The sequence below is a fragment of the Eucalyptus grandis genome, chromosome 7 (assembly GCF_016545825.1).
Source record: "Eucalyptus grandis isolate ANBG69807.140 chromosome 7, ASM1654582v1, whole genome shotgun sequence".
Lineage (NCBI taxonomy): Eukaryota > Viridiplantae > Streptophyta > Magnoliopsida > Myrtales > Myrtaceae > Eucalyptus > Eucalyptus grandis.
The window spans coordinates 37,582,582-37,634,808 of record NC_052618.1 but is presented as its reverse complement, the minus strand read 5'-3'; the positions used below and the strand labels follow the sequence as shown (position 1 = coordinate 37,634,808).

At 39.7% G+C, this 52,227-nt stretch overlaps 2 protein-coding genes and 1 long non-coding RNA gene across 5 annotated transcripts; all 3 read left to right on the top strand.

The window, feature by feature from the left end:
* The first annotated feature begins 24,543 nt into the window (after window positions 1-24,543).
* LOC104453450 (serine/threonine-protein kinase STY46) lies at window positions 24,544-35,532 on the top strand. Of its 2 annotated transcripts, XR_727123.3 has the most exons (18): window positions 24,544-24,818; window positions 25,232-25,346; window positions 26,380-26,480; window positions 26,607-26,726; window positions 27,243-27,297; window positions 28,949-29,059; window positions 29,313-29,363; window positions 30,077-30,252; window positions 30,378-30,485; window positions 30,954-31,027; window positions 31,209-31,384; window positions 31,992-32,087; window positions 32,802-32,882; window positions 32,966-33,019; window positions 33,745-33,879; window positions 33,995-34,158; window positions 34,937-35,072; window positions 35,273-35,532. XR_727123.3 is itself a non-coding variant. In XM_010068009.2 (16 exons), exons 1-16 carry the CDS (start codon window positions 24,631-24,633, stop codon window positions 34,070-34,072), a joined length of 1,719 nt encoding a protein of 572 aa, XP_010066311.2. In that variant the 5' UTR covers window positions 24,544-24,630; the 3' UTR covers window positions 34,073-34,257. The 2 variants fall into 2 exon arrangements, 1 of the variants encoding a protein (XP_010066311.2); XM_010068009.2 differs by lacking the exons at window positions 34,937-35,072; window positions 35,273-35,532 and having other exon boundaries at window positions 33,995-34,257.
* Window positions 35,533-39,429: 3,897 nt separating this feature from the next.
* On the top strand, window positions 39,430-42,690 carry LOC104453449 (mechanosensitive ion channel protein 5). The gene is made up of 5 exons (XM_039317778.1): window positions 39,430-41,102; window positions 41,281-41,404; window positions 41,496-41,789; window positions 41,908-42,110; window positions 42,405-42,690. The coding sequence occupies exons 1-5, from the start codon at window positions 39,430-39,432 to the stop codon at window positions 42,688-42,690; spliced, it is 2,580 nt and encodes an 859-aa protein (XP_039173712.1).
* Window positions 42,691-50,524: 7,834 nt separating this feature from the next.
* On the top strand, window positions 50,525-51,730 carry LOC104428651. 2 transcript variants are annotated; one of them, XR_722151.3, is made up of 3 exons: window positions 50,525-50,669; window positions 50,785-50,948; window positions 51,685-51,730. It is a non-coding gene; the product is annotated as an uncharacterized LOC104428651 (long non-coding RNA). The 2 variants fall into 2 exon arrangements; XR_722146.3 differs by lacking the exon at window positions 51,685-51,730 and having other exon boundaries at window positions 50,785-51,047.
* The last annotated feature ends 497 nt before the right edge of the window (window positions 51,731-52,227 follow it).

The following is a 52,227-nucleotide window of genomic DNA, read 5'->3' as shown; positions in this document are numbered from 1 at the left end:
ATATGCATAGTTTCTTCTTGGGTTGCCGTCCATTTGATCCTACTTGTAAATTTCTGTTCAATCTCATCCTCTGAGACGTTCTTTTTGTACAATTCAAGTCTTCTAACGTACTCTGTTCGGGCGGTCAAGTTATCTTGGCTGCATCCATGTCAGTCTATTCAACGATGGCATGGCTTGCTGAGACGGTAAATGATTTGGTGATGTGGTGGCACCTTGTAGGTAACAATGGTGCCGCGGACTTCGGTCAGTGCCGCCTAGGCCTAGTCATCGCGAGAGATGAAGAGGGTCATAACCCTTGCTGTCAGGGTCTCGATAGAACTCATCGCCTTAGTAATTCGACAGCGAAAGTTTTGACAGCAGAATCTACTGCTACAATCCCGCTGATAATGGACCAAATGAATCCCAATTCTTGATGTGCTTAAACGCTTCTAAGCCGCTCAATTGCATCGGATTCACTGCTATGATTCTGTCATATCTCAGTTGAGAAACTAGCAATTACAAAGATCTCTTTATGCGACCCATACGTAGAATATTTCCACTTGTCGACACATAAAGCAGTCGGCTCTGTCGATTATTAGCATTGGCATTAGAGACTTCTTATAATTGAAGCCAACTTGTTGGACTTCAGTTCATGATGTTTGGAAGTAGTGTTATGAGTTTTGAGCGGACGGACAATTAGAAAAGGACTTGCAGGATTACGGGGGTGCTACCGATCTATGTTGAAGCTGAAGTCTCTGCTGCGTAGACTCGTTTAACAGTAACAGATTAATTGAGTATGAAGAGATAGTGAGGGTCGTGATGGATCCAAAGAATTACCAGTTCTCATACGTGTTTTTGAATAGTGATGATCTCTCTTTACCGCATCATTCGTTGAATGAGTCTTCCTATAAGCTTTTTCTAAAAATTTAAGCTGTAAAAATACTCAGCGGTTTGCTTTAACATTCTCCATCATGTGAACACTAGCAAGAGACGAGAGCTCGAATGTAATGAGCATTATACGTGTGGACAAAGAAATCATGGAAAACACATAAATGGCAAGGAAAAGTAGAAGCCTCCTATTATGATACGCGGTATGTGCGAGTTTTACCTAGTAAATTTAATTTTCATGGTCATTTTGGCAAGATCTCTAAACACAACAAATCTTCTATCATTATGCATGTTTTGGTATAAATCTCTGATCAATGTACTAGAAATAATAAATTTATGCATATTTTGATCATAAATGTTTAAAGATAACTATTACCGCCTACGGTGGCCTAGTTGGATAAGGCTTCCATGATCTTTTGCGAGGAGGAGAGGAGTTCGAATCCCGTTGGCCGCACAGGATCTTAAGTGTGACGTCGAGGTGGTGGGTCATCCGCTAGCGTTACCCCGGGTTTACCTCGCCGGCTGCCGGCTGTACGGGGGTTTCCGGGTCATAAAAAAAAAATGTTTAAAGATAACTTCATTTTGAAGTATCTCTATGCAATTAGATGAATGATCAAAGATTAATGATAGATATAATTCCAATGGTGAAACCTTAGGTTATCATTTTGAAGTATCCCTAAGCTGTTAAATGAATGATCAAAGATTTATGGTAGATATAATTCCATCTACTTAACAATTGATGTAAACAAAGGCATATATCTAGGTAAGTTAATATTTGATCAACCTTTCTATCATTAATTATAGTATAGATTTTAAATATGTTTTATTAAATAGTGAAACCTTAGGTTATCATGTTTTGATTATTTCCCCGTACTAACCAAAGGTGTATCAGGCCTCCAAACCTTTAGTCACTAAAATGAAAGCCCAATATCATCTCGCATTACTTGTTATGATTGATCTAATTAAGTTGAATTTCATCTACTACACGTAATCAATTAAATGATGGATTTTTAATATGATACATATTTCATTACATTGCAATATTATCAATCGTCATTGTCACTTACACTTTAAGGTTTTCATATTTGGGGCATGCATTACTAGTCCCATAATGCATATAAAATCAGAGTATGTTAATGTAGGATAATACATAATTTGTGTAGTAAAAACCAAATCAAATTGCCATTAGGATTTCACAAAGATTGCAACTTAGGGTTAAATATTTTCATATTGTGTAGGGCACGCCATCTAGAAAATCATAAATTTACTAGGGTGATTTTTAGTAATCACATCATGTAGATAATTTTAGTTAATAATTGCATTTCATGCATTAATCACATCATGTAGAGTGAATAATGCATGAAATGCAATTATTAACTAAAATTATATACATGATGTGATTACTAAAAATCACCCTAGTAAATTTATGATTTTCTAGATGACGTGTGCTATGAAACTAATTAACCCTAAGTCTACATGCAATATTTGTGAAATCCTAATGACAATTTTTATTTTTATTTTATTATAAAATAATGTATTATCTTGAATCTATATGTATTCTAAATTAACATACTTTGATTTTGTATGCATTATGAGACTAGTAATGCATGCCCCAAAAATGAAAACTCAAGTGTAAGTGATGTGTAACGACATTTGATAATATTGCAATGTAATGAAATACTCAGTATATTTGAAATTCATCATTCAATTGATATCATATTGTTTCAAAGCAATTGAATTTCAACTAAATCACATTAATCATAACAAGTCATGTGAGAAATATTGGGTTCTGACATTAGTGTTCTCGGAGGCCTAACACGCCTTGATTAATGCAGGGAAAACATATTTAAAATTCTATACTAGAGTTAATGATAGAATTAAATCCTAATTTACCTAGAATTGAGGTTCCTTCAAGACTGAAGCCGGACTAAGCACGGGATCCACACAGTAATTACCATCGAACTGAGTATATTTGCAAAAAGGAATTGATGCTCGGCGGAGGAAACTGGAAAAGTAGCGATACCTGCTGGACAGTGAGCAAGGCGCGGCGGGTGGACTAGTGTTCGTTGTGAATCGCCGCCCCGGACTGAAGTCTTGCCGGTGTTGAAATCCGTGGCTAGCAGGGGCGTCAAGGTCACAAAGAAAACCGGGTACTCGGGAACGGCTGCACAACGATAAAGGCGTAGTGATCGACGTTGAAACTCGCCGGCAATGCTGAATTGGGCTGGACTCCACGGTAAAGACGCTGTACGCAACGAAATCGAGACACTGGACATAGGCCTTGCCGAGCGCGGAGAAGACTCGACGGGAAAGCCGGGAATGCTGCAGAGGAGCCGTCGAAACAATGACGCTGCTGGGATCTCCAGGAAAAACGCCGGGGCAGCGGGAGTGAGGCGTTTTAGGTGGCGGCGAAGGACGAGTGCTCGAGGCCGCCACCGCTGCATGAACCAGCCGACCAACACCGGAAAAAGGCAGCCGCCAGGAAGCTGGGCACGGCGGCGGAAATGGCGAACTGGGCACCAGGGGCGGCGAAGGAGAATGGAGGGTGCTGTTAGTGCGTAAATCTCTCGCCCACTTCCCTCGGCACCGAACGAAATCTTTTCCATATTGCTGAGTACTTCCCTCAAACGATGGGAAAAAATCCCATCGATCAGTTTCAATGCACATGTGGAATTTACGGGCCACGTCAGGAAGTTCGATGGGCTTGGCCGAAATTCAAGTTCAGGACCTCCCCGCTGGAGTCCATTAGCTTCAGCCCAGTGCAGTTTATGTGGGCTTAATGCTAAAAATGCTTTTATACCTATGTGCAAATTAACTATTATTTCCGTTTAGGAGTCGTGGTCCATCCTTAATTATTCTTTGCATTGCCAAAATTTAGGTATCGGCATTATATCTTTAACAATTGGTGCAAGAAGTGAGTTGCATTTATGTATATTGATGTTGAGATAAAATTAACTGAAAAACTCAAATTTCTTTTGTCTTGAATTTCAAAAGGCAAACAAAAGACGAAGATGTTGCTATTATAAATAAAATAGAGGGAACAGCTCAAATAAGCTATAATAAAAGTAAATGGAGAAATTGTTCTAAGTGGATAAAATTTTCAAACCTGATGAAAGCTATTGGCAAAAACTGTCATGATATGAGGAGAAAACAAAACGAAGAAGAGAAAAAGGAGGCAAAATGCAAAAGAAATGGGGATAATCATGATCATATCAAAGTAGCAACAGATTTGGAGGGAGCATTGATAGGCAAATCTTTATGAACCTGACCAGATTGGGGCCTAGATCTTTGATTATTATTTTGAAAATGGATGAAAAAGTTATGTGCGCATAGGACTTGCTAAGTTCTACATGGTCGGATGGTCTATTTTCTATATTCTTACTTTCTTATAAACTAAAACTCTTGCTCATGTTATTATTTTTAATATTAAAAGAAATGACAAAAAGGGTGAGAAGAAATAATATGCATCCGTGTTTGACATAAATAGAAAAGAGGAAAAAATTTGGAACAATTATATGCATATGTATTCCTCAACATATATTTCCTTATGCAGATAATATTTGATTTCATAACATGAGCCATATTGCATATTATGTTCATGAGAATTTCCTTGTTGAGCATGTCACTTCTACAAAATTTTGCTTCATGACTAATATGTTCTAAAGAAATTGTATGAACATAAACTGAATTGCATATGCTTGATATATTCCGGACATTATGTCAATATACGATACTTGACATGGTCTGGGTTTTATAATTAAGGGTGAATACCGCCAAAAAAAAAAAATCTACAATGGCAATACTCCAATATATTTATCTTTTTTTTTTTTTTTTTGGACCTATAGAAATCCAAAGTCGACATTACATCGCTTGGTTAGTGGACCCACTCTATTATGCTCAAACCCCTTGGTTTTGCCCTAATTTTAGTCATGTTTGATGTTTTGACCCAAAAGAAAGATCGTTTCCGGAAAGAGTGCATATAATAACAGTGCACGCTGAATTTGGCACGTTCACATTCCACATCGAACAGCATGCAGCACGGTTGAAAACGAAATTTGACATGAGCTGAAGAGTAAATTTGAAGAGACTGACATGCAATAGATATATCTAAATAATACCAGTTTAGGACTTTCATGGAATTAACCTGTAATTGAAAGCTAAAACAATCAATATAAACATGATTTTCTTCTCATTGTTAGGAGAATATGGATCTTTAGGAAGATTCCAGCTCTCCCTCAAAGGTGCCAAACCAGAGAGAGGCGCCCAGTCGAGCGATCTTGCACGAGAAATATCATCATGAAACATGCCTCGTCATCTGTCTCCATCACCATAATTCTAGTCCAACCAAGTGCGCTTCAAAATGCCACGTTTTGCACGAGATAAACAATTGCTGTTTTCTTGGAGAGCATCCCGAAACGCGATAAACACGAGGGGAACAGGAAAGAAGTCAAAATGGTTGAATGAAGAAAAATCTTGTCCAGTGGAACTTGTCCTCCCAAAATTTTGTGATGCCAAAATTTATCAGAAAGAATGCTGGCAAGGACAAGCATAAGAAGTTAGCAGGGCCTCGTTCTCATGCACCTTCGACTGGGGTCGTGGGCTCTACGGAAAAAAATTATTACGCGAACTCGATGCAAAAATTCGAAAGTTTAGTGTATCATGGTGAAATATTATGTATATAGAAATCATGTAGATAATTTGTCTTTTCATTGTATCGACTGAATTTTAATGGAAAAATTGTCAAAAAAATCTTAAACATATTTATTTATGTCAATATAATCCTAAATTCTTTAATTGTATCAATTTAGTCCTAAATTTTTTGATTTCGTGCCTATTCAATTATAAACATCCTAAATTAGTATCAATTTAGTTTTAAATATTTTGATTTGATATTAATTCAATCTTTTCAACTAATTTTAACTGAACATAGCTAATGTGGATGCCGGCCAATTTACGTGGTACCGTGAAACTAACGTTGACAATTTTTAATATTTTTTCAATTTTTTATTATTTGTTCTGATTTTCTATTGTTTTCTTTTTTTTCTTCTTCTTTTTGCCAATAACCAGCCATCGGCTATGGCCGGGTGGGCTAGCCTCGCCTAGCCATGGTGAGGGCAAACCCAACAAGGGCTATCGTCACCAAATCTGACAAGGCCTACCCTTGTCTAGGCCAAGGCGGCCTTGCCGGGCGTCGTTGAGGCTTGACCTTCCCATGGCCAAGGAAGGTAAGCTCACTTGACCATGGCCAATGGCCAACCACACACAAAAGGAAAAAGAAGAAATGAGAGAAGAAAGAAAGAAAGAAATTACAAAAAATAATAAATATATAAATATATAAATAAATAAAGTATTAAGATATTATTAAAAATTATTCATATTAATGCCAGCAAAGTACCATGTAAGTTAGTTGGTGTGCACATCAATAATATCCAACCAAAATTAGTCAGAATGATTGAGTTGGCACCAAGTAAAAACATTTAAAACTAAATTAGCACTAGTTCAAAAGTTTTAGAACTAAATTGACACCATTAAAAAATCTAAAAATGAATTGGCTTCAAGTCAAAAAGATTTAGAACTAAATTGATACTATTAAAATGTTTAAAATTAAATTAACATCAATACAATAAGTTTATGAAGTTATTGACACTTTTCTCAAACTTTAATTAATCGATGCCAAGGTTATCATTCAATAGTCCATATTTTAAAATCACCATTCCATCGCCACCATCTTTATGTGCCATCGCCGCCTCCATTGATCACGTCATCAATTTTGTCAAGACTATAACCTATGATGTACCGACACATTGCTAGAGCTTCCGTGTCGTGTCTGACACATGTCGACGTGTCCGACATGCTCGGACACGTTTGGACACGCAATCAACACGTGTCGGGAATCCGGACACGTGGTCAACCTTTCTCGACACATTTCGACGCGCGTGTCCGAGAGAGAGGATGACGATGGAGGGTGGAGGCGAGGCCAAGGGGGTGGAGGCGAGGCCTAGGGATTGGAGGTGAGGCTGAGACGGCAAGGGAGGGCTAGAGGAAGAGCAATCGATCCAGAGGGCCGCATTTGCGATGCTGTGATGGAGGGCCGGCGACAAGGCTGTAGATGCGAAAGAGGGCCTTTCCGGCAAGCGACTATGATGAGACAACCGGTAGAGAGCTGTGTGACGAGGAGGAAGAAAATGTCGTGGTTAGGGTTTTAGCGAGGGGAGGGTGGTGGGGGACGATGGAAAGAAACTGGGCCAGAGAGGTGGTGGCATGATGATGAAAGAAATCGGGGCCGGAGAGGGGAGGTGACGTGGGGTGGTGGAAGAGATAAACCCGGGGGGGAGGCGTGGGGGAAGAAACCGAAGGAGGGGGGGGATGGGGGTGATTGATGGGGGCGGGGAGCAGGTGCTGTTGAGGGAAGGGGGGAGAGAGAGAGAGAGCATGGGAGAAATCAACGAAAGATCTGGGGGTGGCAGGTGCTGACATGGGGGAGGAAGAGACAGAGAGGAGGGAAGAAATCGATGGTCGATGGAAGATTTTGGGGTGGCGTGAGGGTTAGGGGAGAGAGAAACGGGGGAGGGAAGATAGGGGAGAGAGACATAGGGAAGGGAAACGATTTTTTGGGACGAGAGTTTAGAAAGAAAAGAGGGGGAAATAATTTTGAGCAGTAAAGTTATTTTTGTTATAAATAATAATAAATTTTGATGATTATAGAATATCATAGATTTATTTAAATAAAATTGATTTTACTTTTTTTGTTAGTCATTAGTCTTATCCATAATTTTTATTAAAGTTAAAAACTTGTTTCCAAATATGGTTACGCATTAATTATGAATATATTTTTCAAATTTTATAAGAATAGATTTATTAATACTATTAGTATAAATTCATTGTAAACTCTTTATTTATTTATTTGTGAATTTGAATCAAATTAATTAAAAATAAAAATATTTATTTAATAATAACATGTCCCGACGTGTCAGAATTCTCTATTTTTCGAAAATGACGTGTCGGCGTATCGTATCGTGTCGTGTCAGTCGCATGTTTGTTCTACATAGACTACAACTCACCATTAGCTCGGCGATATTGTCTCTCTCTTGGACTCGCCCACAATTTAGATCAATGGATTCTCTTGTCGATCACCACCGTTGGCCCCGGATATAGGGTCGATGATGAGTACTGTTGCCATCAATCACCCGAGACGGAGGTCGCTTATGGTGGCGATCTTCATTGATGACCTCATTGAGGTCTCCGATGGAGGAAGATGGAAGTCTTTGGTAAGCTCGGGATGGGCAGTAACAGTATGGTTCAAGTGAAGACGACAACAGAGAGCGGCCATTGACAAGTGGCATGGCACGGGCGTGAAGCGACATGCGGCGGAAGCGAAGGCAACTCGAGTGCATGTAATATTGCAAGTAATATACGAACACATTCGATAGAATCTAGAGGTGGCAAATTAGGTCTTAAACCTATATATGACCCATTTAAATTATAAATGGATCATATATGCATTTATTTTTTTAATAGACTAGTTAAATGAGTTTAACAATTAAAGACTTAAAATAAGTAGGTTTTAAGTGAGTCTTAAATGGGTTGGATTATAATCCATTTTTAACCAAAACCTTACAATCTCTCTCTCCCCTCTTTAAGTGAGTCTTAAATGGGTTGGATCCGGCGATCGGCTAGGTGAGTCTTGAGCTCACCGGATCTGGCGAGGCAAAGGCCTCGCCGACGTCCAACGAGGCGGCGAGGGGCAAGCTCAAGCCTCAAGCTCGATCTGGCTAGGCGAAGGCCTCGCCGACGTCCAACGAGGCGGCGAGGGGCAAGCTCGAGCCTCAAGCTCGATCTAGCTAGGCGAAGGCCTCGTCGATGTCCGGCAAGATGGCAAGGGGCAAGCTCGAGCTCACCGAATCTAGCGAGGCTCAAGCCTCGCTAGATCCAGCAAGAGGCGAGCTCGAGCCTCAAGCTTGTTATCGTCAACAGAGCTCGAGCTTGCCGAATCTAGTGAGGCGACGAGGGGCAAGCTCAAGCCTCGCTGATCTGGCGAGACTTGAACTCGTTGGCATAAGGCGAGGCTCGGGCCTCACCAGATCATGCGAGAGGTGAGCTCACCAATATCGAGCGAGCTTGAGCCAACGACCAGTCAATGAAGAAGAAGAATAAAAATGAAAAAAAGAAAAAGAATAAAATTATATTCTTAAAAAATAATAAAAATAGTTAAAAATTAATTTTTAAAGAAATAATTAAAATTCGGTTTTTTTAAAAATTATAAAAATTGTCCATTAAATTTGTGTTGTATAAAACTATTTTAGCAATATCATTTTATATATATATGGCGATCAATCAGAGAGAGAGAGAACGGCACTCGAGAAAACAACCAAAACCAACGGCAGAAGTTGTGAGCGATGGGACGCTTGGCAGCGGTGAAGTGCCCTGTTGACGTAGGCATCACCGATGCCATGGAGAGCCACCTGGCTGGAGCCCACCGTCTCTCGTCCCAGCTCGGCTGCTCCGCCGCATCCTCCGTTTCCTAGTCCGCTGTAAGATCTTCAGGCACCACGCCGACCCCGCCACCTACTCGCAGACCCTGCTCCTTCTCCTGACCACAGGAGAGAATTCAATGGCCGCGGTGGCTGCCGGAGCGCCTCCCACTCTCATGGCTGCACACCGCAACAACCTTCGATATAAGTGGCGGTGAATCCCAGGCACATCAGGCTCGTTGACAAGGCCATGGCAGTCATCAGAGGGATCCTCGGAGTCGTTCAAGGGAGTCCCGACCATGGCAGACGTCATGAATTAACAATCGCCATTTAAAATGATATGAAAATCTATGGTTCGAGACGCATGCAATGCAAGGACTTCTTACTAATACATATGAAAAAGAAATGTTTTATTAGCATTATAGTTTTTGGATTATTGTGAGAATAACTGATTGAAAAATATTGACCGTATAAGTTGTGCTAACGCAACAAATTGGAAACCTATCCATTGAGTTATATATATTCATAAAGGGCCCACTTGTCAAACTTTTCTCTCTCCTTCTTACCCTCTCTCTTTCCTCCCATTGCTTTCTTCGTTCGTTGTGCAGGCCATGGACAACCTCTCTCATTCGTTACCCCCCTCTCCTCCCTCCGACCCTCTCCCTCACTTGCACGGGGTGCAACAAGGTAGTTCACCTGCCCTTTTTCTCACTTGAGCCGGACCTGTGCGCCTTCCCCATCGATGACGACTCCATCATTGAAATCGTCTGCTACCCCCGCGGCCCCTCGGTCCAAAAACAAGCCAAAATCCCCCGTGCCTATCATCATCACTTGTGAACCCAAGCCCCTGCATCTTCGATATCCTCTACGCTCTGAGTTGTCGCCTCCCTCCTCAGTTTCTGGATTTAACGAGGGCTAGACCTTCGCTAGGTCCGGCGCGGGCAACCCTCACCTTGGCCACAACAATCAACCCCTCGTCGAAACCTCTCATCTAATTTGGCGAGGCGACTGTGGCTTGTGGTCAATCACTAACCATAATCGAGTACCCGCCACAGGTCAAAGGGAAAGAAAGTTAGAAAAAAAGGGGGGGAATGGTGAAGAAGAAAAGAAGAAAAGAAAGGGAGGTGCAAGTCTACAAGAGGAGAAAGATAAAGGGAGGAGATCTGATAATAGGTTCATGAGTACGATTAGTGGATTAATAATTTATAACTCGTTTACCTAATTATGTTATAAGGCACAAATTCTCGAACAAATGGATCTTACAACAGTTTTTAATTATTTGTTATTTATTTTTTTATGATCCAAAATAGGTTGCCAATCTCATAATAAATTAAGGACAATTATATAATTATTTCTCAAAAAAGAATGCGGAACCACTTTCAGTTGATTCATATTGATTGAAAGCTGTTAGGGGAAGAGAAATAGACTTACGCTTCACGTGGCGAGTGTTAATCTATAAACTAAATAAGGTTCGAATCGAACACCCCCTCCTGCATACATATCGAAAGATAACCATGGTCAGGACAAGAAGATTAGGAGAGAAACCTAAAATGGACTCTCTTTGACCTCGCCGGGGTCTTTACCCAATCAAAGGAGTCTCTTGCACATATTGCGCAAAAAGTAGAGTCCTAAAACACTGAAAAACCCGTTGATTGATGGCGATATAAAAATATTTTCAATTGATATAATCATGACGTGCAAGATATTCTTATCCACCATAATTTACTCTTTTGCATGGGCAAGCTCGAGACGGGTTAGATTTCGCACTTTTGTGCATTAGGCTTATTATATGTTTCTCATGTGGGCTTCCCTCGATGAGCCCATCAAAGCATTTATCCTTTATCTTCTTCTCTTCACTTTAATTATTAAAAAAAAATTAAAACAAGATAAACATTTAATAAGGAAGACATCTTTTAGGAAATCTAAAACAAAGCAACAATTTACGAACTCCAGTGGGTTGAAAATGTGCTAATTTTTCATTAGTTCATATCCTCTTGCAAATCAGGAGGAGATTTTATTGTAAAAACAACTTCCTCAATTTTGTGGCGACATAACTTAAAGAGAACTTGAGACAAAGATGGCTAATTAATCGAGAGATCCAAAGAAACCCCATTACACAAGCTAGCCTCTTCTGAATGTTATCATAGGATTTCACAATCTAGTATAAATGATTTGGGGTTATGAGTGAGTCAGTCTAACGTTGTGATAGTTCCACCGTATCATATGGATCAAAGCCATAAAATGACACCAAAAAGGTCTTCCTAGAATGGCCCAACTTATTACCATGCTCTACCAATTTTCCTAATATATCCCTGATTCTTGGTTAACCTTGATTAGTCTATAAAAAATGTGTCTATATCGCCGGTCTTAGGTTTCCCCACTCACACCTAGTGAGACTGCGATGATGGGTTCACCTAGTAAGGACTTGGTGTCCCATTGACGCTTTAAACCAAACATTTCGGTAATAAGTGGATAAGTGCCAACCCCGTGCAAACTCTTGTTTGAATCGAAAAAGTTTACCACGTAGTACTACAAACAATTGGCAACTTTCAATTCCAATCAATCACAAAAAAGCACTTACATAATAGTTGGATCGGTCATGAAAAAATTTAAACTGTTACTAAAGAAATGCTATAGACATACATATAGTCAATATGTCCACTTAAGTAAAAAGTTATCGATTATGAAATATATGAAAAAAAAAATCATACTAAAGAGAAAATTAACTCAATGCAAAACTTGTTATATTATTTATGATACCTAGAAATTATAATTGAAATAATGATTTTAAATTGAAATGAAGAACTTAAAAGAAAATCACTAAAAAAAAAAATTTTAAAAAAAAAATTGGATACTTAATCTTCAGTAACCTCAAATATTAAATTTGACATCAATTATAGTTTTGTTCAAATAGGGTACTAGCATAGACTGTCTAGGATGGAAGTCGATCTTTCCATAAATTAATCAAGAAAAAAGCTCATAATTTTCTCGATATTTTTCTACTACTGTTTGGTTGTGTTTAAATAATCACCCTAACTTAATAAACACATAAATTCTATGAATAAAAAGCCCAATTTGATCTCCCCGATGTTGTTCAAGTTACATTCAAATTGGATTAACACATTAATAGACACGTTGAGTTTGGATTACATATCCAATGAACATATCGTGTTTGGGTTCTCACACGATCATTAAACGCGTCATATTCCAAAATTAGTCCATGTAATGATGTATCCTTAAGTTGCCAGAAACAAAGATGACTCACGGGGCCACAGGACAAACCAAAGGCCACCCCTAATCTTTACGGGATTAAGAATTCCTATGTAGCAATTTAAGCCGGTAATAATAAGAAACATAATAATAATAAAAAAAAAATTCAAGGAGAGAGAGAGAGAGGCCATAGAAGGAACAACAATGGAAAATATTCTTTGAGATAAGATTTATATGCATTTTGTTCAGGTTACGTAATTAGTGAACATATCGTATTTGAATTCTAACATGAATATTAAATGCGGTGTGTTCCAAAAATAGTCCATGTAATGATCTATCCTTAAGTTGCCCGACACAAATATGACCCCGATACAAACCAAAAGCCATCCCTAATCTTCACAAGATTAAGAATTCCCATGTAGCAATTTAAGTCGGTAATCATAGAAACATCACAGAATTTTCAAGGAGAGAGAGAGAAAAGAAGACAGTGGCCATAAAAGGAATAATTTGGAAAACGATCTTGAAGACGAAGTTTATATACATTACATTCGGGTTATTCATTTATGAAATATGATCTGTTCATTAAATATTTAATATACAATGTGTTCGGATACACATTCGGTCAATACATTGTGGCCGTATAGCAATTATACACATTGTGTTCCGGTTACGTATTCAATGAACGAATTGGCTAACGAACGTGATGTCCAGGTTCAATGTATCAAACTAGGAAAATCATGTCCAGGTACAAGGAATATGTCTCTGTGCCCGACTATCTTGGGGGTCATCAATGCAAATCCGGAAAGAGGCAGTTACAGTTAGGTCCTTGCTTTCCATTTATGGAAATTCTCGAGGGGCGACTCTGCCAAAATGCCCCCTCTTACTTGCTCCTTCCTTTGTACTTTCCAAATTCATGTGTACGCACAAACACTGGTTACCTTTGGTGGCTCAAATTTCTAACTAGAATATGACTAGATAGAATATGATATGAAATCTAGGAGATTTTGTTATATCAATATCCAATATTTGATCTTTACCAAAAATATATATATATATATATATATATATATATATATATCAAGTATTTGATAATTACAATAATAAAGTAAGATATATTCACATTATATTATATATATGTTGTTTGGTATAAACACTTATGTGAATCACAAATTTCACAAACAGAGATAATAAAAATCTTTTGCGACACTCTTATCTATTATATTTTATTTTCCACTCTTTTTAATTAACTTCTTTTTTTATTTCCTTCTTCCCCTTCCATCTCTCTCTAATAAAATTTTATCAAATAGAGAATTGTACTAATATATCTAAAATACTAAAACACTTAAAATATGCAATAAATATATATTTGTATATTGAATTTACATCATAAGATAGAATTAAATTTGAATATATAGATAGAATTAAATTTGAATATATAAATAAAAATAAGATTAAATTAAAAACCTAAATTTTTATTTTTTGTTATTTTGAGTTTCTTATATTAATTCATATATTATTTATATTGAAATATAATTGTAATTTGTTAATTTAAGAAATTTATTATTTGAGAAAAAACTTTATTATTATGAATATTAGAAATCCTATCCGTTTTTATCACACTTTTCTTATGAAATAATTTTATCCAATCTATATCCCATTTATATCTGACTTTATTATATCTTAAGTAGGCACCAAACATTGTATATGATAAATTTTATCCTATCATAAATTTTATTTTGATCGCCAAAGGCAACCTTAGATTGAGATTGATCTTAAACTAATGTATGCAAGTAAAAAGAAAATGACAAATAGAAAGAAAGACCATAAAAACTCACAACTGACAAATTTGTGTGTGCTTGTCTTTGAATTTGAGAAACGAACAGGTGAGGTCACGAACAAGGGACTACAAAGCTCTCTCTCTCTCTCTCTCTCTCTCTCTCTCTCTCTCTCTCATGTGAACGAGGAGGGATTACCACACCAGCCAAGATTACAACGAAGATAAAACTCGTTGAAAGCTCTATCTACCATTAAAGATAATCAATGGATGGGCAGACCAAGCCAAGGCTTGAGCAATTCTCCTATATAAGAAAGTCGGGAAAGTACCAAAAAAGTCATAAACATTTTGTATTGGTACCAATTCATTCCTAAACTCTTCAATTGGACCAATTTAGTCCTAAACATTTTGCATTTGGCACCGATTTAGTTCATCCAGCCATTCTTTACTAAAAAAGGCTGATATTGACTCCAAGTCAGTGCCGGCCGATGCTGACATGGACGCTGGAGTGCAAAACTACATTGTTTTGCTTTAAATAAATAACACAAAAAAAAGAATAAGACTTTTTTGCTCCTAAAACGCCTTGTTTCGTTTGCCCCAAATCAATCGTCCCTCTCTCCCTCAACAATAGTCGCTCCTTCACCTCACCTCCCTCTACCTCTATGCCTTAGCCTCTAAGCCAGAACGAAGGTTCGATCTTTTTCTCTATGGCCATGCTCTCTAATCGAATAATACCTAAGAGTTTTACTCAATCGTTTGCGGTTTCTCTTATTTGTGTGCTTTTGCAGTTCTAAATCGCCAGCCCTACCACTGGCTGCCAGAAGATGCTTGAGATCGATGATGGCCAAAAATTGTTAATTTTCTCTATCTTTGCTCTTTATTATGCTTGTTTGGTTTAATCAACTCATCTAAATGTGGGTTATTTCTCGATTTCGTTTGATGTTTTGCAGACAACGTCATGTGGTGCCTAGATTTTTTGTCTTTTGTTTTTGGCTACTATTTATGCTCGTTGTGCTTGTTAAAATATGTTGTTGTTGATGCTGGTGAGTGTGTTCAGTGCATTTAGTTTTTGCTTGTCTGGTTTAACCAACTCGTCTATATGTGGGTTAGTTTTCAATTCCTTTTGATGTTTTGTGGACAACATGGCGTGGTGTCAAGATTTTTTTTTTTTTTTACTACTATTTATGCTGGTTTTGTTTTTTAAGATATGTTGTTATTAATGCTGGGGAGTGTGTTCAATGCATTGAGTTTTTGCTCGTTTGGTTTAACGAACTTGTCTTAATGTGGGTTAGTTTTCAATTTCGTTTGATGTTTTGCGAACAACATTGTGTGGTGCTCAAAATATTATTTTTGGCTACTATCTATGCTCTTTTTGCTTGTTAAGATAATTTGCTGTTGACGTTGAGGAGTGCGTGCAGTGCATTGAATTTTTTCGACTATCGTATGGTTTTCCCGTGGTGTTCTCAATAGCATATGGGATAATTGGTTTATCTTGAGATAGAGAAAGGCTGTTTGAGGGGAGGGAGGGTACTAAATGCTAAACTTGAGTACATTTACCATTTGATTCTTGTTTTATAAAGAATTTATCTTATCTATGTATGTATGTGCTCATAAAGAGCTATTGGATTAATTGGAGTTAAAATCCCATTTGTCTAAAATTTGTAGTCGATGCTGATGTTTGCTTGGTTTTTGGGACATTGAGATCCATATCATGTATATAATTTGGGAGGAAAATTACTCTTATGTTGGCTTTGGCCAGGCATGAATGAATATACTATAATGTAGTTTGTTCAGCATTTGTCTTTGAAGCATGAAACAATTTTTTGGAATTCTTAATTGCATTTTCTTTTGGTAAGCTTGTTGCATCCTAATAGGGATAGGAATTGTAGGTTGGCATTATGAGGTGCATTTGGGACGTGGTTTTCTGCTATTGAGACTGATTTCAGGATGGAATGAGTTCTATCGTTGTTATCTATATAGCACCGACACGTGACACGACACGACACGATATGTCAACACGTCATTTCTTAAAAATAAAGAATTCCAACACGTTATATATTAAATAAATATTTTTATTTTTAATTAATTTAATTAAAATTCAGTATTTTTATTTTTCGAAATTATTTTTTAATCTCATTTATTTATTTTTCCGATTAAAAAAAAATCTCCACTAGAGTCCACCCCACTCTCTTCTAGTTCTTTCCCTTGTCCATCCCCCCCAAATTTTATTTCCTTCCCCACCGTTGTCCATTTCCCCCACCCCCAAATTTATTTTTCTTTCCCTCCCCACCACTGATAGACAGGCTATCCCTATCTCTTCCCCTCCCCCCAAAAAAAGCGATGGCCCATCAAAAACCCTAGCTCCGCACGACCCTTCCGCTTCTCCTTCCTCACAAGCTCCGCATGACCCACGACCCTTCCTCTTCTCCTTCCTTGCCACTCGCCGCACGACCCCCTCCTCTCCTCTCCTCTCCTCTCCTCTCCTCTTCCTCTTGCCTTCGGCCCTTTCTCCCTTGTAGCTGCAACCTTGTCGGATCCATCGTAGCATCACAATGGCGGCTATCTCTTGCCGTCGCTCGTGGCCTCTGCTCCCTCGCCTCCACCCTCCATCAATCTGCCGGACACGTGTCAACACGCATGTCAAGAAAAGTTGACCACATGTCGGAAAATCCGACACATGTTGACCGCGTGTTCGACTATGTGTCGGAGCGTGTCAACATGTCCGACACGCTCCGACACGTGTCAGACACGACATGAAAGCATGGACACGTGTCTGTGCTTCATAGGTTGCTATTGAGGCTAGGCCATGTAACATATGCTGAGGTGTTGTTGCTGAACTTCTTCACATGATAAGAATGCTTCGACTGGTGTTGATTCTGAAAGCATAAATAACAATTACTCTACAATCATCACAATTGATGAAGACATCAATGAATTCATCACAATTGAGGACATTGGTCCCTCTAAATAACAATGATACATTCATGTTTTCCTATTTTGGCCTCAAATGTCCTTTACAAACGATAAAGATGAAGGAAAATCAAGGAAGAAGATATCACAGCTGCCCAAAATACAAAATTGGGGAAAGTTGCTTTTTATTTATTTATTTGGGTTGATGTAGAAACGTGTCAATCAAAAGAAATGTGTCAACGAAATTTCACCAAAGCAATATTGAAGAAAAACAAGTGTCAACGCCTAATGAGATGATGACAATTCAATGGATGCTGAAATTAGAGCTCTCAAAGCACAACTAAAACATGTCAAACAAGATGCGGCAAAGTTAAAGAAACAAAATTTGACATTGAAAACAATGTTGATTGTGTCGTGGGTCTTTATAGTAATTCTAGGAAATATGCTATTTGGAAATTCGAAGTAGACTGATGTATCGAGCTTGCCTTAGGTGTGTTAATGCTAATCTTGTTATATAATCTATTTTTGTACATTTTTGCAATATATTTTGTATTTGTCCACATGTTGGAGTATGAACATGAACAAAGTGAAAGTTGTTTGCACCCTCTTGTGTCATATGCAATTTGTTTCTCAATCTCAACACCAAAGACATCGTCGATGATGTCACGACCTGCTATTATAACTAATGAAGTATGATATGAGAAAAAAAGCAATACAATCTCACTACTTCATGAACAAATAACCACAACACAACAAACAAGCAAATAACATATGCACAATCTTGCTTCCAAATGACTACCAAAGAGTAAAAAGAAGATAGTTTCTTATTAAAGGTTCAAACAACCTGTCATGGTTATTAAGGAAGTACAAAGGAAAAAAAAAACCAATGTAAAACTCATGCCCATAACTTACATCAAGTATATTGAAACAAGACAATTGGACAAATATATGAACCCTGTCACAAAACATGACACTAAAATGAAACAAGCCTGAAGAAATGCACTTCTAAAGAAATACACATTGCAACCACAAAATAGGTTGCTTATGACTCATACAAGACACTGAAACTAAGCGTAAACCAACTTAAAATTCTTATAAGCTGGTTTAAGATTAGTTTTGATATGAGAAGATGCTATTTGACCCTATCACATAAACTACAAAGCCCTTCATTCATGGAGAGCATATAATTGGAGATAGGTCGGTTGCCAAATACAAGATGGACAGAAGAACAATTTCTTCATGGGAAACATAAAACAACAAGAGAAAAAATGACTCAATGGTTAAGGTTGTCTAAAAGCACCCCAACTTTATTAATAATAAGCACTACATGGTTATCTACAAGACATGCCTTTGTAGCCACTAACGCTACATAATTGGATTTAGAGGTGATCAACATCCAAAAATTCAATTTTTACCAAAAAAAAAAATCCAAAAATTCAAAATTAAAAACTTCTTTCAACATCCAAAGATTCAAAACCAAAACTTCCAAAGCAAAAGCATTAATGGATTCCAAAAAATTAGAGTACAGTCAACAGTGTGGACTTGATCAATAAAACTAACTTTTACAATATGTGGTATTGCAATCTCTCTTCATTATCAAACATTAGAACTCAAAGCCACCTCCATGAACTCCTCTTTCTTTATTTTTCTTTAATTGACAAAATTACCATGAACCTTTACTTATTTAGTAAAATAATCATCATTAGGACTCAATTGACAGTGAGGTTTGTGACTGCCCAACTAATAAATCTATGGCTATTCCACAAAAGAGACCCTCAATAAATCGAGAAACTGAATACATGTACACTCAAGTCAATTACTTAATTGTGATTGTGCATGCCTCAAGTAATAAAATAATGAAAAAGCTTGTACAAGAATAGGAAAAAGTGCAGGAAAGAGAGGCTTTCTCTTCATATTGTGCATGACAACACAAGATTCCACCACCCATATGATTGTACACACACAAAATTTGGCTAGACACGAGGATACAAAAGCTTTCTCTTCATATCGTACTTTATTAGAAATTGATTTGGCCAAACTTGAGTATTATATTCCCTACTATGCCCAGGTACTTGACAGTAAACACGAAGAATTTCTCTCTTCCAATCGTCGACGACACACGTGGAGAAATCGAGGCAAATTGATTATATAAAATAAAAAGAGGACAACACACTCAGTTTGGGAGCACGACAACATACTTTTCATGTTCTTCACTGACTACAAGACACCACATGGAGTTGTCACTCAACGTTGATGATAAAACAATCAAATCGGGACCATAACACCTACTCGTGTTCGCTTTAGGTTGTGACGGATGAGTCGGGTCTCAACGAGGTTGTGGGCGAATCGGGTCTTCACCCTTAAAGATGGGCATATCTAGGATTGTGACGGATGAAGCCCTTAACCGAAAGGGACTCGATTAATGAAGGCGATTGATGGAAGAACAACTTGTCTTCAAAAAATTGGAAAGATGAGATTGAATCTAGGGCAAGTTGCTGAGAACTTTGGGGGAGATTAGAATAGGGTTTGGGTGTGCTTTGGGCAAAGATCGTGGGCAAAGCATCTTCAGTTTTGGGGCAAACGAAATGCTGCATTTTGGGAGCAAAAATGTCTTCTTTTTTTTTTTTTTCTAAAGTGAAACAACGTGGTTTTGCACTCCAGCATCCATGTCAACGCCAACAGCGCTAGTCGGTGCTGACTTGGAGTCCACATCAGCATTTTCTGGTAAATAATGGCTGAATTAACTAAATCGGTACCAAATTCTAAGATTTGGAATTAAATTGGTCTAATTTAAAAGTTTATGATTAAGTTAGTATCCATATAGAAGGTTCATGACTTTTTTGATATTTTTCTTTAAGAAAGTTTGATCTGCCAACCTTTGTCCTAAGCCCAGCCTAGCCTGAAAATTATTATCTAAATTTAATGTGATGAGTGGACTTTCAACACATTAAACCTAACCTTCAAGCTCGACCCTACCCAATGATCCCCTCTTCGTAACATCGGCTTTAACTTTGTCATTTAATCTCTCATTTTGGGTGTGTAATTTAAACGTTAAAAGAAGAAGAAGAAGAACAATCCCTTGAACTTGTCAATGATTCTTCATAAAATTTTGCCCAAATACTAGCCTAATCACAAAGGTTTACCCAACTAGTTTCCACCCTTTTACAAATGGCCTTATAAAAAACTTACTTCGCAATCTGCACCCTTGAAAAAAAAAAAAAAATTCTGACTCGCGCACACGTAAAATCTCAACCCATATGCAAAGTCGGGGCAACCGGATAATCAACTTACTCAAACTCGTCATTGGAATTCCAGATTTGATGACCATACTAAATAAAATTCCCATATTCGCAAATCATAGATGCCCGATAAGAGCTCTTTAAGAAATTTATATTATCTCTCCTTTCCCCTAGTGGTTGAAAAATCGATGATGCATGATATACATCCCCCCTAACCTTGTCCACCTGTATTCTTACTTCTATAATAACCCAATTGAACATATTCGTCTGAAAAATAAAAATAAAAAATGTGTGGCATTGCATAGGATTTGCTGGGGATAAGCACAAGGGCAAGTTAACGACTCGGGCAGCTCCGACAACGTTGGCCAGCAAATCACACCTGCGAATGTTCTAAATTCAAACTGGCCCTTAGCAGCGTCGAAGGGTCACGCATGCTCCATGTTAATCTATATATTAGTTATCCATGCTAATCTTGACCCTCGATGTAACTCTCACATGTGAACAGATAGAATATCCACGACACATGTGAAGCCTTTATAATAATGTTCAGAGGATTTCATTTCGCATATGCTTCACGTTAATCTATATATATTATTTAATCACGCTAGTCTGGACCCTCGATGGAACCCTGATTTGTGAATAAATAGAATTCTCAATCAAATAATCCGCGGCATACGAGAAGTCTCTATCACAATGTCCGAAGGATTTGTTGAGGATCTTATCTTGCATATGCTCCTTATGAATTTATATATAATTTAGTCGCGCTAGTCTCACACAACCAACTCGACCCTCGACATAACTTAATTTGTGAATAGATAGAATTGACTCGTATAATCTGCAATGTACGTTAAGTCACTGTAGCAAGGGAAAAGTACCAAAAAAAAGTTATCACCTACTATATCAATACAAATTTAATCATATGCTTTTCAATCACATCAATTTAATCATAAACATTTTGAATTTATACGAATTGAGTCAATTTCGTCAATTTTGGTTGCTAACATGAACATAAGCTATCTTACATCTTTTTACAAACTTTTAATATTTTTCTGATTTTTTTATTTATATAATTTTTCTTTTCTTTTTTCTTTCACCGTGGTTGGTAAGGTTCGACCTTGGCCGGTTGTGCTTGGGCGAGGGCGAGCACCGGCAAGGGTGGCCTTAGTTTAATAAAGGAATATGTGACGGATTTATCAAAATGAGTTGAAAGGCCGGCGAATAGCAAACCGACGCAAGGGTTTATCCTCCAGAACGATGCCCATCCTGAAATGAAGAGGACAAAAAAAAAAGGGGAAGTCAACGCCGCTCGCTCCTCCGCGTGCCACGTCACCCTACTGAGTCTTCGTTTTCCTCTTCCCGGGAGTCGCCGTCAAAACTATACCCCGCCAATTCAACCCAAATCTCGTTTCGATTTAATATTAATAATTAACAATAATGTAACCTCTAAACTCTATTTAATTCTTCGTATTCCCCCTGGATGGGGACGTTTGATCATGGGATTATTTCTATTTGTGGATTTCTCTACTCCACGTGTCTTTTTTTCTTTTTTTGAAAAAGAAAAAGTAGATCGTGGGAATTATTATAATAGGACAAAAAAAAATTAAGTCAATGGAATTGGGAAGCGGTCAAAATAAATGGAGACCGACCGAATCTGCTGCTTAGTGCTTTTCCCGCCCACCACATTATCCCACTTTTCTTTCATATATCCTTTTCAATACCTTTTTTTTTTCCTTTTCTGGATAATATTATTTAATTTGCAACCGGATATATTAGAATACTTCCAAATCACAATTTCCATGTTGTTTCTCTCATTCTTCTCAGCGGTTTCTTTTTTCTTGTTTCTTTTTTTCGAAGAGGTTAAATTTACGTTTAAAACAACACGCTTGTGCTTAATTGGCAGGCTTACAATTGGGATTAAAATAAGAGTGAGATTAATTAGTCGATCCATGCATATATCATCAATTAAATAAATATATGCCTTGGGAATAAACTGGGAATATACCTCCACCCAAGATTTGCACAGCACGTTCACTAACAGATATGTACACTTGGAGAATAATTTGAGTCTAGTTGAATAAGTATGTGTTTAGTCTCGCTTGTATTCGCACACAGACTTGTCCCCAGTCCCATTTATTAATTTTAATAGGATCTTTCGTTTACGATTATCTTCAAAGTGCACATTGAGTCGGCCTATCTTTCATGATAAACATTGATGGATTTCTTTGTGTCCAACAACATATTTGTCTTTTCTTATAAAAAAAAATTATCAAAAAGAAAGGCTAAAAACCAATTCTAAAGTCAGTTCTCAGTTGGAATCATTGGTTTATGGCATAGAATTTAAAATGGAACCTATAAAGGTCAATTTCCCAATTATCTCACCTAGAAACCCATTTTGTCCCTTTTGTGAATTAGGTTGGAACTGGTAAGATGAGACTAGTTTGATTCGATTCTCAGGTCAAACGGAGCTGTTTGCTCACAACTCGGTATAAATCGCTCTCCGTGTGTCTAAAGTTACTAATCAGAAGGGGAAATCTTCTTATTCTCAATTTTTGCTATAATTTTTTTTTTCTCTCTAATTAAGAGGCCAAATGTTCAATTTTTTTTTTTCTATGAAAAGGAAACGCCACAACCATACGAGCATATTCATACTTCTACAAAATATACTTATAATCAATGTCACATGGAAATGCCTCAAGCCACACAAAATGAGGAAAAAGGGGCTCCATCTCATCAAACACCCTTTTCATCTCCTTTCCTCTAATAGCGACGGTTCTCTGAATTCCTCATCTTCCTCGTGAGCTCACCAACCATCCTCATTGATTGATTTGTTGATTGGGACGCCAAGCGCCCACATATAATGGAAAGATATTTATCTATTTTAATTTTTATTAAAAGTGATTCCGAGGCATTTGTTAATGTTTCGAAAAACAAATTATTCAGATTTCTAGTGCAATCGGCTATAAAAATCACTCACGTAATTGATATTTTGAAAATCAATTCTCTTCTCATTACATTCGGTTAACAAATCATATATGATCGAGAGGCGCATGTTCATAAGATCTTTTTTGTCCATTAGTCACATGTGTTGCCATTAAAATGTTTGGTTTTGACACATTTTTGAACTGAATTGTCAAATCGGCAACAGGTTTATATTCTCTTTGCTGTATAGTTCACTTGTAAAAACATAATATGTACGTTGTTAAGATTAAACAATCAATGTTTTTCTTTGTGCTTCATGATAAATTTATTTTTGGGTAAATAATGTATTTGACAATTTATACGTCAAAATAATAATTTGACAGATTTGTGCCACATGTTTTTGGGATAAAAGTTTCACTTCATTGGCTTAACTTGATTCGATAATTTCTTCAAAACTCACGAAATTGCACAACCTGCTTTTCAAACTCTTTAATCTATATGGTTACGAAGAAACCTTTGCTAAACTTTTGTTTGATGTATTATATCATTTTTGAATTTTAGTTTGCTCGATTAGGTTTGTACTTTTTGTCAAATGTGAAGTATCATCCCCATTTAATTAGTTCGATTAAATTCCTAAACTACTCTATAATGCTAGATATCATTTATGTCTTAAAGGAAACTCTTGAAAACTGAGAAAGAGTCTCTCGCTCGATACGATCAATATCGTCTGCCAACCTTTCAATCAACATCGTCGAAACAATGTTTATTATTTCGCAAAAAAAAAAAATAAATGATTTGAAATTTTTTTCTTAAAAATTATCGCTTATATAACTTGAAATAATTAATCAATAAAAAATATTTTATTATCGACAGATTCATATCTAAATATTTTCATGAACGATGAAAACGATTTTTCTTCATTCATTTTGCAATTGATATAAATTATTGTTTTAAAGAAAATGTTTTTTAAATTATTTATTTTTTTCCGAAACAAACACATCAAAATATTCTTTTTACATGAAAGTACGTTATTTCCCTGTTCATGTTTGGCAGGATAAATTAATAAAATAAAATAGATAAGCACGCTGACGTCACCGGTTCATGTATAAATATATCCGCCTCACTCGAGAGAAAAAAATCTGATTAACGCAAAGCCATCTCCTCCTCCTCGTCACACTCATCTTCGTCTCTCTCTCGTTCTCTTTCGTGTTCTCTCTCTCCTCTGCTTCCTGCGCTTTCCATGGCGGTGATGGAGGACAGCGCGAGCTGCCTGAGCCAGGCGCCGCCCGCCGCCTCGTCCCCGTCGCGGAGGAGGCGCGAGGCCTACGGCGAGACCCTGAGCCGGCTCAACCGCTCCGGCCACGCCGACGCCTCGCGGCCCGGCTTCGACGACGAGCTCTGGTCCCACTTCGCCCGCCTCCCTACTCGGTGAGCGCCCCCCTCGCTTTCGCTTCCCGTCTCCTTCGCGTCCGCTCGCGTGCCTTCGCGGCGGTTCCCGGTCCGTTCGATTCGGAAAAAGCTCCGATTCCGATCTTCCTTCTCTCGTCCTCGCCGGAAAAGACGCCTTCTCCCGCGCCTTCTTCGCCGGCGATCGTGGATTTTCGCGTCGCGCTCGTTTCCGATTCCCGGCATTGGCTCCTGCTTTTTTGCTCCCGATTCGTTCGCCGGAACGCGCGAAGCGAAAGAGCGGAGCGCTTTCTCGTCGCGTTACGGTTTTGAATTTTTTTTTTATTTTTTTCCGGTTCTTCGCTTGCATGCAACTTCTCGTTCGTGGTGGCTGAAGGCGTGAATGGATGGCGCCGCGCTTGCTGTCGCTTCCTAACGACGTCGATGCGTTTCAGGTACGCTTCGGAGGTGAACGTGGAGAGGGCCGAGGACGTGCTCACGCACAAGAGGCTGCTGGAATCGGCTCGCGATCCGGCCAATCGACTCGCGATCGACGTTCGCCTTGTCCAGGTGATGCTCGCCTTCCTCGGCTGCGAAAGCAGATGAGGCCCTCCTAGCCTTCTGAATATTGTTTTTTTCGGGTTTGTTCGGTGGCGGCTCGTTAACGTGCGCCCATGTGGTCTTTACTTGAATCCGTGGACCATTTATCTGCGGATTCGAGAACTGCTTTTGCCTTGTCAACTTTTCGTCGTCCGCCCCTTGGTTGCTTCCAAGGGTCAGGCTATGTTGTCTTCTCGTGGTTTCGTTATCGTTGTTATTATTTTTTTATTCGGGTTGCAAACTTGATTTTTTTCTTCCTAAGCGGAGCTCTTCACCGTGTCACTTCCGACTTATTAAGGATGGCCTCTTTGGCCAATTTCACCGTCTTAGCCTCAAATCTTTACTGCTGTGAGCTAGAATTCGAATAGAGTTTATAAATGAACCACCTTCTGAATTCAAGCATCTTCGTAGTTCTGCTTGCCAGTTCACATAATTCTGGAACTGGGACACGGGCCAAGTTGACCTCGTTCCACAAGTTCACCTTTTGGCTGAGAGAAAAGTGGGCGACTACAGTCAAGGATCAATTTGTGAATAGATCATTTAAACAAAAAATAGCTATGTCGATTTTTGTCCATGTTCATTCCAGATTCCTCGATAAATAAGAGAATTAGATTTTAAAGCAGCTCTTTAAGATACTTGCATCACTGGCAGACCCAGGATTTAAGGGGAGAATGAGCTTTGCACAGGTTGCATACTTGTGAAAGGTGCTATGTCTCTTGTGAGGGTATATTGGGTTAAGTCACTTGTTTGCTGGAAACACTTCTCTGGGTGTTTCAAGTGTTAAATCTAAGTTCAAATTTTTCTTTTTGCTCTTGTGCATTCACCATTTAGTCTTTTAGAGCTATTGGTCTGTCCTTACATCAACATATGCCTGAATATGTTGGCTAACTTAGCATATCCCTCTTTTGCAAATTGCTGGATCAGATTAGTAGATTATACACATTGTCTGTTCTTTAATAAATCTGCTGCACAGATATATTCAGTTGAATTTTCTCTTCTCCAGGTTCTTCCCCCATATGAATTGCGTACGACTGATTCTGTTCATTCAGGTTCTACTATTAAAAGTGAAGATGTGAGTTCAACATGTTACTCCAGCAGGCTAAGGTATGCATTGCAAAATATTATGAAGCTCATTAAAGACTTAAGTTGGTTGTTAAAGACTTAACATGTTTTGGGATTGTGCACTTTGACAACTCAAAGATAACATCTGGTTGTCTGCTCCATTGTCAGCATTCATCCTCCACCAGCATTTGGATCATCACCTAATCTCGAGTTGCTTGCTTTAGAAGGTAGTGAATCTCTTACAAAGGATGGAGACAACTCTGTTCATGCCAATGCACAATTTTCTCGGTAATACTTTTAAACTCAAGTTCACAAGTTCTAATTTGCTGAAGAATGCCTTTTAAACGCAATTTAGTTTTGCCTAGAGACACGTGTAGTTACCGCTAGGATTGACTTTTAGTTTAATAAATGCGATCATTTGATTATGATCTTTAGCTAGAGATTTCTCTTTAGAATCTTGCTCTTTTCTGGTGCAATGCCATGAGGAATCCTTGTTAAACCTTTAATTACCTGCAGCTGATTACAATTCTGCTTGTATTGATTTCATTTTTTCCAAGATCTGTGCGTTTATGCAATCTTTTGTGATTTGAATCATCTGGGGGCATGCTCTTTTCAACTTTAACTTTCAGACTTTAGTTTCACTTATCCCAAAGTGCCTTTACTGCTTCTTTAAAGATGGTGCCTTTATTTTTATTTTTTTGAGGGGGGTTGGTTATAGTTGTTTTTCATCGATGTGATAAACCTTCGAAAACTGTAGATTCTGGTTTGTTTTGAGCCTTACTTATATTGTGTATATTTATGCAGACCCATGCATGAAATAACTTTTTCAAGTGAAGATAAACCAAAGCTACTCAGTCAGGTACTCCATGTTCTCTTTGAAACCCCAGCCCCATGAGGGTTTGAGATATATTTTTGAACTTTAGTTTGGCAATTTCATCGATTTGACTGTTGTGAACATGCTGGGTTGGCTTGAATTGAATGAGCATAATATAATAAATGTTAGCTTCGTAGGATTTTTTTTTGTTAGGGAGTATAATGAGCACCAAGGGGTTGCCTCCCATTCACAACCTAGACGTTAGAAATATTGAAGAAATTCCGAAAAGAATCAGTGTCTTTGCATCCTGCTGACAAATAGAACATCTGTCGGATGATACACAATTTTTGTAGTTGGAGTTCTCTCCCAAGCGCGCACACACATTAAAGAACTTACTCTTGCACATGCTTTAGTCTTCCAGGAAATTTTCCTCAGAGAAGAAAGGCTCCCAACAACTTCATTTGTGTGCACAAAATAGTTTTTACAGGCTTTGAAAATTGAAGATCGCACCCTACCATGCTGCCATAGCACCTCCTCTTTCCTGTTGAGAACCCCGAAAGGCTTAAAGTGTGCTAGACAATTACAAAAGAGTTAGACCTCCCTACCTTGAGGTTTGCTGTAGAACTCAATGTGCCGTACCAACCTACCATTTGCTCTTCTATCGTTTTCCTTTACCAGAGCATCTTTTTGTCTTGCTAACCAAAAATGTCATGAAATGAAACCATTCAAATTGAACTTGGCATCATTTTTTTTTTCTTTTTGTTTTTTTTTTCAAGAGATCAAAGTTCAATGCTAAAAGGTCCTCCCAGTCTCTATAGATCCACCTACAGGGGCTCATCTCAATGCTCCCTCTTTGCACACTAGTTATCCATCAGTTGTGACAAATATTGAATTTCATTGCTATGAAGACTTTGAAAACATCATTTTTTGGATAAAAAACGTTATTTACTCTTAGCTAGAAGAGCTTTGTTTTAGGGTTGAAGCGATCTCACCAACTTTCAGTTAATCATGTTTAAAATAATTTATGGGTGGCCCCAAAGGGCCCTCTTTTTTATGCTTTCTATAAAGAGACATGTAGTAAATAGGGAGGTTCCATATTGTACTTTTAATGACTACATGTCTTCAACCCTCTGAAAGGTAATGCTGTTCCGAAACCTGCAAGTCTTCACAAGAACTTTCAATTATCTGTTTTTATAGGGCTTTTATCTTCACTTTAGCGCCCAAAGGAAGCCTAAAAGTATTCATAGGAAAACTTCCCAGTTTTACATAACAAAACATCCACTAACATGTGGCCACCTGATACCATCACCCAATTGAATAAGTGCAGTCTATTTTTAGATCCGATAAACCTTCAAAGCATGAAACAACGCCCTGCGAATTCAAAAGTTCCTGCATATCTCTCTTACCAAAAAGTATTGGGTCATCACAAAAAAGTAGGATATATTTGTCGATACATTATCAATGGGAACAGACAACACCATCCGATGGTAACTCTTTCCTCGTAGCATTCAACTCTTCTTAGTGCTCAGTAGTTTAATCCTTTATTACCAGGTAATAAGTGAAAATCTGAACAAAGTTTAACTCAATAATGTCGAGATTTGATTTGTCGTTGTGCATGGGCATGCTACGTCTCTTTCCTAATTACATAGAAGATCAATGATTTCCTCTTGTCATTAGCTTTTGTATGAATTTGCAGCTGACTTCGTTACTTGCTGATGTTGGTCTGAACATCCAAGAAGCACATGTGTTTTCTACAATAGACGGTTACTCTTTAGATGTCTTTGTGGTCGATGGCTGGCCTTATGAGGTACTCTTTCTTGCTTTAACTGAATCTGCTGGGATAACTAATCAAACATTATGTTATTCCCTGACAGCGAATCTTTTTCTTTCTTTACTCTTAAATGGTTATAAAATAAATTAACTAGTTGTGAGAAGCTAAAATCAAGTTTTGCATGATGTCGTATCCTGTCTCTTGTTTACGTCCTTTTTTCATCTTATTCTAAAGGATGTACTAGTATACTAACAAGTTGCACTGAAGCCATTGCTTGTGAAAATTTCAGGAAACAGAACAGCTCAGAATTGCTTTGGAGAAGGAAGCTTTGAAGCATGAGGTACTTAGCCTCTAACATTCCACCGACCTATATATGTTTCATCAAAAACTTGCAGCACCTTGTTCAATTTCCTTTTGAGGTTTTTACTTATTGATAACGGCTAGCAAAATCTGAATTAGTTAAAAGAAAAGTCAACCCAATAGGCCATGTTTTAACTTTAAGAATGGGAAATTAATGTCCATAAGTGACCTCAATTGGACCTCTGCCCTTCCCACTTCACAGTTAATAGACCACTGGTTTGAAATAAGAATGTCTCCTTGGTTAAAAAGTGCTTGCAGCTGACGTAGTTTTCTTTTCCCTTTTCTAACACAAAATGGTCAAGTGAAACGAATGGAAATTAGGCCTCAAATTACAATTCACTGTTTTTGCAATATCGCACATAATAGATCCATCTAGTCACCTGGCAATAACTATGGCTTGGTGTAGTATGAAAAGTCTTCTTCATTTTATTAAGATCTCTCCTTTCTATCCATGGGGACAATCTCTAGAATCTGCGCCATGTTAAAAAGTTGTGTTTGCATACTGTAAATATCAGCTCTGGTGGTTTCAAAGTTCTTTCTAAGCTTTAAACCCCCAACTCTCTGTCTCATTGGAAGGGAGCATTGATTTCATTATTTTTATTTCACCCTCTGCAAGAAAGGAACCTGTTTATAGTGTTATTGTCAGTTTTCCATCTTATTATGTTGTTTGCTAAGCTGATGGTTCTTTGACAGAAGCATGCTCGGACAAAATTTCACGCATCATTTCATTTGAGCAATGTGGAGCAAACAGGAATAAAGAAGGAGCACGATCACTTGTCAATTCCAAATGATGGAATTGATGTTTGGGAGATAGATTTAAATAATTTGAAGTTTGAGAAAAAGGTTGCATCAGGATCTTATGGTGACTTGTAAGTCTTTTGTGCTTTTGAGTTTTGATATTTTACCCAATGCCGCTGGAGTTTCCTTTCTATATTGTTTTTTTGTTTTTTCAGTTAAAAGTTTGCTGGAGTTTCCTTAATTATTTCATTTGCAGGTACAAAGGCACGTACTGCAGCCAGGATGTGGCCATTAAGGTCCTCAAGCATGAGCGTCTAAATGAAGAGTTGCAAAGGGAGTTTGCACAGGAAGTTTTTATTATGAGGTTTGTCAAATTATTTTTTGTTTTCATTTCCAGTTGAATGTTCCTGCTGGGATTTTTTCTTCGGAATAGTCCTCATTCTGCAATCTTGTGAGGGTCAATAATGATGATGCAGACACCTTTCCAAGCTGCATTTGGATCACCAGTTTAAGCTCCATGGTGGTTTAATCACACATCCATTCACATTTTGCCAAGCCAATAATTAAACCATAATTTTAACCTCCATATCAAACCAATCTACATTGAAAGTATTTAACGAGAAAGCAATTCAATTTTTTTGACGTCCTTTGGTTTTTTCCAATTACCACACCCTTGCCTGCACCCCCCCCACAAAAAAAAAGAAAAGAAGAAAGACATAGAACCAAGAGTAGAAATAGAAAAGGTCATTTTCATGCATTTGGGCAGAGAGGAGGCGTGGAGAGTGGATTGCTGCTTCTTTTCCCTTCATGACAAAGCTCTGATGATATGCAGGAAAGTTCGACACAAGAATGTTGTGCAATTTATTGGAGCATGTACCAAGTCTCCAAACTTGTATATTGTGACAGGTAAATTCATTGCATTGGTAATAGATATATGAATGTACTTTATGTGTGGTAGATTTATCATGCGACACTTTATTTTTGGTCTCGTGAATTTGAAGTAGTTTTCTTTTGTTTCATTGAAAAAGAATTTGTTGCTCAGTTGTCCTCCTAAGTTTGACTTGCTCCTTGTTTGTTCTTTCCCCAGAATTCATGTCAGGTGGAAGTGTGTATGACTATCTGCATAAGCAGAAAGGTGTCTTTAAGCTTCCTATGTTGCTTAAAGTAGCTATCGATGTTGCAAAAGGAATGCATTACTTGCATCAGAATAACATTATTCACAGAGACTTGAAGGCTGCAAACCTATTGATGGATGAGAATGAAGTAAGTTTCTTTTTTTCACTAAAATTTCTGAGTACCGTCATCTATATATGTTTTGCTGACTGGAATATCTACTACAACATGATCTTTATGTAGATGACATCAAACATCATGATAGACTTTCTCCATTTATTCTGTAAATTTCATGTGGATACTTTCAATTTTCATCTCAATTTTATTGTTTGGCTAGCATGTTCAGTTGCATTATTCTGTGTCCCAATGTGCTTCATTCTAAGATAAGCACGGTGGCTTCCATTAGCAGTTTCAGAGTTTCGTGAGATGGTACTCTTGTATGAAATAAATTCCAGTTGAGCACTTACTTCACTTACTTTAGATAATCTGTGAGATAGCACCATGGAAAATGTGTCTTTTGAAGAAAATTAGGAAATAAACTTCTGCCTTCTGACTAAGAAATATGACATGAAATACTGTTCTACTTTTGTTGAAGCCTTGTAGGTTGCCAGAATGCTTGGTCTAGAGATAAGAGAGGCTTGACGGCACTTATTTATGCTCTGTTGCATTTAATATACTTGCAATTTGGTAAAATCATCTTCAATCTATAGGAATGTATCTTTGCCATCATGAAACTTATATTGCCTTTGTCTTGCAGGTTTTTAAGGTTGCAGATTTTGGTGTTGCTAGAGTGAAAGCTCAATCAGGAGTTATGACCGCTGAAACCGGAACATATAGATGGATGGCCCCAGAGGTACTTCCATTGTGATAACTAAAGCTCTCTTCGTCATTATCTTTTTACATGAATGAAAGCAATATCTAGGTATTCTACCGAGGCTGACAACTGCCACTACTTGGCTTCTTCCATATGTCAGAACCATTCCTTGGCCATTTTTTTGGTCTAATGAACAAACTTGTGATTAATCATATTTGGAAGCAGCACCGCATCGCCATGAAATTACAATTATGTTTAAATGGTGAACTTCACTTTAATTCGATGCTTGTTTTGTTGGAAGTCCTGACCTGTATTATTTAAAAGACATTAACATTTTTTCTGCCCAGTAATCCCCATGGACCTACCATCAAAATATCTCTTGATTTCATCTAAGGGAAATAGGTTAAGAAGAAGGAGGAATATAAGATTATAGGATTTGCTTATTGGTTACACCCAAAAGTAGTTCTAGTCTAGTGCTAGCTGGATTGTTGTGGTTCCTAAGAACGGTTGATATAGAGTTGCTTGTTTGAATGTGCAGTGGTTTGATCTTCCTTTCTCGTTCCTAATATTAGTGCCATGAACTGAGTCTCTATGAAATCTGAATAGAGTTATAAGGCATACAAGGAGTAGCCAACCATGATGATCTGCCATGTTCCTCTGCCTCTTTAATGTGATTTATCTTAATCAATGATAATGTCGTTTTTTTCATCATTGATGATACTTACAATTTGAGTTAATGCAATGCCTGTTAAGGTCATTGAACACAGGCCATATGATCACAAGGCCGACGTTTTCAGTTTCGGTATTGTATTATGGGAGTTACTCACTGGAAAGGTAAAATTCTGACAGAAAAAAGTATTTAATTAAGCATACGTCTTTATTTCCTTACTCATGCAGTTTACTGTCTTGCGCCTCAGCTCCCATATGAGTACTTGACTCCGTTACAAGCAGCTGTTGGAGTGGTTCAGAAGGTATGTACAAAATTTCTAGTCCAATGGGCTATCCTTCTATTCAGCTGAATATCCAACAACTGGGATAAAAAAAGACATCGATCCTTAAATCTTGAATCATTAAGTTTAGCCCTTATACAAGAAATTTTCATGTCTTACTCTTGTTTATTGTTATTATCTGAATGTAATTCACTCGTGGGCATCATACGTATTTATCTCAAATGTTAATAAGAAATGTCATGCTCTGGGAAAGTTGCAACCTTGCTGTCGTATCGATCTTTTTGTTGTAGGAAACTTTAAATGTCCACATTGTGTTTTCTTACTCTTTTCTAGTTGTTAAGCCACGGTGCTTCTTTTATGAGAGAAAGGTTGTACTTCAATGCAACTTCACATGCAACTTCAGAAATATAATCTTAAATGAGCAACAGAGATATGGCAAAAAAAATAAAATAAAAATAGGGTAGAATCGAAGTTCTGCGACTATGGACTAAACTGCAATTCATTGCAAAACTTATGGATCGCCCTGACAAAAAAGAAAATCTAATAGTTGAGACTGACTTGAGGATTGATCACTTTTTGTTCCTTAACCCCAAAAGAAAGGTGAAAGAAGACCCACCGAGAATCATATCATGTCCAGATCAAGTCAAATGGTGCTATCGACTTCGATTTTAAATGAGTTTGTAGAAACGGGATATCGTAAATCTTCTAGAATAAATGAGATCGTGTTTAATTCGACATTGTTTCAGGGACTCCGGCCTACCATCCCAAAGCACACTCACCCAAAGCTTGGTGAGCTACTGCAGAGTTGCTGGCAGGGGAATGCTAAGATGAGACCCGACTTTGTTGATATAATCACAATCCTGCAGCAAATAGCAAAGGAGGTGAGTCATCATTGCTCACGCAAGCCAATTCCATGTCCATTAAAATTAAGTTCTTCACTAAAACTAAGTTCAAATTCTATTAAGTTTGACTTTACGGACGTTGCATGTGAAACAGGTTGCAGAAGAGGGGGAGGATCGGCGCAAGGAGAAGCCCGGCAAATTCCTATCTGTCCTCCGGAGAGGACATCATTGAATCGCCAGGAGCAGAGTCAAGTAGGCTTTTATTTTCTTCAGCATGAAAAGATCTGTACAGTTCCCGTAGCTGAAAGTGAACACGCAGTATGTATCAATGCTTCTCCTTGCATTTGATTGATTCGTAATGTAGTTAATCATCACTTAAATCTTTCAATGGCGAATGACTTACTGCCCTCCACCAAACCCCGTCACTTTTGCTCCTCCATACCTTCAAATTCGACATTCGTTGCGACTAATGGATCGTAAAGTGGGTGTGACTGAGAAAGCGCCATGGATCTGGAGGCCTTTCGATGGTAGATTTGAAGCGCAAAAATAATTTTCCTGTCTTTACATAGTCATTTAGAAGAATGAGAAACTTATGAAACAAGTTAAAAGAGAATATATAGCGGACTGACTTATATATATAGCTCAAATAATTCCGTCTTTAGATAGTCATCTAGAAGGATAAATTTATGAATGAAATTAAAATAGAATATACAGTGGACTGACTCATATTTATAACTCAAATGATCCCGTACTCATCATGAAAAATGCTTTTTGATTCTTCTGATTTTTTCGGGACATGAAAAATGCTTTTTGATTCTTCTGATTTTTTCGGGAAAATTCATTAATAATTATTGTATGCGATCCCTGCCAAAATGCGAGGGAAGAACTTATATTCCTCATGGTATTTATTTACATTGTAAAGCAAATCAAAGCATTCTTCAACCAAACAAAACTTCAAATTCGTGTCAGCTAGGTGGATAAAAATCTGTGTCATATAGGCGGATAAAATTATATAAAATAGGGGAATCGTAGAAGTGATCTTTTCTACGCAAAGTTTTCACTTGCACATGTGTCTTACCATGTTCAACACGTGCAGGGAAAGGGGCGCGAAAGACGTCTAAGTACATAGCAATGAGATGGTGTATATGAAAAGAAAGGAGTGAGGGGTCAGAGGACACACGTGTCCAACTAGGGTTTGGTTGACAGTGTCTACGCCACGAAGGCTGCGCATGGTAACATTTCTTGGCTGGGGAACAATTTCTTTTCAGAAATAGTTCTTTTCTATTTCTATTACGGGAACAATTTCTATGTAAAAAAACCCGTTTGGTAACTACACAAAATTTTTACTCTAGAAATAGAAAAATAATAGAAATGTGTTTGGTAAAAAACAGTTTCTTTTTTTTTTATATTTATTTGTTTTTTATTTTTGCAGGTAGACCGCTGCCGATCGCCGCCGCACGGCCCATCGGTCGGCGGTCGACAATGGTCAATGGGCCGTGCGGCGGTAGTCGGCGGGCGGCGGTCGACCGACGGTGACGTGCGGCGGCGGCAGTGTCCGGCGGCGACCGGTGGCGGGCGGCAACAGCAACTGTCGGCCGGTGGCCACTGGCGGTGGCAACGGTCGGTTGGCCTCTGACAGCCGGCGGCAGCGGCAACGGTAGGTCGGTTGGCCTTCGGCGGTCGGCGGTGGCGGTCGGCGGCGGCGGCGGTCGGGCCTCCGGCGCGGCGGCGGTCGGGCCTCCGAGCGGCGGCGGTCGGCCCTCCGGCGAGCGGCGGCGGTCGGGCCTCCGGCGAGCGGCGGCGGTCGGCCTCGGCGAGCGGTGGCGGCGGCGGCGGCGGCGGTCAACGGCGGTCAATGGCGGTTAGCAAGAGAAGAATAAAAGCAAAAAAAAAAAAATTCACTTATTTCTTAAACTTATTCCCGTGAACAAGAAACAACTTTTTTACTTCTCATTTCTATTCCAAAACCATTCTTGGGCTAACTTTTTGTTAGGGAACAAAAACTAAGTTGTCGTTATCAAACAGGTTTCTATTCTTTTTTTGTTCCGGGGAAGAGAAGAATAGAAATTGTTGGGCTGGGGAAGGTTACCATGCGCAGCTGAAATGTCCATTCTGTCCATTGGAAGTCTAAGTGAGAGCCACCAATTATAATACATGGAAAACAACTCATTGACATTCCCTTTTTGTCTTTATCCATCTACGATCTCTTTCTCTCGCCTTTTTGTCTCTAGTCTACCGAGGTTGGGCTCGAAACTGTCAATGCTTGAGTCCCCAACGACTAGGCTGAGGTCTTCAACGCTAGGCCCGATTGTATAGAGGTCAAGCCCAAGTCCATCAAGGTTGAGCTCTTTACCCCAATACTCATGCTTGAGTCCCCGACGCCTTAGCTTGAGACCCTAGTGCCTTGTGTCGAGCTTCCTTGTGCTTGAGCTCAACCAAAATCTTGGGTTGTCCTTGATGGACTCAGATGTTGATAGCACGGTCCCTAGCACGGTTGCTGAGGTCTCGAGCAGGCCTCAATGGACTTATGCTTGGGTGCATGAAAAAAAGTATTTTATGACTTATTTTTTAAGTAATCTAAATATCGAAAAATGATAAAATAGTGTTTTTTTTTTTAAACAAACGAAGTCTAAAAAATATTGTATGATAGTGAGTCTGTAAAAGTAAAAAGAAAGAAAAAAAGGAGAAAAAGAAAGAAAAAGAAAATATCAAAAAGAGATCGAGAAATAAATCAACGTGATTTTCCACATCCAGAAAATTAAGGGAGATTGGGAAATAAATCAAAGTAATCTTCTCATATCTACAAAGTTATGAGAAATTCGGAGATAAATCTACGTAATTTCCATATCGTACAATTCCAATTGGGATTGCATTTGCTCCTATAAATAGGGGTCCTCCTCAACGGAGAAGAATATACAAAAGCAAGAATATAACAGCAGCGTAGGGGAAGGGGAAGAAACAGAGAGTTATTTTTGAGTGAGCTAGAAGTTTAGATCCACAAATTGAACTCTCTTTGAGTGAGCTAGAAGTTTAGATCCACAAATTGAAGACAGCGAAAGATCTACCATTGGAAGTTTGGAAGTTTGAAGCCATTGGAAGTTTGGAAGTTTGAATTGGAAGTTTGGAAGTTTGAAGTGACTACGGTCCCGTGGTTTTTCCCTTCACCTTGGAGGGAAGTGGCTACGGTCTCGTGGTTTTTCCCTTCACCGTGGAGGGTTTCCTATGTTAAAAATTCTGGTATTATGGTATTATTCACCATCCATCTTTAATGCTTTCATTTAATATTTTATCCTATTTAATTTTCATAGAAATAGTAGCGGAAAAAAATTATCTGGGCCTTTGCCACAAATATTATTTTCTTTTTCCCAACAAAGAGAGGAGAGAGAAAAGTGAGGAGAAAGGAGAGAGAAAAGTGTCGGGAAATTAGCCTGACAACGTGGGCCCATGTTGGACACGCTGGCGTAATTTAAGGTGCCTTCTTATTTGTCACGTTGGAGCACCAGACTAGCCAGTATTTTATCAAACACAAAGGAGAAGGAAAACATGGAGTGACAAAGGGTCAAAGGACACATGTGTTCGACTAGGGTTTGGTTGATCCTAGAATTTATACCTCCGAAATGACAACATCGGTCATTGAGCACAATTTAAGTCCAAAGTCACACTTATAATAGTGAAAATGACATGAATGATTTTGAAAGTTGATTTAATAAGTAATGTAATCTCTAAAATTTTAATTTATTTAATATGATCTTTAAATTTTAGCTTAATGTATAATATGGTCTTCAATTTTAATTTATTTATAATGATATTTGGTCTTTTGGCACATATTCAATATAAATTATATTGCCTATGTACAAAAAAGTTCAGGAGGACTATATTATCTATTGCATATATACTGAAAAATTCATATATTACATTTAATAAATTAAAAGTTCATATTGTATATGTACCAAAAGTCAATATACTATATTAAATAAATTAAGAATTTAGAAATTACATTAAATATTATGATAAAATTTAGAGATTATATCAAATAATTAAAGTTTATGAATCATATTAATTAGATCATTATTCCGTTATAATATATCGAAAACAACTCACCCACATTCTTCTTTTTTGTCCTCGTCTGTCCTCCATCCCTCTCTCTCTCTCTCTCTCTCCCTTCTGTCTCAATCGATAGCAAACGAATGTCCAAGTCCTCGTCGGCCTATTCTCCCATCCACCTGCTCCCTCCCAAGTCCACTGCGGCCGACAACTTCAATGCAAGGATTTTCGCTCAGTCCCATTAAAGAAAGCGTGACAAGATTATTAATGGAGGAAGAGCAGGCGCGATTTATATTGCTGAAAAATTTATTTTGAATCGCTATAAAATATTGACAAAGAAAAAGGAGAAAAAGCCACTAAAAAATTATAACTATAATCACAGACATAGAAAACTCTAAATTATGCTTATTATAATACGTTTACCCTCAACTTTTTCTTACGATATCAAATACCTCAAACTCTTGTCACAAATTTACTCTCTAATTTTTTGGGCTAGAACAATGCCATTTTTTTTTATTTCATTTAAGCTGCGTGAACACCATATCAAAACTATTTTCTTTCCAACGATTTTCATTAGTAGAACATAAAGTAAATATGTTATGTAGTTAAAAGTTAGGGATTTTTATCGTCATAGAAAAAAATTATAATGAATGTATTAGATTGAATATAATTTGGGGATTTTGGAGGGTTATGAGAAATTCATGATGTAAAAACGATATTCTTAGGGACATCGCATGTCCCTTATTATGTACGATAAGATTTTCATTCATTCAGTAGCCAACTCTTTTTGCAATTAATGATATCAAGCTGCATATTGTTTATGGGTAAATTGTGTTAAAATATTTGATAAACATAATTTTAAATAACGACACCTATATAATCATGGATACATATGATTTTTGCACTATAAATCGATACCCTTTTATTTTGCACGCATAATATAAATATGTATATATATTTCCCTTTCGAAACTATCCTCCCATATTTCTTTCCCTTCTTCGATATCGCGTTTTGAATATCAAAACTTCGCAATTGCTACCGAATTTTTCGGGAGAGTGGCAGTCCGGTAATTTCCATCCTGTACGAAGGGCATTTGGGAAACCCTGGGCATGCAGACGATGGAACACGAAAGTGAATTTCGATTTCCAACGGAATCCCGGGGCGCTCTGCTCTGCTTCCTCTTTCGACCTTCGCTGCCCATTTTCAACGGAATCCCAGAGCGCCCTGCTCTGTTTCCTCCCTCCTCTCGCCATTTATACATCCTCTGCTTCGGCGGCCAGCTGCACTCTCTCTCTCACATCTCCATCTTCACAGTGCAACCGCGTTTTCTTCACTGCACGCGCGCCTCTCACACACCTTCAAAGCTTGTTCTGTTTTTCTCTGTTTCTTGCCTTTCCTAATCTATTCTTCACTGACCCACTGATCCATGGAGTTACTGCGAAGATCCTGACGACCGCCTTCGAAACCCCCGACCTCGAGCTCGGTCTCAGTGGTCCCGGCTTATTACCAGGTGATTCCGAGAGCCACAGGAACGACGGTTCGAGAATGCGGAGAGAACTCAGCATTGGGTCCGAGAAGGGGAGCGAGGAGAAAGCTCCTGCCGAGGGTTCGGGCCGCGCGCCGGATGACCCGCCGTCGCGGCAGGCCTCCGGCGACGTGTCGCTGGACGTGGAACTGGAGATGGAGGAGCTGCGCGGCGGCGACGGTTCGAGAATGCTGAGAGACCCCAGCATTGGGTCCGAGAAGGGGAGCGAGGAAAAAGCTCCTGCCGAGGGTTCGGGCCGCGCGCTGGATGACCGGCCGTCGCCGCTGATCGGGCGGTCCCTACACCAGCAGTGGACCTCCCGCGACTTGTCGCTGGACGTGGAACTGGAGATTGAGGAGCTACACGGCAGCGACGGTTCGCCGCCGGCGCCACGGCCGCAGAGGCAGAGCCTGGACGGCTCGAGAGTGTCCTGCCAGCCGCCCATCTCGACAGAGGCTGGGCCAGGTGTGCCGCAGAGGCGGCAAGAAGGTTCGCCGAGCAGTGGGGGAGATGGAAACTCTCTAGGCAACAGAGAAGAGGAGGTCATTAAAAGGACGTCGAGCGCGACTTCCCATCGATCATACCTGCTCTGCTCAAAATCCCGGTCGCGGCTGATGGACCCGCCGGAGGAGCCCCAACAGAGATCGGGTCACATTCCGCGGTCTGGAATGTTGGGGAGGGCAGGGGATGAGGACGAGGACGAGGACGACATCTTCTTGGAAGAAGACCTACCAGAGGAGCTCAGGAAAACCCCGTTCGGTGCCATGGCTCTGTTACAGTGGGTGAGTTTGGTCTTGATCGTTGGTGCTTTAGTTTGTACTCTTGCGATTCCTGCATCGAAGCATAAGGATTTGTGGAAGGTCAAACTGTGGAAGTGGGAGGTCCTGGTCCTGGTCTTGATTTGTGGGAGGTTGGTCTCTGGGTGGATGATTCGATTAGTTGTGTTCTTCATGGAGAGGAACTTTCTGCTGCGAAAACGGGTTCTGTATTTCGTCTACGGCCTTCGAAACGCAGTGCAGAATTGCCTGTGGTTGGGATTGGTCTCGATTGCTTGGCGTGCTCTGTTCGACAATAACAGTGACGGGTTGAGGTACGTCACCGAGGTGCTGCTGTGCTGTTTGGTGGGGGCTCTACTGTGGTTGATCATGACACTGATCATCAAGGTGCTGGCATCGTTGTTCCATGTGAGGACCTACTTTGAACGGATCCAGAAGTCTCTGTTCAATCAGTACGTGATCGAGAAGTTGTCAGGTCCGCCTGTGATTGAAATTCGGAGGAGACAGGAAGAGGAGAACATTGCAGGTGATCTTCAGACTTTACAGGAAGCAAGCGTGACGGTGCCGCCAGAATTAAGGGCGGCGGCTTTTCCAACTGAAAGTGGTATGGTAGTTGGGAGCGGAGGGCTTCAGAGAAGTCCCCGAGTGAAGAACACGAAGCTCTCTCAAAGGCTGTCGGGAAACAGCGAGGGAGGGATCACAATAGAGCACTTGTACAATCTGAATCCCAAGAATGTGTCTGCCTGGAATATGAAAAGATTGATTAATATGGTGCGGCATGGATTTCACTCCACATTGGATGAGCGGATACAGGATTCTACTGAAGAGGATGAGTCGGCAACAATGATCAGGAGTGAAAACGAAGCCAAAGCTGCAGCTAGGAAGATCTTTCGAAATGTGGCTAAGCCTAATTCAAAGTAAGATCATAGTTCTTCACCTCCTGTTTTGAGCTTTTGACATAATCCTTGAATGAGTCAATTGCTTCCCTGATCGGATCTCTTTCCGATTAACTGTCGCACTATGTTCGGTCGATATTATCTGGTTTTATGATGGAAATTGTCCAAAGTCAGTTATATATTTTATTGTTGTTGCTAGGTTTATCTACTTGGAAGATCTGAAGCGGTTCATGAAGGACGATGAAGCCTTGAATATGATGAGTCTCTTCGAAGGAGCCGATGAATGCAAGAGAATCAGCAAGTCGTGCCTGAAGAACTGGCTGGTGAGTGGAATTCTGTTAAATTAGGTCCTTAGACATCCTCGTTCATACCTTTTTGTCTTTAATGCTAATCAAATTAACCAAATCGTTTTAGGTCAATGCTTTCAGGGGGAGGAGAGCACTTGCCTTGACCTTAAATGACACCAAGACTGCAGTCAACAAGCTGCGTCACGTGGTCAACGTCATAGTCGGTATCGTCATATTGATCATCTGGGTTTTCATCCTGGGAGAACCAACAATGGAGTCCCTGTTCTTTCTCGGTTCTCAGCTCGTCCCCTTGGCATTTCTTTTCGGGTACACCTGCAAGACCATATTTGAGGCGACTCTCTTCTTGTTCGTGAAGCATCCGTATGGTGTGGGCGACAGGTGCAAGATCGATGGAGTCGAGGTAGATATTGATATCATGTGTCGACCAGTATATTCACTGCTGTATTTGCTTTGGCTTGTATCTACTTCATGGTCTCTTTTGTTATTCATCGCTCATTCATATGCTGTATCCTTTTTAGATGGTTGTGGAAGAGATAAACATCCTGACGACCGTGTTTCTGAGGGATGACGTTCAAAAGATTGTATATCCAAACAGCACTCTTGCAATAAAGGACATCCACAACTATTATCGGAGCCCTGACATGGGAGACGAGGTCAAATTCTGTGTGCACATATCTACCCCTGCAGAGAAGATTGCTGCCATGAAGCACAGGATAACCGGGCAAGTGAAAAGAGCTAAATTTTCTCGAATTTTGTTCAGTTTTCTGAGTCTCTTGAAGCATTTTTTCTGAGGAATGATTGCTGCCGTAGATATCTATTAGGAAAAGTAGAGACCTGTAATGTGTTTCAAGTCAATCTGTGATAAGAAACAAGATTAATCGCGGGTGTCTGGGACCATGTTAAAATTCCGGGCTCTCTCCCTTGAATATTGTCAGTCTGTTTTTGTTCCCTCTGCATCGACATATAGATAATTAAAATAATCTGGATTGGTTCTTTGCTGTTCTACCGATTGCAGTTACATCGACAGTAAGAAAGAGCACTGGCATTCCTCGCTGACGCTAATCATAATGAAGGATATAGAAGAGCTGAACAGCGTGAGGATTGTCGTGTGGCTGTACCACACTATGAATCACCAGGACATGGACGAGAGGTTTATGAGGCGATCCCTCTTGGTTGAGGAGATGGTCAAGATGTTAAGAGAGCTTGACATCCAATACCGCCTGCTACCGCTTGACATCAACGTCCGGGCAATGCCTGCCTCGAGCTCCAGGGTTCCTCCAGCATGGGAAAACGCTGGCTGAGTTGCTCAGCTGGTCCAACAAAGAGCTGCATTAACCGATGGTAGATAGGCCGTTGGCATTCCACGGCAGCAGTCCTATGGGCTATCCTTCTATTCAGCTGAATATCCAACAACTGGGATGAAAAAAGACATTGATCCTTAAATCTTGAATCGTTAAGTTTAGCTCTTATACAAGAAATTTTCATGTCTTACTCTTGTTTATTGTTATTATCTGAATGTAATTCACTAGTGGGCATCATACATATTTATCTCAAATGTTAATAAGAAATGTCATGCTCTGGGAAAGTTGCAACCTTGCTGTCGTAGGGATCTTTTTGTTGTAGGAAACTCCAAATGTCCACATTGTGTTTTCTTACTCTTTTCTAGTTGTTAAGCCATGGTGCTTCTTTTATGAGAGAAAGGTTATTGTCACGACCTTTCCAAGGGTGAATTACTAAAAGAAGGCTATTGGATTACTAAGTCTGAAGACTTGGCACGGTGTGACAGCCTGAATTTTCATAATTTGTTTTCGATTAAATAAATCGGGCTTTTCATCGAAACGCTAATAGTGCTATTCTCTGAGCTGATCACTCACGAGATAACTGGACTATCTGGGGAAACAAGTAGGGAATCTAAATGCAATTGCACTTGAGAATTCGACCAAGAATCGATTGCTCGACCGTGTTGATCTGCAAGGGGTCATTACGGCACCGTCGAGATTGATAAGAAATCGAGAGATAGGTCGATTCGGCGAGATATGTGATCAAATTGTGGGTGATTCCACTTGATCGAAAAATTCTCATCGATCGGCACTAAATTGATTTTCTGTCGTTTTGGTACCCGGTGCTCGTAATTGAAACCTCGAGATTTTCACGACAATTGAGAGTCGTTAATGTGTCGAAGATGTACTTTGTGACTCGAGATAAATCGATCACATGTCAATTGCACCAAAAATTCCTAAAAGTTATCCGGTAGACTAGGTCACGCTAAAAGCGCGCCGGATTGAAAATAACCGCGAATTTGAACCCGATTTCAGAAATTGAAAGTTCTGAGGTGTCACAAGCTATTTTAGGAACGTCGACTCACTCTCCGAGAAATTTTCAGAGATTCCGGGATTTTCGGAAAATCGATTCGGACGTTGCGGAAAATCAGCGGAAATTCAGATGGGCTAAATCGATGGAAATTGGGACTTCCGAGCCAAGCCTTCGAGTGTCAGGGACTTACAGAAAATTATATGGGATTTTTCTACATCAAAATTTGACTTCAATTTTGGGATTTTGTTGAAGAAATTAAAGATCAAAAGTGGTGAAATTCGGATATAGGCCTAGGGTTGGAAATTTGGTGTCAATTTGAAGTATTTGAAGTATTTAAATGTTGGGGAAAGTATTAGGAGACCAACTAATCAATGCAAGAGATAATATCTTTGACTTCAAGCCTCCAAGCTTGCCGAGCACACTTTGCCAGCTGCTTCCCTCTGTCGTTGTCCCTCCTTCACCGCCTCTGCTTTCTACATTTCTTCTTTCGGTTGAAACCAGGGAACGACAGAGATCCAACCGAGAGAAGTAGCTCTCGCCCCCACCAAATTTCTTCCTTCGCATGGCCACGTTCGGCAACAATCGAGGGATCCAGTGAAGCGGCATCAACGTTCACCGAAGTAACTCCGTGCCGCGTCTTCTCTCCACCGATCCCAAGCCCTGTTTCCTTCTGCCCATCTCACGCACCGAACAGCCCCACTTATAGAGTCAACACCATCATCCAACAAAAGCGGTTTGTTGACTCCGCTTGTTCCTTTCTTTGCCTCAATTTCTTCGAGCCGTGCACTCTTCTAGCGAAGCAGCTGATGCCAGTCAACCATGCCATCCCCTGAAGCGGTTTGTTGACCGTAAACCCCCCACTCATCCACTCACCCTCTTCCTCTGTTCATTTCCCCACGATCGAAGCCCCACGCTAGTCAACAACACCCAGAAAATCCTTTTGTTGACTCATGCACCTGCCATCTTCACTTCTTCGTGCATCCAGTGGAGTCTACCGAAGCTGATTCTCTTCCTCGCGGCCAACGTCCGAGACACCACCAGCGAAGCCACGATCTCCTCTCTTCTGGCCCAGCTTCACCGAAGCACGGCCCACATCAACGGCCCGGCTTTCAACAGCGGTCCACGCAAGTTGTTAGAAGCCCGCTCAGTTCAGCCCATCTGCAGAGAAAATTCAGTCCAGCTTTTGAAGCCCAAGCTTAGGCCCAAGTTCAGTTAGTTCTAGCCCAATTTCAGTTCAGCCTTATGGGCCCGCGAAGAAAGCCCAAGACCTAAACTCAGCCTTGCCGAGTTGTGTTGGGCCCGTTTTAAGCCCGGTCCGAGAGTCCGCCGACGCCGCCGAAAATTAAGGTTTCGGCCGCCGTCGCGTCGTTGTCGCGGTGAACCGGTTTTCGCGATACACCGGTGAGTTTATACTCTAAACTCTGCTTAGTAGGTTAATGACGTTTAAGGGTGTTAGATTTATTTTATTAGGAATTAGGTGGTTAGTTAGATTAAATTAGAAATTAAATTATTTAATTGAGCATGTTAGGTGGTTAGCATGGTTTAGCTAAGGCCTAAATAAATTGTGCTATTTATCTAGAAGGGTTCGGGAATTTTCCGAGTTCGTATTGGTATTTAATTTAATGATTCTGGCCTAGGTTAGTATTTTTAGAATTGAAATCGATTTATTTAATTAATTTCAGTAATTATTTAATTATTAATTATTTTTCCGGAAATTAGGCCGGGATAGCCGATGACCGGAATTTCGTCTTTGATTGCAATGGTGTGGTCAATTTGCAATTGAGTGCTAAGTTATGCAAATTGAGTGTTGATTGGATTTTTGGTATTTAATTCCAAAATTGTGAATTTCAATATTTATTCAGAAAATCCCTGTGTGTCGGGTTTTGATACCGAAAATGGTTTTTAGTACTATATGAAAAAGTGGGATTTCAAAAAGGAGGAATATCAATTTTCTGGATCAAGTTGACCGTGTACCCACACACGAGTAATTTCATGTGAATTTCTAATACGAAGAAAAAGGCCGGGCTCACCATTTTAATTGAAGCATTTGAGTGCAATGCACGGTGTCTGGGCCATATTTGAGTGATCGTGTGATGGTTATGAGAAATCGTCCCCTTTGTTGAGCTGGACGTTATCCCAATGTGGGATACCCCCGGACAACGGGAAGCCGGTCGCGATTGATTCTCGGGACCCTATGCTCCTTCGGGAAAGCCGTCTAATAAAAGAGACGTGCCGTGCTCAATGGGGTGAGACGAAGCCCGGCAATGCCGAAGACCGCCGGCGAGAGTAGGCCGTGCTATATGCCGAGATCAAATCTAGGAACGCATGATTAATTGAGTGTGGCGTTTCAATTATTGGAGCTTATTTGTTGCTCATGCCCTCGTGTTGTTTGTGAGATAAATTGTACTGACCTGCAGGGTGGATCTGAGACGAGGTAAGTCTCATTGATTGTGTGATTGCGTGCTTAGGACGCTTCTTGGCGTATTTCCCTCATAATTGGGGTTTAGAGCTTAGACTCGCTGAGATGATATCTCACCCCGTTGTGGGACAACATTTTCAGGGTCGTCGAGTGGAGGACCTGGAGCCGAGAGGAGGTGATCGAAAGCGTAGGTCGGTTAGGACCGCTTCTTTTTGGAAGGCCGTCTTTTGTAGTCTTTGGCCATAGACCCGTGTGTTCATGACTCGGTGTATATATAAAAGCATGTTTGTGTGTGAATCTATTATCCTGTCTTTCTATCCCGAGATGATTACTGTCAGGGGATTTCTTTTCGCTTCCGCATGTGCAATAAAATGGAAAGGGTCGGCGACTCGTCCTGGGAAGTCGCAAATTTTTATCGACTAGATAGGGATGGGCACGCGCTCGGGGTTCGGGGTGTGACACATGGACCCTCCCAAGTCCTACCAATCGCGACTTGATACTAAGAAATTAACTCATTTAAACATGTAATTATACTCAATTTGGAGCCGCTACTAATCAATTAAGGTTGGTTAGAAACTCAAGTATGGATAATACTTTACTTTTGCGAACTAGAGATTCAATAGGTCCGGGGACTGTATATTGTCATTTTAATTTTTTAAAATAGTTTGCAAGCAGTCTTGATTAATTTTAACCTAACCTACTAACATGTAAAGGGTTGGTCATGCAGGTGCATAATCAATTCAATCAACTGAAGTGATAAATAATAAAATTTATAAACTACAACTTGATTAAGGTCCACTCTCTAAAGAAAAAAACTTACGAAAATGCTAATGAAAATGTATGCCTTAAACATGATTTCTAAATGACATGACACTTAATTTTTCTTTTTATTTTTTTAATTTTTTTAATTATATGCAATCTTAATCTAAATTTGATATGCATTAGTTTTACTTTAATGACATATGAGATGCAATTCATGTGACATAATTTAAATCATTACAATATGTGTGCAATCTAATTTACATAACCCTAAATATGCATGTGCTATATGATATGGGATGTATGGCGTGGTAATTCTATATGCATGTTTTTTTTTAATGATTATTTATTACACATATGCAACCTGCACTAACAATGATGACATGAAATGGGATTAATTATGAACTAACCTATTAACTAAATAAATGATTTTTGTGTTTTTTTTAAAGACTTAATAATTCTTATTAAAAAATAACATAATGATGCAATACTAATCTTTGGCTTTTTTTATTAAAAAAAACAACTACACAACGGGAATATTAAAGCATTAACCTACGACCCACTAATTAAAGCACAACATATGGTGTGCACATTATGAAATCTATATAACCTAAATAACATTTTTTGTTCTTTTGGTTTAATTAAAAGAAAATTATCCTAATTCTATATGAATCTTAAAAATTAAAATGCGTTGCTTTAAACATGAGATATGTATGGACTTAAATATCTAAGTTCTATAATGCATGATATATGATGAGCAAATAACGATAACATGCCAACATAAAAAAAATCCATCCATGTAAATTAATGGCATATTATTTTAATATGAATTAATGATGCAAAGCAATTCATGAATTTTGCCATAAAAGTTGAAATAATAAAAAAATCTAAACCGACGTCTCGCGGCTCAATATTTTTGATTATCATGACTTAATATGACCAATTTCCTAAATCGGGTAATGATAATAAATAAGAATAAATGAAGTTAGAATAAAAAGAAAACTATGAGTCCAAATACTCAAAATAAACTTAATCTAAAAATCTACCTAGTTTACCTCATGGTTAACTTGAGGAATGGCGAAGAAACAGTGGTGCCGAGCTGCGATGGTGGTTCGGTAATGGGTTGACACTCGAAATAGGGGCTGCTCATCGGAACTCCGGCGAGGCTCGGGTGATAACCGGACCTGCAACAAAAAAAGGGGAGGCAGCAGGTGTAACATCCCGGGCCCCACTGTGTAATATTGTCTGCTTTGGGTCACCCGCCCTGGCGTGGACGAACCGCCATCTCAGCCACGGTCTTTTCCCTCACGGCTTTAAAACGCGTTACACAGTTAGAGGGACCCAAACCTTATAAGCTAACCAAGACATTCCTCCCTAGGCGATGTGGGACAAGAGATGAGGTTATTACACTCTCCACCTCTTAACAGAATAGCGTCCTCACTATGGCCCCACGGGCATCAGAATAGCATTTGAGCTGTGGTCTCACACGCGGTTGGGAGTCGGCTCTAATACCACTTGTAACATCCCGGGCCCCACTGTGTAATATTGTCCGCTTTAGGTCATCCGCCCTGGTGCGGACGAACCGTCATCCCAGCCACGGTCTTTTCCCTCACGGCTTTAAAACGCGTGTGTAATATTGTCCGCTTTAGGTCACCTGCCCTGGCGCGGATGAACCGCCATCCTAGTCACGGTCTTTTTCCTCACGGCATTAAAACGCGTTACACAGATTAGAGGAACCAAGCCTTATAAGCTAACCAAGACCTCCCTCCCTAGGCGATGTGGGACAAGAGAAGAGGCTGTCACACTCTCCACTTCTTAACAGAATATTGTCCTCGTTGTGGCCCCACGGGCGGTTAGAACAGCATTCGAGCTATGGTCTCACAAGCGGTCGGGAGTCGGCTCTGATACCACTTGTAACATCTTGGGCCTCACTGTGTAATATTGTCCGCTTTGGGTTAGCCGCCCTGGCGTGGACGAACCACCATCTCAGCCACGGTCTTTTCCCTCACGGTTTTAAAATGCATTACACAGATTAGAGGTACCAAGCCTTATAAGCTAACCAAAACCTCCCTCCCTAGGCGATGTGGGACAAGAGAAGAGGCTGTCACAACAAGTGGCTCTGTTCGGGCGTGCAGCAGCAAGCAGAGGAGCAGCAATGTCGGGCGCAGGGCTGTGGCGTGAGCGGAGCGGGTTGCGGCTTGACGGAGCTTCTGGTCGGCGTCGGGACTCTGGTGAAGGTAGGCGGTGGCGCGGCGAGCGTCGGCGGATGGCGAGTGGAGCAGTGAGGTGAGCTGCGGGCGTCGGGCGCGCAGTAGCTCGGACCACCGGCGATGGGTGTCGTGGGCAGAGGATTCCAGGTGCGGGCATCGGCTGAGTGGAGTAGGGGTGTCGGTGCTCAAGCAGAGGTGCCGAATTCTGGTGTTGCTGCAGTCGGTCGATCGATGTTACTTGGTTGTAGCGCTCAAAGGGGGGAATTGCCTGGATCGGCGTCGGGCCATGGGTGTCGCTGGCGATGGGCACGTCGGAGGCAGAGTAGCGTAGGAGGTCTGGGCGTTGTAGCGGTGTCACTCGGGTCTTCGTGGCGGTGTGGAGTCGGCGGCTTGATCGGCGAGGAGGGCTGGTGCGAGCAGCAGGCGGCAGGCTCGCGGGATTGCAGCGGAGGTGGCGCGGAGAGATCGGTAGCGCAGGAGCTCGGTCTGGGCAGCAGCGACCGAACCAGCGAGGAAGAAGAACAGTGTTCTTCTTTCCTCCCCTTTTTAAAATTTTTCTCTCACCTGACACTCTCACACACTCTGTCGAACCCTCCCCCACTCTCACCTTTTTTGACTTTCCTCTCACAAAAACTCTATTCCCTTTTGTGAATGCTTCGAAAACTCATCCCAAAAGTCCCCCGTTAAACCTCACCATAGTTTGCCAAATTCTCTCGCCATGAAAACTCACGAACACTTTTTGCTAATTTCTTCAGCCCCTCCCTCATGCTCGGTTCTGAAGCCTCGCATTTTATAGTGGAAAAACTCAAAGTTGTTGAAGATTTGCAAATATTCACTCAACCATCCAACAATAAAAAGGGCTCCAAAATCACACAACTACTAAATTTTTTAAATTTTGAAACGAAGATATGCGTTCAACAAGAAAAATGCTTCATTATTCAATTTTTTTTTTGAAACCTCCCTCCACAAACTCAAATGTTTTATTTTATTTATTATCCTCTATTTTTTAAAATAAATTAAATAATAAATAAATAAAATAAGTTTGATCCTAAATTAGGTGTCAACAGTTGTACTTCAATGCAGCTTCACATGCAACTTCAGAAATATAATCTTAAATGAGCAATAGAGATATGGCGAAAAAAATAAAATAAAAATATGGTAGAATAGAAGTTCTGCAACTATGGGCTAAACTGCAATTCATTGCAAAACTGATGGATCGCCCTGACAAAAAAGAAAATCTGATAGTTGAGATTGACTTGAGAATTGATCACTTTTTGTTCCTTAACCCCAAAAGAAAGGTGAAAGAAGACCCACCGAGAATCATATCATGTCCAGATCAAGTCAAATGGTGCTATCGACTTTGATTTTAAATGAGTTTGTAGAAATGAGATATCGTAAATCTTCTAGAATAAATGAGATCGTGTTTCATTCGACATTGTTTCAGGGACTCCGGCCTACCATCCCAAAGCACACTCACCCAAAGCTTGGTGAGCTACTGCAGAGTTGCTGGCAGGGGAATGCTAAGATGAGACCCGACTTTGTTGATATAATCACAATCCTGCAGCAAATAGCAAAGGAGGTGAGTCATCATTGCTCACGCAAGCCAATTCCATGTCCATTAAAATTAAGTTCTTCACTAAAACTAAGTTCAAATTCTATTAAGTTTGACTTTACGGACGTTGCATGTGAAACAGGTTGCAGAAGAGGGGGAGGATCGGCGCAAGGAGAAGCCCGGCAAATTCCTATCTGTCCTCCGGAGAGGACATCATTGAATCGCCAGGAGCAGAGTCAAGTAGGCTTTTATTTTCTTCAGCATGAAAAGATCTGTACAGTTCCCGTAGCTGAAAGTGAACACGCAGTATGTATCAATGCTTCTCCTTGCATTTGATTGATTCGTAATGTAGTTAATCATCACTTAAATCTTTCAATGGCGAATGACTTACTGCCCTCCACCAAACCCCGTCACTTTTGCTCCTCCATACCTTCAAATTCGATATTCGTTGCGACTAATGGATCGTAAAGTGGGTGCGACTGAGAAAGCGCCATGGATCTGGAGGCCTTTCGATGGTAGATTTGAAGCGCAAAAATAATTTTCCTGTCTTTACATAGTCATTTAGAAGGAGAAACTTATGAAACAAGTTAAAAGAGAAGATATAGCGGACTGAGTTATATATATAGCTCAAATAATCCCGTCTTTAGATAGTCATCTAGAAGGATAAATTTATGAATGAAATTAAAATAGAATATACAGTGGACTGACTCATATTTATAACTCAAATGATCCCGTACTCATCATGAAAAATGCATTTTGATTCATCTGATTTTTTCGGGAAAATTCATTAATAATTATTGTATGCGATCCCTGCCAAAATGCGAGGGAAGAACTTATATTCCCCATGGTATTTATTTACATTGTAAAGCAAATCAAAGCATTCTTCAACCAAACAAAACTTCAAATTCGTGTCAGCTAGGTGGATAAAAATCTGTGTCATATAGGCGGATAAAATTATATAAAATAGGGGAATCGTAGAAGTGATCTTTTCTACGCAAAGTTTTCACTTGCACATGTGTCTTACCATGTTCAACACGTGCAGGGAAAGGGGCGCGAAAGACGTCTAAGTACATAGTAATGAGATGGTATATCTGAAAAGAAAGGAGTGAGGGGTCAGAGGACACACGTGTCCAACTAGGGTTTGGTTGACAGCGTCTACGTCACGAAATGTCCATGCCGTCCATTGGTAGTCTAAGTGAGAGCCACCGATTATAATACATGGAAAACAACTCATCGACATTCCCTTTTTGTCCTTATCCATCTGCTATCTCTTTCTCTTGCCTTTTTGTCTCTAGTCTACCGAGGTTGGGCTCGAAACTGTGAATGCTTGAGTCCCCAACGACTAGGATGAGTTCTTCAACGCTAGGCCCGATTGTATAGAGGTCAAGCCCAAGTCCATCAAGGTTGAGCTCTTTATCCCAATACTCATGCTTGAGTCCCCGACGCCTCAGCTTGAAACCCTAGTGCCTTGTGTCGAGCTTCCCTGTGCTTGAGCTCGACCAAAATCTTGGGTTTGTCCTTGATGGACTCAGATGTTGATAGCACGGTTCCTAGCACGGTTGCTGAGGTCTCGAGCAGGCCTCAA

Coding starts and splice junctions, on each gene's coding strand:
- LOC104453450 (XM_010068009.2), top strand. CDS start 24,631: ATGGCGGTGATGGAGGACAGCGCGAGCTGCCTGAGCCAGGCGCCGCCC. Junction 26,727..27,242: donor GCCAATGCACAATTTTCTCG/GTAATACTTTTA, acceptor ATATTTATGCAG/ACCCATGCATGAAATAACTT. Junction 27,298..28,948: donor AACCAAAGCTACTCAGTCAG/GTACTCCATGTT, acceptor ATGAATTTGCAG/CTGACTTCGTTACTTGCTGA.
- LOC104453449 (XM_039317778.1), top strand. CDS start 39,430: ATGCGGAGAGAACTCAGCATTGGGTCCGAGAAGGGGAGCGAGGAGAAA. Junction 41,790..41,907: donor GCAAGATCGATGGAGTCGAG/GTAGATATTGAT, acceptor TATCCTTTTTAG/ATGGTTGTGGAAGAGATAAA. Junction 42,111..42,404: donor ATGAAGCACAGGATAACCGG/GCAAGTGAAAAG, acceptor TACCGATTGCAG/TTACATCGACAGTAAGAAAG.